Source organism: Oculina patagonica, chromosome 8 (assembly GCF_052425735.1).
Source record: "Oculina patagonica isolate OP01 chromosome 8, crgOcupat, whole genome shotgun sequence".
NCBI classification, from domain to species: domain Eukaryota; kingdom Metazoa; phylum Cnidaria; class Anthozoa; order Scleractinia; family Oculinidae; genus Oculina; species Oculina patagonica.
This window is the reverse complement of record NC_135765.1, coordinates 14,364,750-14,428,246: the sequence shown is the minus strand read 5'-3', so window position 1 is coordinate 14,428,246 and position 63,497 is coordinate 14,364,750. Positions and strand designations below refer to the sequence as shown.

Here is a 63,497-nt window from a genome sequence, read left to right as displayed (position 1 = left end):
ATTAAAAAATGCAGAATGGGGCTCACAAATTAAATAGAAGCTGGCGCATGCAGTAACCAGCTGTTTCTGGAGCGGTTCAAACAATATTTAAACATTATATCAGGGTCGTAACCAGGTATATGGGATCAGGGATCACAGCCTTGGGATCGGGATCATGGACTCGGGATCCCGGGTCACAAGTCATGGCATGTCATGGGATTGTTAATCCCATCCCATCTAATCTAATTGGCCGATCCCATCTGATTGGCCAATCAGATGGGATCAGAATGGAATCAGGGATCAAATGTTGCCACATGTTGGGGATCAGGAATCAAAATTAAGAGCTAAAATTTGAGATCAGCGATGAAAAAATATACTTGGTTATGACCCTGTTATATATTTTGATATTTATTTGCAAATAAACATATAAACACAGTATATATATGTTGTGTTTATGTGTTTGTTTGCAAGTAAATGTCAGGGAGAATAGAAGAAGTATCATACTTTGTTAAACGAGCCGTGTCTACAACGATACAGTATGTACCTTGTCTAAAGAGGAAAGCAGTGCGCTTTGTTTCTTTTTGGACATCTCAGCAGGTGAATTTGTCAAAACTACACGAAAATTGGCAACAAAATATACAAACTTCAATTGAAATGCTAACTCTGCAATTGAGGGAAATTGCAATAAATTTCCATTCCTTTTGGGCTGACAAGAACTGTCGGTGATTTAGTGGTGCTACACAATGGATGTGTCATCAATTCACACTTGGAATCTGCAATAAGTCATGACCAGCTGTAATTCTATTTAATAAGCTCATTGCATTGACGAAAATGATTGAAGCATACTTGTTATTTATTACCTGAACATGGCCCAAAATTTGGATTAACATCTCCTGCTAATAAAATTAGCCAGAGTATACAAGAAAAAGACAGGCTACAACAAGATCAAATTAAGTTTCGGTTTACGAGAGTTAGATTATTACTCAGTAAAGAGTCTAAAGATCAGCCTAAAAGGCGAAATAAAAATTCACAAGTAATCAATGACAAGCTTACATGCATCGGGGGTTTAGCCCTCTTCTCTCAAGTAAGCTGAATTGTTTCTTTGTTTTCGCAAATTGTAAACAACAAAGGTCGAAAATCCCGACCCTAGCTCTACAAACATTGAGATCGACGCCCATTTTAAAGAAAACTAGCACAGTTACGGGTCAGTTACTAGTACCTGGCGAACGTAATTTGCTTTCCACAGAGAACTCGTCCCATGCCCAGCTCTAAGAGGCAAGCCATTGCTCTAGATACATGTATCACTACGAGTAGTGAACGAAAACAATGATAACACAATAATTTTCTTGGCTCTAATACGACTATTAAATACCATTCAGCAAAGAAGGAAAAAACGGCATTACAGTTCGTCTCCGCCATCTAAAATGGTCCACAAATGTTCAAAAGGGATGCAGTTTTCTCGTGAACCAGAAATATTCCCTTTTTCTCGCAGAAAAACGCATATTTTCGTCGAGCTTTATCTGGGACTTTTTCTCGCCAAACTGGGACTTTTTTGCCATTTTGTGCCAGGCCTCGCGCTATCGCGCTCGGTTCCAGTCCTCCCCCGCTCACGCGCATAGCGTGGTATGGCCTGGGGACGAGGCTGCTCTTTGAATATTCAGCGGGAGCTAGTTCATAAAGCGATAAATAAGCAGAATACGTCCAGAAAGTTGTGAGATTCTCAAGTAAAAATATAAATTCATTTTCCACCAGACGTCGTTGACGTTGCCGTCGGTGCGGTCTGTGGAATCGGTCTGCGGTCGTCTTCAAAAACACCAATTATGACGTCAAAAACTCGTTCCAATCCTTCCATTTCAGTGCGCGGTAATTCAAAAACGTTTTCGTGAAGCCTTCGGAAATCTTCGTATTCTTTGCTGTAATTCACGCTTTAAGGCTTGGAAAGCAAAAAATTTTTCTTAATTTTACTCAATAATGGATATTTTTAGCGTTTGGTTGGTTAAAATGGCATTTTGAAATTTCTGTTCATTTGACCTTTAAGGTGGCTCCGTAGGGTTTTGAGATATTACGGCGCGCGCACAAGTGATACCCATCAAGAGATCATTTTCGCGTTATTTTTTAAACTAGCTTAATAAAAGCTGATGAAATATTAAAAACAAGGACTAAAATATGTTGTGCATCATTCTTTTTTAAAATAACAGCCTTTGCTTTTGAGCTACATCTTCCTAAAAAGTCCTATTTTTTGGTGTTTTTGTGGCTTTAATCTTAATTTTCTTTAATTTTCTTCGGTGAAAAGTTTTGAAAATCTCCCAACTAATTGAATCTGATGAGAAGTAACTTTTAAAAACAAAAAAAGTGGGGGTTGTCCAGGTCGTTTTTTCGTTTTTGGTTATTTTGTGTTTTTTTGACCAAGCAAAAAAACTGGCTTACAAATTTTTTTAAAAAAACGGCAAAATGGGCAGTTAAAAAGGTATCACATCTCTGCCAAATTTTAAGGATTTTCACCGAAGGAAACTCTAGTAAATCCCAGGCGAAATTTTCTATTTTCGCCCCGAAATAATTACGTCATCAGAATAGAAATTGTCCAAGATCGCTATTTGAGCATGCGCGAACTTTCGAACCATACGAGTTGATGTATAAAGACGAGCGTTTCCCGTTGTTGTCAGTTTTTGTGCGAATATCTGTTAACCCCAAGGTTAGTTAGAGACATACCCTAATCCTTTATGTAGCAGAATCTCTGAAATTCTGCTCGAAGTATCTCACAATCGCGGAGACTATTTTTTATTTTGTCTTTTGCTTTCGATCGTACGAACTTCGCAAAAGCGGCCAGAAGCACCGCGGACGTTGTAAAAACCTTTTTAGGGTGTTGTAAACTCTTTAATCTGCTCAACACAGGAAAGTACAGGTGTTATTTCATTGGCAGGAAGCAAGTCTCGCGTTTTCTCACCGAAAATTTCACGCTCGCGTGAAGCCGCCATGTTTGTTTTGATTTGCCGGCATTTCAAGCTCGCCCTTTCGTACCCATTCTTCGCGCGGTCAAGAAACCCTATGGAGCCACCTTAATTAAAACACGTATGAAAGAACACGCAAAGGCCATAGCAACATTGGATAAAAGGCCGAACACCACATGCTTAACGGCCATTAAATAGATTTGGAGAGCGTTGAAATTGTCGACAGGTCATCGGCGTGGAGACAAAGACTAGTTCTTGAAGCCTGGCATTCCATGCGAGATAGGAACGCTATAAACGAACACATAGCGGTACAAAACGATAGACTCATTAAGAATGCTTTAGAGACTATTGTTGCACTCAGAAAGTTCATTTAGTTTTTATCACACATCGGTTACGTATTCTAACAGGACGCCGTTGAACATTTGCATTTAATTAATTTTATCGTTGCTGAAGAAGGCAACAGTAGTGGCCAAAACGTCCTAACACCACCAGTTAGCCAGTGTCAACTTTTTAATTCTTGGGCTATAATTAGATCAAAAGCTATCTGATACGTAAAAGGAGAAAAGAGCAACAATTTTTTTTAAAATCTTGAAAGTCATAATAAAATCAAAAGTTCGGTTCGAATAAATTTTCAATCGTGAAGGTACTTTTTAATTAAAATTACAGATTACAGACCCCCAAAAAGTACGACAAGAAATTGAACAATGCTATTCCAATCTTTGTAAGAAAGATACACTTAAGGTACCCGAGAACACACTAAATTCCTTTCTAAAACATACCGACATGCCAAAACTCTCCCAGGCTGATGTTCGTATCTGTGAAGGAAAATTATCAATCCTGTATTTTCGTTGCTATGGCATCGCCGATTTCAATATGACACTGGTCATAACAAATTTCCATCTTTATCTTATATAGCTGTGGTGATCGTTTTTCGATATCGTTGTTAATTGCGACGTAGTTAATTGTCAAACTTGAGCGGTGTTACCCGTAAAAAATCCAGTCGAGCCACCTTAAGAATGCCGGTCTCTAAGAATCAGACATTTTCTCGATTTTTCGGCAAGAGGATGGAACTTCGATTTCTTTCATACTTTTATGTTAGATAGGCTAGGGTATAACTTAAAACACTGTATAGTTCTTTCGATTGAATATCCTTTTATTTTAAAGAAAAATGCAAATAACAAAAATCCGTTAAAATCGTCATTTGAGGCGCTAAATTATTCATGATTTTTGCACGAGTTTGAGAGCCTCGCGTGCAAAAACAAATCACTCTACCGTCTTTTTAACACTCAAACCATAGTTAGCAATCTCTAAACATCTACTGAAATGATTTTGGGAAATATTGCGTTGTTCTTTGTAGACAAAATAATTTTATTTCGAAGGCATACAATTCACTGCCGTAAAAGTACTTGGTAAATAAAATTAATTTTCACCATGTGGGAAACCTTCAAATCGTTTAAGCTTCTGGTGGTTGAATGGGAGAAGAATGGTGTATAAATCCCTGTAAAAATTTCTCCGGGTAAATGATTAAAAGCGACGTGAGATCTTTTCGAATTCGGTTAAATATGCAAATATTTGACCTTCCGCGGTCAACTTTGAAGTTACGGGTCAGAAATAATTTTTGTTCCGTGTTCCAAGTCCTAACCCATTTAAGACCAAATTAAGCATATGAAAAAAATATGTAATTTTCTAACCTTTATCTGCTGTAAAAGGTAGGTTCGAAGGCCATTTTAGCATGATTACGGCTCTTATCATTCGTCGCATCCGAGCTTCGTTTTCCTTCCGCGGTCAACTTTGAAGTTACGGGTCAGATATGAATGACATGAATATTTCAATCCGTGCACAAGTCTTAACCCATTTTGGGTCAAAATAATCACACACAAAAACATTATGAAATATTCTAACCTTAATCTGCTGTAAAAAGCAGGTCTGAAAGCCTTTTAAGCACGATTCCGGCTCTAAGCATCCGTAGTAATTTGAGCTTCGTTTTAAGTCTGCACCGAGCCAACTGTCAACGTGCAACATACTCAGTGGTCTAAAACCAAAGAATCTCTCATCAACTTTCGGCGCATATCGTCACTAGTGCATCTTCTTCGACGGCTTTGTCATTTGTTAAGTATTGTTTGGTTTATAGTCCACAAATATAATACATCTGATCGCTGCTAAAATGATACAATAATGTTGACGCTTATCTTTGCAGTGCACGAAGTCACGTATCTGTTTGTTCGTCACGCAAGTCATGGGGATTTAGCAGGTGGCGGGGGGAGGGAAGGTGGATTAGGGCGTCATTTGTCGTGAAAAGCTCGACTGAACGATCCTTTATTATAAACTAGAATTACCGAATTCCTAGGTCAAATGAACGATACTCTTTGCTACAGTTATAATAAAATACGTAAAAAAGAAATTCGGTATAACAAAACTTCGATTCGTAACAGTGAACACATTTTTGCGTGTCTCTTAATTAACATTCGATATACAACCTTAATCCTTATATCAAGGTTCAACTGTTCATAATCTAGCCTTGGAATACACATACAGGACTGATTTAAGAAAAAGAAAACGTGTATTAGAATAGTTTTGGTTTTCTTTGCTTGCGTTATCTATTCTTTACCCTGAACCGCGAATTTATCACTGGTTACATGCTAACGCTTTTAATATTCTTAGTTACAAGAGCTTTTCGGGGCCTTACCAAAATCGTAGAACAAACACCACAGTTGAAAAGCTTGTCCAAGGTTATAACAGCATGCCAATAATTGGTTAATCGACTAGGCATGGCTGACCATGGCTTATGTGCTAATTGCTGCTGGTAGGAGTTCAGTTCTCTACGGGTAGGTGCTGCGCCCAACAGAATACGGTGCTCTTTGTGGCTAAAGGGATGAGCAAAATCAACTCACCTTAACTGGTAAATACAGTCGGAAATGTTAAAAAATGCGCTGTATTTAAAGTGATGGGCAACACTTAGGTACTGGTAATTTTTACTTTTTTGGTTGGAGAGGGGGAGTGAGGTGGGGGAAGCGCGTCGGAGGAGATTACAGTCGAAGCTCTCATAAGCGGACACCCTCGGGACGCGAAAAAAGTGTCCGCAACTGGAGCTGGCCGCTTACGAGAATGGTTCTTGTGAGCGGCCACTAGAGGTGTAGGGGATAGATGGCCGCTTACGGGAGCTTGCCCAGCTAACATAATGGTAATATGCATGTTGGTGGTGTTTCGAAATGTAACCGGACGTGGATGACGACCGAAAAACACTAAAATTTGGTACGGTAATTACAGAAAAATCATTGTGACGAACGGCGATGTGAAGTTGATTGATTAATACAAGATACATAGGTTTTTTTTATGATTTTCTTTGCGGTGTCCGCTTACGGGAGCCTAAAAACAAAGAAAAAGTCTAAGTCGTAATCTCGGAAAGTGTCCGCGGCCGCTTACGGGAATGTCCGCTTGCGAGAATGTAAAAATACAGAGTTTGTATGGGAGTAAAAACGGGGTTTCTAACAAGGTGGCCGTAAGTAGAGCTGTCCGCTTACGAGAGTGTCCGTTAAGAGAGCTTCGACTGAAGTATAAAAGGAGCCCGTATTCTGATATCTCTGAGTAACAGTTATACCTTTATTCAAATATAATACATTAACTAATCATTATGGTGCAAACTGGAAACAGTGGTCTCGGTTCAAATTTTATACGCACTTCCATCCTCCACTTATCTTATTTTGAAAACAAATAAGTAGCGCACCCACCCAGCAATCCCTCACGAAACATTTGGAGGGGTACTTTCATAAATTTCGAATAGGGTTTAAGGGTAAAGAAAGCGAACATTGATACCCCTTTTTAAGGCCCAAAACCGAAAAATAACAATCTATTCAAGGGGAGGAAAAGCGTTTCTTGCCGACACAAATAACGGCTAACCGCACACGGCAAAACACAAATCTTTATAAAATCGCTTTACTAGTACTTGAACAAAAAGTTTAGTTTTAATATACCTTTTTTCGTTTAGCTGGGCGTTTATTTTAGCTGATAGAATTTAGGTACTTTATCTAAGGATCACACCCGGAACACATTGCCAAAATGATACCCTACTTATGGACCGAGAACCTCAAAAAATATTCCCTATCCCGGAGTTTTCATAATCTGCGATCAGGCGTTATTTTTCTCGCGGCGGAGAAAGCCTGATCGCAGGTTAGAGTTTTCAGAGCAACTCTCACCCGGACGATCACACTTCACGACCTGATACTGGGTTCAAACCATTTACTTCTTTCCTATATTAAGACTGTTTTCAAGAGCTGCCTTATAACACCAAACAAATAGCTTGCTTCTGAAGTTTGGTTTTTCACGGGAAAGAGTCATGTTAGAGTTAACTAAATTAATACTGGGACTTGTGACTGCTGATGTCCTTCTCACACGACAGTAGAGGAACGATAATTTCAGTGTGACGCTTTCGATCTTTAGAATCAAAACCGCAAACTCCACGAACATGGGCCTTAAAAGAACAACAACCTTCCATTTCCAGTGAAATAAACTGAACTTTGAAAAAATTGTTCACGCGCTGCCTTTAAGCAAACAGACGGTGCCAATAACTAGCACGACCAAGGTTTTGTTTACTTAGGAAGCCACTAAATTAAATTTGGCGATTTTTTCACACGCCGAATTGCCATAGCAATTTGCTTATCCTTTTTAGCATAGAGTTTTAGCACTGAGTTGTTTTAACATGTTTTAATTTCGTTTAAACTTCAAATTAGTTATTGTTGAATTTAGACATCATGAATTCGACAGTATGTTCAAAACGGCACCCCAAGAAAGTACTTTGTTACAGGTTGGCGAATGACCACCCGAAGCCACAGGTCACCCAGATTTACCATAGGGCGAAAAAATTGCGATGTAATGTTTTTATTAAGTTGCCACTCGATCACGAAAAAAAAAATCAAAACTTATCGTTACTTCTATCATTAACCATTTATACAGGACATGCGATATTTGGTTAGGTTTTTTTGTGAAAAAAAAAAAAAAAAAAAACTTTGCTAACCAACCAATCAAGAACCCCCGGTCCCCACCCCCTCACCCCCCAAAAACCATAGACGGACGCGAGTTTTTTTCTTCGTTTTCGGTTCTACAGTAAAAAAGGGAATAACTAATTAAAAATTCTACCTGTTTAGTAAAGATTTATATCCTCCTTCCATCCCCGGTATTACAACCAACCCCGCGCGAGCAACCGAATTCGCGAACAGTTGTATTACACTGTACCAAACGCTTATCAACTGACAGTACGTGTGCATTATCTTGTCTGCCTAAAGATATCACTGTACTTCTTGTTGTTGTTGTTGTTGTTGCTGGCTCGAGTACGTACTTATAATGAAGTATTAAATCAAGCATTTCCGCATATTCAACCTTTCCCACACCCACCTACCACCCCCTAAAAAATGTCCATGACACAGTATTGCGTGACGAACAGACGGCCCATTGCAAGATGGGACTGTAAGCTACTGTAAGCGCCGACATGATGCCGTTTAGCGATCAGATGTTATTTTTTTGTGTACTATTAACGAGGCAATACTAACAATCGGCGTATGCCGTCGAAGAAGATGCAGTGGTGACGAGAAGCGCCGAAAGTTGATCACAGATTGGATTTCGACCACTAAATACTTACACAAACGAAGCTCAAATTACTACGGATGCTTAGAGCCGGAATCGTGCTTAAAAGGCTTTCGGACCTGCTTTTTACAGCAGATTAAGGTTAGAATATTTCATAATGTTTTTGTGTGTGATTATTTTGACCCAAAATGGGTTAAGACTTGTGCACGGATTGAAATATTCATGTCATTCATGTCTGACCCGTAACTTCAAAGTTGACCGCGGAAGGAAAACGAAGCTCCGATGCGACGAATGATAAGAGCCGTAATCATGCTAAAATGGCCTTCGAACCTACCTTTTACAGCAGATTAAGGTTAGAAAATTACATATTTTCTTCATATGCTTTATTTGGTCTTAAATGGGTTAGGACTTGGAACACGGAACAAAAATTATTTCTGACCCGTAACTTCAAAGTTGACCGCGGAAGGTCAAATATTTGCATATTTAACCGAATTCGAAAAGATCTCACGTCGCTTTTAATCATTTGCCCGGAGAAATTTTTACAGGGATTTATACACCATTCTTCTATCATTCAACCACCAGAAGCTTAAACGATTTGAAGGTTTCCCACATGGTGAAAATTAATTTTATTTACCAAGTACTTTTACGGCAGTGAATTGTATGCCTTCGGAATAAAATTATTTTGTCTACAAAGAACAACGCAATATTTCCCAAAATCATTTCAGTAGATGTTTAGAGATTGCTAACTATGGTTTGAGTGTTAAAAAGACGGTAGAGTGATTTGTTTTTGCACGCGAGGCTCTCAAACTCGTGCAAAAATCATGAATAATTTAGCGCCTCAAATGACGATTTTAACGGATTTTTGTTATTTGCATTTTTCTTTAAAATAAAAGGATATTCAATCGAAAGAACTATACAGTGTTTTAAGTTATACCCTAGCCTATCTAACATAAAAGTATGAAAGAAATCGAAGTTCCATCCTCTTGCCAAGAAATGTTGGATTCTTAGCGACCGGCATTCTTAAGTGCTATAAGTCGTTAATAGTCGGGGGGGGGGGGGGGGGGGGGGGAAATCTAAAGCTCAAACAGAAGTTGATAAAACGATAGCGTAGCAGTCTTTCTTTCTAATGAAGTATGTTTTAAAGCCATTCAAGCAAAACAGACCTCGTAAATTAAATTTCTTTCAAGCCATTTAAAAAAAGCTTTTGACATACTAGCTTGTGTAGCAAAGTCCTGAGATTTTTTAAAAGTGAGCTTAGTTTTCATAAGTCCCCCTTGGAAACCTTTGAGGGAAACCCAACAGACGGTGTATGGATATCTGTTCGGAATACTTATAATCGCCTACCATTTTCGTTTAAAATGTGATGAAAAACGTCCCAAAATTTTCCCAATTTTAGCCCAAAATTTCGTGATATTGGACAAATGATGCCCGATGTTTTTGGAGAGATAAAAATGCCGTTTTAAAATAGAAAAAAAGGCCAGCATGATTTTCGAAAAGGCAACAGCGGCGCGCAAAATCGCGTAATAATATTTCGTTCCCTAAAATGTTCTAAAGTTTGAAAGTTCAGCTAGCGTCTCCGAACAGATACATTCTTCTTAGCATTTAAAATAAGCTTTCAAATCGCACAAAAAGGACACATAACGTAAAAACGGTGTTTTAGCATTTACAGTAAAAAATTTCTCTCCGGGTGCCCCTGGCCTTTTTTCCTTCCAAAATCAAATTCTAAATCTTGTCAACATTTTAATCTTGCACTCACTTCTTACCATTGTGCGTGTAAGTCGATGTTTATAAATGTCGTATAATTTATTCACACTAGAGTGCATGCATATAAATATCACATACACTCTTGTTCCAGCTCAGTAACCTTGCATGAAACAATACGCACCTTTGTAATTCAATGCAGAAAACTCTACTGCGGCCAAGTTGTCTTCGATCTTGATCACCTGTGAACACACACGCTATAAAAGCATGGCTCGAGGAACCGGTGAACGCGGCCGTCGCGTCCGGGGCTGCATGCGCTCGTGTTGCGGCGCAGTTCTACGCCGCCTTCGCAAAGATTTGCTTCTTGTTCTGATTATTCTGGGCGTTATCATCGGGTTTATTGTCGGAGCGTCAGTAAACGAGTCGGTAAACGCTATCAAGGACCCTGAGAAGAAAGCAACGGCCATTATGTTGATCGGGTTTCCAGGCGAGCTCTTCATGAGCATGCTTAAGTTGTTGATTCTGCCGCTTATTGTTGCAAGCTTGGTTACAGCGCTTGCCACCCTGGACTCTAAAGCGACCGGGAGAATCGGCCGTCGAACTGTTCTTTACTATCTCGGTACTATGCTAATTGCTGTTTTGATTGGAATCATTCTTGTCGTCGCTATTCGCCCGGGCGAGCGTAGCAGACCCGATAACCAGGGAGACGTCAAATCACTTGCGAGGCCTTATAGAAACCTGGATTCATTCCTTGACTTGTTGAGGTGAGTAAGGTTCATAAAATGTAATATATTTTGACTTTTTTACTTTTGCATAACACCACCTAATTAGTCATGTTCAATGCATCACTGCAAACGCTCTCTGTGCACGAGAGATTCAAAACGAGAGAAAATGTTTACATACATGACACATTTACGACATAAGAGTTTGCAGCGATTCGGAAACCATTACTTTTCTACCTTGAAGAGGCTAGCTTCAATACTCATTCGAACACCGTTCCCTCACTCTCACAATAAACATAAAAGGTACCGCCCTAATTTCACACGCAGAACCGTTATCATTGTGTGTTCACTGATATTCAGCTTACAATGTAGTTTTATTGGCTTTGTATATTAGTCAACCACCTGTGGAGTCTCATTGCCTGAGAGATTAAGAGAAGGCTACCGGAAAGTTTGCAATATAATCAGCACAACTCATAACATTTTCAATGGTTGTTTTTTTTTTTTTTCGTTTAACTTGGTCAGCGTAAGTGAAAGCACTGTAAAAGCTTCAACTCCAGGTTTTACGAGCAAGTGTGACCAAAAAGCCCAGTTTTTTCATTGGATTTCGTTTTGTTTGTTTTGTTTTTTCACGCTGACAAAAGCCTAATTTAACGGACGTTCAAGAAGTTGCGGTTTTGTTTCTAATGTTCTCGGTTCAATGAATGATTTTACTACTATGCATACGCCGGTCAGCATTAATTGACAAACTTTCGGCCAACATATACATGCATACTGATAGATCATAAATTACCAACAGAGGAAAGGAGCAGGTAGTCACGCCACGCGTGGCGAGAGTTACTCGCAAGTAACTCGCCCTAATGTTTAAAAAAAACTGTGTAGCACAAATGACTCAAATCAAGCTAGGAGATGGGATAAATGAAATGTGTCAAATAGAAAAAGAATTGAAGCAAAATCATAACCATTAAATGTTCTTCAAAAGTAAAAGGACATTCTGAAACGCGTCAGTAAAAGGAGACGATTTACCTAACTACCTTTTTTTGAAAACCGACGTAACAGTTACAGACAAAAGAAGATTTGTTCTTGCTTCAAGTCCTAGCTGGGAACCATTCATTTAAACTACAACGGTTTACATGTCGGCCTTTTTCTTTCTTTTAAACAGGAGCTGTTTTCCTAAAAACATTGTGGAAGCTAGTTTCATACAGGTAAGTTTCAGAGAATGCTTTCATTCGAGGAAGGACCCTGGAATTTCTCCTGTCTTAGGCAATTTACAACAAACAGAATTAACCCGAGCCTAGTTTCTGTCCAAAGCCATTTGTAAATATTAACTATCCGGGATAACTTTGGAGCAGATAACTGAGGAGAATATGCTGCCTTTACAATAACATCTGCAAATGGTTAGATATTCTAGTCTTCTCGGGTAAGGACGATAAACCGTAGGCCCCGTCTCCTGCATCTTCAGTGTTATGGTCAGCAGGGGACGTCAAAGAACCCACACGCTTATCGTAAAGAGTAGGGCATGGAGTTCCCGGTGTTGTGGTCTGGTCTGTGCTTACTGTGATCATGATATGCTCGGAGATATTAGCTATAAAAGCTACTCTTTAAATCCGAGGGTAAACAAAGTGATGATGATGATGATGTTGAAAACTTGACACTACTGTCCTATCCGTACTTAGCCAAACCACCTTCTAACAATTTTCACTCAACTGAATTAAGGAAAGAGTCCCACTAATTTTTGGAGGGGGTGGTCTAATTTAAAACATATTAGAGCAACCGCTTAAAAACGTGCATAGGATGAAGTATTTTTATAAAATATTTCATTTTTCGGATTAATGAACTTTGCTGCTTGGTCACGTGACATACTACACCCTATTGTTGATATATATTTCAATCCAAATTTACGAGAACTTGCAGATACAATAATTGACTAATTTTTATTTCTACGAATGGCTGTAACCACCAAGTTTGTTGATCTAAACGGGGATTTACAAATTAATTTCTTTTGTATTAATAACAACGTGTTTCCTTTGGAGAGGGACTGGGACTAGGTAAAAATAGGAAATCCCCGTTTAGAACGACGTATGACAAGATGAAGTAAAGGTTTTGAGAGAAAAACCGATAGATTTCTAGTACGTTTACATCTCGTAACTTAACTGGTCACAATACTTTCATTTTAGGGCGTGGTCAGTCACGTGACCACTTAAAGCTGAGCCAATCATCAAAAAGTTTGATTTTCCATCTAAACACACTATTAGAAGCCAAGTTTTTGAGAAAAAGACCGCATATAGTAGAAATGACCAAAAAATCATATAAATACTAGAGTCATTCCTTAATTCATGTGAGCATGACAAGTACTGTACGTTTTAGCAAGGCCAGGCCACTATAAGTGAATTTCCAATTAATACCAACACCTTCATTGAATCTTAAAAAGCACTTAATCATGGTGACACTGTCCCTTTAAGTTTTACATGTAGGTATTGTTTGACAGCCGTACAAATAACTATTTTCCTCAGAAAAGAACTCATTACAAGTCCATCCCTCCAAAAATCCACGCATACAACAAGACGGTAGACGTACACGATCTTCCGCCAAACAGTACGATGAAATTCTTCAGCAACGGGACGTACAATTTCACAACTGTTGAGGAGGAACTTGCTCCGGGATCGGACCTCGTTCCCGCGGGACTGGAAATAGCTGCCCGAAATATGAACGTTCTCGGTTTGGTTGTGTTTTCCATTGTGTTTGGTATCGTGTTGGGACGCGTCGGAGAGCGTGGGTTACCTGTGAAGCTCTTTTTCGAGTCGCTCAATGAAATCATCATGGAAATTATATCGTTGGTCATGTGGTAAGAACTTTGCGTCGTTGTTATATTACTGTTATGCTGTGGTGTGCTTGGTTCATATGGTTTAGTGGCAAAACCTACCAGGAGTATTTTAATACTCCATCCATCAATCGCAGGCTACCGCCCGGTGTTAACTCATTTGGTCCCTAACAGTACCTCTAGCCGTCCTAGGTGGAGAAACTGGGCGCTTTATATTTTCCCCTTTGCTGCAGGGCAGGAAGAACTTTGGCAAGGAGTACGGGGTGGGAGGTAGTTGGGAGGGTGGTGGGGAGGATGAAGGGTTCATTGCGCATATTGCGTAATTTAATTCCAGATGTACAAAATAAGAATTAAGCCGATGCACGTAAGGACCCTCGACTTGTGGTTGATAATCGACGAAATGATTTCTTTCGCCCACCAACAAAGCAAAAACTTAGAGACAAATCTACCAAATAAACTAAAATGTACAAACCTATAAAATTACAAACTTCTGGTAAGTCTTCCTTACCCCACCCCTCTCTCCTTCCAGCCCCCCTCCCCCTACCCGCTAAGATGCGATGTCCTTCAGCAATGCCTCTATTTTCTTTCGCCAGGATCTCTCCCATTGGAATCTGCAGTTTGATAGCAGCCAAGCTAGCGGGCATGAGTGACATTGGACAAGCCTTCGAGATGCTGGGTTATCTTATTGGAACTGCTGTTGTTGGCTTTTTCGTACATGGCGTGGTCGTTATACCACTTGTCTATTTTGTATGTACAAGGAAAAACCCGATTATCTACATTAAAAACCTCTCTGATGCCATGGCAACGGCATACGGCACTGACTCGAGGTAAGCGGCAAGCCATTAGAATGAATGTTATTTAATAAAAGAGTGACTTTATTCAACAAACTTTATGTTAAAAATCAGCGGAAACTTGGTACTAAATTTGTTATTTTGTTTTACATATGGATACTTGATAACCACTCGTATAGTAACTGTTTATGTTCCCTTTAAATTGCTGAATTATTACTGTAACGAAAGGAAAATTAAAAGATACAATTTAAAACGGAGCATCGTGACCTTTTTCTGTGCTATTAAGGGGAAGGAATTTAAACGAATACCCACAAAATGCAAGTGAAATTATTTTCTTATTTCACCAGTACCATTCGATTGGAATGACTATCCGTGACTTGCCAAGTAATAAAATGCAAAGACAAATTACATTTACGTTTGTGGCCTAAATTAACTAGCCATAGCTGCATAGTGCATTAACAAAGCGACGTTACTTGTATCTACAAAACATCTCTTCTTTTTTAACTCTGTAGCGCGGCCACTTTACCAACCACCATAAAATGTGTGGAGCAGTACAACCACGTCGACAGACGCATCAGCCGTTTTGTTCTTCCGCTGGGCGCCACCGTCAACATGGATGGGACGGCGCTGTATGAAGGCGTGTGCGCCCTGTGGATCGCACAGCTACATGGAGTCAGTCTTGGCCCTGGGGAGATTATCACTATCGTGTAAGTAAAGCGTCGCTATTTTCCTTTTTTAAATATCATTTCTCTTTTTTTGTGACTGAAGTCATAGAGTAACAAGTACGAGTGGACACAAAAGTTGTTCAGAGATAATAGCTATCTTTCTGCATGTGTTGGGGACCTTGGCGTGATAGTAGAAAATTTATATCTCTCTGCACGTATTGCGGACCAAAGATAAAGTACCTTTGCTCGAAATGGGCCTTTGGTCACATGGTACAAAATCCGCCGTGCCGTTGGGCGAGCCATGCTCTGGGACAATCAAACACTGAAAGAAAAGTCAAGCATGATTGGTGGAAGACTTTTTGTTCTGGATGTCCCAGCGCGTTGCTTGCCCTCCAGCAAGGTGTTTTATGTATTTAACTTTTCCATGTGACCATTAGCTGCAAAGGGCCCATTGGACCCCAAACCTCATCCAAATGAATTTCATCTCAAACCTCCAGCACTTTCATGACATTTCCACGCGTGTTGACAATGCGTGTGTGATTAAATGTTTGCATTAACACTCAAAATCAAGGCTTGGAGGTGAAGTTAACAAATCTGACGTAAACATGCAGAAATGTTCTTATTGCAGCAATCGAGGCAGCGTCTTCGAAGGGTCTGGAGGGCGTGGTGTGGGGTGGGAGAAATCCCATTTTTCAACCCGTTTTGCCCAAATCCAACTTCACGTCACCGCTTTTTTTCCAAATTGTCCCAAATCCCATTCCCAGTTCCATTGTTTTTGTTTGTGATTTCCAGTGACCCAAATCCTGTTTTTCCAGTTAAAATTTTCCCAAGGTCTCAAGTTTCTATTTTAAGCTTCAGGCCCCTCTCCTCGTAATACCAAAGTTAACGCACCTTAGCAGTAAATTAAACAGAAGCATCGCTGTCAAATGCTCGTTCGTTTCGACCGATTGCAAACAACAAAACGCGGAGGCAAATGTCGAGTCCCTCCGTTTTTCGTTCAATGCAAGGAGTGTTATTTTTCCACAGGTTAACCGCTGTTGCCGCTGCCGTAGGCGCGGCCGCGATCCCATCTGCAGGCCTGGTTACCATGTTGATCGTGCTGCAGGCTGTCAATCTTCCTCTTGGTGACGTGGCTCTTCTCTGGGCCATTGATTGGTTCATGTAAGAAAATTCGAACTTTCTTTTTTATTATTGTTATTATTCCTATCTGTTATCAAGTGTACTGACTTCAGTTGTACCTCGTTTGTTGTTGTGGTTGCTTTTTTACTTTTTTTAAAAGGAGAATTTTGTTTTCACATATTGCTTTTTGCCCAAACAGTTTGTTCTTTTATAACCAAAACAAACCTTAAATCACGCATGTTTTTTAGATTTGCTTCAGCCGTAACAAATTTCTAAATAAACTGGAAATGGTGGTTAATGTTAAGCTTGGTAAAGGTAAGAGGAGGGTGTTATTTAGTAAGCGACACAAGGTACTGGACAAAACAAATTCCCCAACAGTCGAGACTATGACCTTGCACACACCGGTCGGACGCCCTGCAACTAAGCTACAGGAGACCATTGAGAGCGAGGCCGTATAGCTAGACCAAAGCGGGAGAAGGCTTCTCCCGCCCTGGCTAGACTCAAAGGCGGAAAACATCCTGCATAGTGCTAGGATGTTATATAGCTTAATATAAAACATGAGAGAAAGTGTTTAATCACATTTCTAAACAGCGAGAAGAGAGTTGAAAATACGACAAGCAGCGGAGTATTTTTGAAGAACTTGAAGATTTTTTGAAATAAGATGAAAGCCTCTCTTGAGTGTTTGATATATCTTGTCAATCATCGAAATTAAACTAAGGAGTGAACGGAGAAACAAAATAAGGATCTGATTTCCAGACCACAAATATACCGACACGGTTATGGTTTACCTTGTTTCAACTTGCTGAATTATTCAATACATGTTAGAGGGTCCGAATGGGGTTTAGTGTTAAGTGTTATTTGCCCATATTTTTTAGTGTTTGCTGTTACATTGGCCAATTTTTTATAATTAATGTTTACTGTTTTCGGAGAAAATACTGTCAAGTGTTTGCAGGTTTTTTATTCAAAATTTAGGCATTGTAAATTCTTATCTGCTCTTCAAAAATCTGATAAAATCACTCATGAACTAAAAGAAATTTTTTGGATTTCTCTTAGTTTGGAAATCTTCGGTAGTCTTTGGACATCCTCGTTAATTTCTGGACATCTTCGGTAGTATTTGGAAATCTTCGGCAGTCTTCGGAAATCTTCCGAACTGTTCGGAAATCGTCCGAAAATGGCCTAAAACTTATTCATATACTAAACAAAATAATAATGCCCTTTTGGAGCCGTTTTTGTTTCTTTTTGTAGAACATTTACTGTTACATTCAACTTTTTACTGTTAGTGTTAAAATACCTAACATTTTACTGTTTCATGAATGTTACAGAGGCAAAAAATTAAGTGTTTAGTGTTATCGAGGTACCCCCATTGAGACCCCCATGTTACGAGTTTGAACAGGTAAATGTAAACGGGTACCTTGTGCCATCGACTAGACCATTCCTACGCATAAGTTATAACTGTATCTCTTGTTTTATTCAGGGACCGTTTCCGTACTGTCCTCAATGTTCTTGGAGATGCAATCGGCGCTGGCATTGTGGAGCATCTGTCACGTGACGAGCTAAGGGAAGCTGACAAATCAAAGATGGAAGAAGGTGAAAAGGACGGGGAAGGCACTGAACTGATCCAGAAACCTGAAGGACACGACCCAGATCACATCGTATCTAACATTTAAGCCAGTACCATAGATAATAGAGGGGGATGGTCTGGAAGCTTGACAGAGTTCTTTGTTCTATGTTTTTGTTCGCAGTGAGTAAAACATAATAGCTGTTTACTAGTGTCTGAGCAACTAACCAATAGAAACGTTTCGATTACGTAACTCAAAAAATACTATATTTATAGAGGAAGCCACATCAGCTCTAGCTGGTTTTCATGCGGGTCCTCTATCCAGGTCGAATTTGGAAATGTTGGTTCTTGTGGAGGGAGGAAAACCAGATAACCCGGAAAAAAAAAACCCTTGGAGCAAGGACGAGAACCGACAATAAACTTAACCCCCATATGACACCGAGCCGGAATTGAACCCAGGCCACATTGGTGGGGGGGACGAGCGCTCTCACCACTGCGCTATCCTCGCCCCCCTCATGCATAGTGTATGTGCACAAAACAAAAGTTTATGGACGGTCGTTGGCCTTTCAAAATAAACCTTTGCATCTTACTTGCTTCTTCGAAGTTTACCGAGCTTCATTACCTTTCCCCTTTATTATATTAACTATGCCAGTCGCACAGAGCGAGTATTTGTATATTAATAATACCGTTAAAAAAATTAAGCACTCTTCCAGATAGAATACCGCTAATTCAGAACAAAAACATAGTAACTGCATGGCCAAATTTATAAATATCAAAATGCCCATATTTTAGCGTACAAGCACCGTAGAGCAATTTTTAAATATCCTGTTTACCGTATTAACCAAATCCCTGAGCGCTTTTATGTAGTTCTTTAAAAGTTTGTTACCCCCTAGGTGGTTTTTATTTGTTCTAAGAACGAAGCTGCTTTCATGTACTGATATTGTAAAGAACATTAGTAATAAACTCGTCAAACGTTTGATGTTTGTATTTTTTCGTGTTTTAATCTTCAAGCCGTTTCCTTTTCTAGAGCAAAAGGGGTGCGCGATGAAGCAAAACATTGAAGAAACCAAAAAAGAAAAGTTAAAACAAAGCTTTCATGTTACTCTTGCGCTCTGGTGAAGGAAACGACTCTAACGCAGGCTTCGATATTTTGAAAAGATCAAATAGACTGGAGTTTGGTTTGAGCATGCATGACTGTAGCAATAACTTCCAGTATAGCTTAGATAACACATGTATAGTCCGTGCTGGTTTGTGTATGGGCATAAAATTCAAGGAGTATTCAAGCTGCAAAAACTGCGTTTCCTGTGCGTTTTCAAGGAGTATTCAAATCAAGTTTACTTTGTCTCGCACAGAATTTCACCCAGCATGCAACAGCGCAGGCTTCACAAAATCGGTCCCCAATTTTGAAATCTGCACTCAATCCTTGAATTACTTTGACACAATCTTATATTATTTCCAGTCCGAAAACAAATTCAAGGACTTTTCCGCATTATTTTCAAGCAGTTTCAGTAAAAATTCTTCTTTTCAAGGGCTTTTCAAGCGCCCTTTAAAAATCTAAAATTAAATTCCATGGCTGTTCAAGGACTTCAAGGAGTAGCACGAACCCCAACATGGCTTGTTCGATTGAAGACTGTTACAGGGAAAAAAAAAAAAAAAAAAAGGGGCGCCAAAAGGATGGCAATAGAAAATACGACCCGCGAGGATATATTAGGAACCCAAGGCGCCCAAATGTGTGACCACTTTTAATTTGAGAAATTCACATTCTTTCGTGCAGATTTAATCCAATCAAAAGCCGTGGATAGCTTGCAGTTGACTTCTGATTGGATTAAATCTGCACGAAAGAATGTGAATAAATTAAAAGTGGTCACCATTTGGGCGCCTTGCTGTAAGTCTCTCCTTTCTCCGCATGACAAAACGATCACGAAAAGAACACGCTCCTCGCCCACGTTCACTTCTAGTTCTCTCATGCTGCTTTTCGCGCGTTCTCCCAACTCCGAGGGGTCTACTGCAAGGCCCAGGACTACGTGTCCAAAGATCGAGGATTTTAAATCAGGTAACAGTCGTTATTTTAGGCTGCATTTAGTCACTAACACCCCTTTCAATGTCGACAAGTCATTGACTTCACCTTTTTGGGGTCCAAATTTTTATTTGAACGTACATTGAACTTTCTCGCTGTGTATAATAACTTTAAACAATATAAATTTAACATTTATTCAGCCTCCATTAAGGATATTCTGTACAAAATTCAAATCTCCATTACAAACATCCTAGCTAACACAGTCGCCTCGAATGGGATTTTAAAAAAAAAACAGTCGCGGCAACAGCATTTCTCAGCAACCTATTCGTCAATTCTCAGAATGGGGCTGTCACATCGGCGTGACTTCATAACGATTCTTTATCTTACTGGGCATGCCTTTGCCAACTACAAAAGGTTCAGACATTTGAGGCTCTGTTAACTGGACAAAACATGAGCTTAACGACCAACTTACGATTAGTTCTCTATTCCTTGCGACGCATCAATATTACTATTAATTAAGCTTCATGACACTACAACCCCGACGCCCTATTTTAACTTTTTCGCTTTACTACTATAAAAATCACTAGAGTGGTAAAACCGCCGTTAGAAAATTTGAACCTCCGGCGGCACAATTCTATCACGTGATTGAAGACAATTGTCACGTGGACACTATCACTTATTCATCGGGAAATCCAACAAAAGGATTCGTGATTTTCAAGCAAAACAGCATGGAACCCTTTAAATTAAATAAAACCTGCTTTTCTTTAACGTTGAATACATATCATGAGTTTTCCGACCCAGTTGCCTCGACAGCGTCATTGTTCTTCATACAAGTTCTGGAAAAACGATGTTTACATGACCATGGAGCGACCGTTAAAAATCACATCATCACTGACAAGACGCTCGCGACCACAAACCACGTGACAAGATTTTTAGATCACGTGACAATTTTTTAATCACGTGAAAACAATTGTGCCGCCGTCAATATTCAGATTCGTAACGGTGGTTTTACTACTCTAGTGATTTTGATAGTTTCATCTCTGTGGAAGTTTTCCCGGGCTTTTCTCAAAACCACGGTTGCGTTTTTATAACATCCGCGTGTTCACCATATCGAGGTTGTACTGTAGTGTCCTGGCAATTTCGCCCAAGCACTTTACAAACCCTGGCCGCCACACCATTCATACAAAAACTCACGAGAACAAACCTTTTCGCTGTAAAAATCCGCCATATTGAAAATGGGGTTATTTAACGTAAAAACAGAGTGAAACAACCGCCCCCTATTGCTACCAGGCTACATCCCTGGAATTTTTAGCTGATATATTTAGTTCAAATTCAAAAACATTTTAGAGATATTTCGTAAATCCCTGTAATCCCCATACAAGCTCTCCCATTCGCACGCATTTTCAGTATAGCAAGCTTTACTGCGGAAAGGTCTGTAACCGAGCTAAAAAAATTAAACTACATCGATTTTACTCCCTTCCTTAAAACTTTTAAAAACCCGTGTATGCTCTCCGAGCCATAAGCTCTTGCCAAAGAGTAAGTGTATAGGATTATATTATACATGTTCTCTAAATTTACCTAGCGACTTCTCTTACGTACGATAACATTTAAATCTGGTAAAAACTTTGAAAACCAACACGATAACCTATATTTTAACAATTGATTGGTTTTCTTGCGTGAATTGAAAACCAAACGGTAAATATTTTAAATTAAAATTGAATAATAACTGTTATAGCGCCACTAGTATTCTTTTCGGTACATTTGCTAAGAGACCAACAGTCTGGTTTCCCGTCTCAAATGAAAATAAAGCAAAGCTGAAAGAACAAGTCAGCTTTACCGACTTTTGCTCCTAGGTAAGCGCGCATTTTTTTTTAGGTTGGGTCCAAACTATTTAGATTAATAGACACCGAAGAGCTCAGACGTTTTGGTATGTCAAGAAACGCACACGCGTAACGTCACGTGGCAACTCAGACACCGTGGTTAGATCACTGGGCCAATTTCCAAGTTGCCTTTTGCGTCTGTTTCAAATGAGGCTTGAAAAACCTTTCATATGGAAACGAGTTTAACGAGTATAAACATGAGGGTAAAACTCACTTTTATAAACAACGTTTTGCTTTACGCGTAATTTTGAAACCGTGAGAGGCAATACAGGCTAAAATTCAGTTCTAACGAGAAGTCAAATGACGCTTGAGGCGAGAGATAAACACGTTGCTTCCGTCCACGTGAAACTACATTTTTTTTTTTGTACTTATACTACAATAAGACAGTACGGTAGTAGTACCGTGCTGAACGATGTGCGGTTGCCTTATTTGGGGCTGTCACGCAACGTTTACTACCTCAACGAGGAGCACGGTCCGTGACGACCCAAATAACCGTTGCAAAAGGAGCGTATTTAATACTGGATAATGCAAAGGTTAATTCATTGAATTTCATTCTCAAAATGGTGGACAGCCCAAAGTCATGGCCTTGCACTTGTGGTTAGCGACTATCAGTTTGCCTTACTTTTTTCTCCCTAATACTCTTCCTTCTTGATTTACTAAGGAAAATGCAAGCTCGTACTGAAACCACATTGTTGGAGGAGAGAGTCAAAACCTAGCCGAGCGACCATGTGTGCTGTAAGCGAAATATCTAGGTGGCCGCTTTTTTGCCGGCTCCCCTTTAATACTAGCTTTGGTAAACGATCTGAAAGAAATTCAAAAGACTATGGGGATCACACTGCACACAGCGTTTTATATAATATCATTTTTTAAGGAATTTCTTTTTTTAACAAAAGGACCGTCCTTGACCGTCCTTGACATTGAAACGAGGAACTGGGATCAACAAACTGTCCACTATTTTGAGAATGAAATCTAACACATTACTGAATTCTTTTTAAGGTATGTTTCACCGCGCGATTGTTTCAGTTTGAGATACGCCACGTGCTTACGACAGAATAGTTATAAAATACCTCGCGTGCCGCGACAGCGCGCTAACTTGTTTTAAATTATTAATTCGTTGCACCACTGATCTGGCGGCTAAATATACGAACTCTTGAAGAGCCCTGAGTTGCACTGGCAATCACCTCCATCCACCTGGCAGTAGGGAGAAAACAAAAATATAAAAATATGTTAGGGAAGTGGTCATAACAAGTGTACTCGACAAGGACCCACCTTGTGTAGGGGTAGGGGGGCTATGCAAGACACCACCTGTCTGATTAGCCAAATGGACAAAATTTATTGGCTTCAAAATGTGAGTTAAGACTTTCATATTAGGTGTGCATGAAGCTTGCATTGCTGGAGAAATGGCACAGGATGTTTGATTCTTTTTCTTAGTTTCTACTCCTGAAAGAGTGGGGGCTATACAAACAAGACACCGTCTTTTAAGGTGTAGAAAGGGGGGTCCATGAAGAGACCATGTGTCTTTTTGCAGAGTGGTGGGTCCTGTCTGAGTACAAAAGTTTTGACCATTTCCCTTATTAACGAGGCTGGGAGATGCTTTCTAAACGAGCTGTGTCTCAAATGGCAAGCGCCGCAAAACCTTTTTTCCAGTTTGTATTCATAATACTCTACAGTGTTGTCCAGTTATGGTCCTTTTTCCCCTTTCTTAACCTATCTGGTGTTTCTCTACCTTGATAAAATAATATTTCTAGATTAAAGGCAATTTGAAGATAATGTTTCACATCTTTTCTTTTTTTTACCCAGCTTTTTTCTTTCAAACCGAAGTTCCTAAAGAAAGCCCTGTCCGATAGCCAGGGGCTAGTTGATTTTCCTGCAGGGCTAGTCGATTTTAGCCATCACTTGGCCAACAGGGAAGCAACATTATTGGACTCTTATTTGACAGATGAAGTCAGGCCATTAAAGAAAAGCCTTCAGGTAACACAGGGGGCCCCAACTTGCTCAGGGGCACCGTGGGTGTAAAGTCAAAACACTCTATACCTGAAGAAGGTGTACTCATTTTCGGCTCTGAAGAAGTACACGTGCGTCTTGTATTGGAGTTTGAACACAAGATCCTTGTCGATACCGTCAGCCTGTTAAGTTGAAAAAGGTCAGAATAAGTACTCTTGGTATCATAATAACATACTACTGCAATTGCTTTAAAATACTTAGTATCAATAAGAAAGACCGAAAAGAGGTTGATATTGGTGTTGCGTGTTCTTCGTTAAAAGGACATTGTCAAGAGATATCTTCTAAGTTTTGTGTCAACTATGTTTGAGCTCTGAGGGTACACCCACTGATCAACAAAATAACTTTTAAAGAAATAGAAGAAAAGCATAAATTCATTCTTCAATATGTCAATAAAAACCTCATCAATAGTTATTATGTGATTTTCTCAGTGACACTGCCCTTTTAAGACCCTAAAGTTTGTCACTCCTCGTGAATCCACAAACGTCTGTACGCAGGCTATCCCAAGCACGAAAAGTTAAATCTCTAATTAATGCAGTATATTATCAAGAACGAGGTGGCACATCAAGACACTCTGTAAGTGGATGATTTTCCGTATTCTCATATCGGTCTGCATGACAATGTTACGATATTTTTAGGGAGGAAACAGATTCTGATCACTCCAGTGGAAAATGGCAAATCACAAAACAGCTCATGGTAATTACCTCAACTGGTCTGGCGACTGAGTAACCGATCAGCGGTAAGCTGGCCAGCGGAAACTCGTCCTAAAACAAAAACAAATTAGGACAAAGGCTTAAACCTTGTTACGTTCTAAACATTTTGGGGCTTATGTTTGGAACAGATCTTGCGTCTGAAAATTACGTGCACTGTAAAACTCTCTAAACTTAACGACATAAAACGGAAGGCACGAGGGCTAAATTTTAAATTGGAGGTCGTGGGTTACTTTTTTCGGTGCTGACAGGAAATGGGGCGAGTTGCTTATCATCGGAAGCAATTTTGCGTCTGAGATTTGGGGGCTTATTTTCGGAGGAGGTATTTTGAAGGTGGGGGACTTATTCTCGGAATTTGACGGTACCCTCAGGACATAATGCGCTATACGAAGTTTAATTTACTGTGAATTTGCTTTAGAAGACCTTGTGTAAGGTATACCCTTGAGGCAGGTTTCTCGTAAGTAAATATTTTGTTGTTCTAGCGCCTGTTAATAATTGACTATAGAGAAGCCATACAAGGCTGTTACCTCGTGCGTCTTGTAGAAGAAGAGACAGAAGTTCGTGAACACAACCCACAACTTCTGCCATCGATTTCCCGTCTTGAATTTTCTTAACAGTTCTCCGCTCATTTGATTCTAAAAGAAAGCAGACATTTAGGCTAGTTAGCTCCACGCATATACCGTTATTTCTGTCCCAATACTGAACTCACTTATCTTCGTTCTTAAAAAGAGAAATATATATTTCGTGGTGCTGTTTGCCGTATGCAATCATCCAGTTATAAAAAATCCTGTCTGCAAGAGATACAATGGAGCCAGTAGCATGAGATTTAAAGGGTCGGGTGGCTCCTCTCGTAAGGTCTCGCATAAATGGCTCGCTACTTTTCAAGAGAACAATAGAACAAGCAACAGGAATATTGCCCCGAGTTCTAGAATTTTTAACAAGAGCAACTGCTACACTTGAGGACCAGTATAATTATAAACTTAAACTTATGGGGGCTGCTACACTACTACACCGAAAGTTAACCTTAATTCAATACTGCTTCCAATCTCGTCCCCAGAGCCTGTGTTCCCCTTGACCAGCGGTCGGGAAACTCAATGGCTCTGGACGAATCCAAACCGGAACCAGGAAATCCTGGTTCCGGTTTGATTGTGCGCGTGCGCCAGAGATTGCAAGACTCTTTTGCGCACGCTCCATGTTCCACTGAATAATTAAAAAGTCATTCGACCGTTAATTCATTCACAGGAGACTAGACATGTCTGCGGTTTTATGCAAATTCAGGTCGTGTCACGTAATTGTAATTAATGCTGTTTTGGGATCATTCTCTACTGTTAAACATCGTTATACATTAAACATGCTTATTTAAGTGAAAAAGAATTGCTCTGAGACTGTTGATGTCGTCTCCAAACAGAAATACATCCAAAAACTGCACATATTTCGATTGCGTGCACAATCTGTGATTTGCATAAAGCACAGACTTTCAACTCCCCAGGGGCCAGGACAACCATCCCGACGCACGTTCAAATTTTGGCGCGTTACAGATCGACCAATCAAAAGTGTTGTTATTGTTTCGGCGGCTTTTTAGAATAGCCCAGAGGTCCCGATCCCTGGCGCAGACCAGAAGGATCGCGGCCTCTGGGGACGAGATTGTACTGCTTCCCCAGATTGCCTTATTACACTTGAGGGCGTTATTACATTTGTGGTCAATTATTACATTTGTGGCTTCAACAGCCCCTTTTGAAACAACGCGTTAAGCAGGCAATACTTACTCGAACAGAAAGCGAGTGCTCTGCCATACTGATACTCGTGTTTCTATGCCAACAAACTCTCCGCGTGGACATGGTGTGGGTGTGAGCGTGTCTCTTGTCCAGGCTGGAGACTGGACTGGAACCGATTTCGTCATCTGACCCGTCGCCTTCTGTTCTCTCTACTATATCCACTGGGGTGGGCATGGGCAAGACTTTGCCGATTGGTCCCATCTGGGGGTAGGGCGAGTCCCCATTGAGTAAATTTTCTGAAAAGCAAACCAAACGGTGTTTCATATTGATTTCGTACAAAGCGTACTATTTCAGAGCATAGCGACTCGTCAGACTATCCCTCAACTTTGGTTATCATATATAGGTTGAAGTAACTAGGGTATTATTAGTCCCCGCTGGGGATTGGATGCTGGAAAGCAATAAACGGGAAAGCGAGTTACAAATGGTAAGCGTCGTCTCTTTCGGTCGGTTTGCTTATTTTGGGAAAACACTTAAAGGAGAAGTTCACTCCACAATGGCCATTTATTTTCTTTACGCCAATAAAAAGTTTATACAAAGATATGTTATTCACCAAAATTTTAGCCCCCAACGTGCGCTACAACCCTACGAAATCTTATCCAGAACTCGACAACTGGACGCCGCGATCTTGAAGCTGTTAATGTATGCGTGACGTCCAAAAGCTCAGCCTGAAGTTTGGCGGGAAAATTTAAATACTCGAAACTCCTTGTTCCTTCGTAGTGGCTTTTGTTTGACAAAATGTCCCTTGTGCAGCTCCATTTTGCTCAAACAGAGCGCCAAGAAATTCAAAAAAACAAGGAGTTTCGACTATTAAAATTTCCCCGTCAAACTTCAGGCTGAGCTCTTTGATGTCACGCATACATTACCAGCTCCAAGATGGCGGCGTACAGTTGTCAAGTTTTGGGAAAGATTTCGTAGGGTTATAGCGAACGTTGGAGGCTGAAATTTTGGTGAATAACATATCTCTGTGTTAACTTTTTATTGGTGTAAAGAAAATAAATCGCCATTCTGGAGTGAACTTCTCCTTTAAATTTGTTCAACGGTCATTTCAAACTGCCTGTTGCCGCGGCAAATGGTAAACTCTCCAGTTGCCCAAACAATAGGCTATTTCCGATATATTAAAATTCTAACTTGGCTCCGAGGCTTGGGGGAATAAAACAAAAGAATTGATTTATTCATCAATCAACCTCGACGTGATATCTTTTGTTTTATTCCTCCAAGCCTCGGAGCCAAGTTAGAACATTAATATATCGGAAATGGCCTATTCTCCTCTACTTATTTTCACTTTAAGGCTGGAGAGAGATGCTCGTTGTATGAAACGTTTAACGTTCTGAGCCTAAAAGCGCTTAGTCTTGATAAGTGATCTGTACGTCGTTAATTCGACCAGGCGGTTTACTGGTTGTACATAATCTGTTTCTCAGCCATGAAGTAAAATCGTCTATTTATTACCCCCTTCACTTTAGCTACTTTCTTCTATAAAATGGCCATTTGTATGTCAACTGCTCATCATAAAGATTTCATAGTAAAATGGCGAGTCAGGTACCTTCCTCAAGAACATTATAGCATTCTTCACAGAGGAATCTTGTTGACCTCATGTTGGATGTTCGATATGCCAATTTGGACCTCTTCTGTGAGCAAGCCCCACAAAAGACCTGCAAATAAAAAAAAAAAACACAGAATTGAATACCAACACCCCTGATTGACATTTAAAGCATCTCATTCTTATTTTGAACGCACGTTGTGATACAACCATATACGTAGTAACGGTCAAAATCGAAGTCTACGAGCAGTCCCTCATACTTAGGTTCAGTCCAGAAACGCGCGTGATAACTCACTTTCGCGCGTCGCGTTTCCTCGCACGATGTGATTTTCACGCGTGTTCGCGTGTTTGTCCATGCGAGTGACCCTCGGAAAAACGAGGAACTTCACGAAGTCTTTCAAATTCGCGATCATAGAATTAACTCCGTTGCAGTTACTTAGCAACATGACGTAAGCCTGCCGCCGACAAGCCGACGTGATGAGCAGAGTACCCGGGAGCGAGTGTTACACGAAAATTTGCCGAAACCGGCACTTGGTCATCTGACTAGTAGCCCACCAAAAAGATAGTTTTCATTGTTCTGTTTTCATAACTTACCCGATCTTTAGCCTGTTTTACAGCTCTTTTCAGATCCTGTTTAAAACGAAAAAGCAACACAATTAACATTGAAAGAACTGATAGTCTCGTAAAGGGCAAGGTGGTGACAACACGTATGAAAAGAACGCCCAGATCGCAATTAGTAAAACAGCAAGTTTCAGAGAAAGTGGTTTATTTTATAATCGTTATGTTCAGAGCTGATATATATTACCCAGCTGACTATATCCAAGCACCATCTACACAAGCTTTCTTCGTTGTATTTCAAAAATGCTTCTCCTTCCACAAATTCAAATTAGTGCCGACATGTTACAGCTACTTGCTACTTCTCATTCCTGGAAATACATTTCCACCTCAGTAAATGGGGAATATGGCAATTAGAGTCTAAGGCAAAACGACAAAACCAGGGATTATAACCCAAACTAGCTCTTCATGTTTTATGTACTAAATTGAAGTCTCCGATTTGCTGTCTCAAAACTAAAAGGTGAAGGTCTCTTTGGTTTACTTTTGTTTTCACTTACATCACACTACAACTCGTCTTTTTTTATTCTATAAAATAGAAATGTTAAATGTAAATGTTAAATGCGCCGATGATTGAAAGTTTTTCCCAGACGTTTCGGGGCTACTGCCCCTTCTTCAGTGGAAAATGTAACGGTGCATTTAACATTTACATTTTAACATTTCTATGAACTAACTATATGCGCTACACAGCTACACGAAATTTCACCTTGGAGATTTCTAGTTTAATATGTTTTTTTTATTCTAACCTCCATCCATTTATATTTTTCCTCCTCTGAGCTTGCAGCTAAAAGATGTTCTCTGCCCTCCGAGATAATAGCGAAAGAATACAGGCCATGCATCTCTGGGCCACTGCTTTCAAGCTGGGAAGAAAGTGCATAGTGTAAGAATAAATGACGCTCATTGGTCGAGAACAATCGTCGATGAGAGTATAGACCATGAATGACGTAACCTGAAACCCAACGAAAGGTAACTGCAAGAAATCTTGAAAAAAATGTCGCAACTTTTTCAGACCTTGCAGTAAAACTACTGGCCTGTGGCTCGTGGTAATTCTTGAACTTTGAACATTTTATAACGTCAATTCTATGGTCTATGGTCTCAAAGAGCGAAAACCATATCAAAATGTGATCGATTTGTTAATTGCCTCCACTCCGCTACTACCTCTCCCTTCCCTTAGCACTTAGTGAAAAGAAAGTTGAAGTACATACCCTCACTGTATCCAGAGGTATCTGGCCACGCACTCTGAATTGATTCGTTAGAGTCACGCCTTTACACGTGTAAAGAAGAATATCTGAAAACTGAAACAAGAAACAGAAATCGAGGTTTGAAAAGGTAACAAAAAACAATACACTTGACAAACCAAAAGTAATAACAACAACGACAGCAAAAATCGTGGCATGTATCTGCCTGTGTCAAAGGGCGCAATGCAAGGGGAATTATAATCTTTGCAAAAAGACCAAACTCCAAGAAAGAAACGAACTAACAGACGCTTTTTCAATCGGTTGAATTCTAAGCTCCGTACCAAAGAGCAGTATAGAGCACTGAAGAAAGAAAGAAAGTTAACCTAAACAAGTTGACAAACATGAAATCACGCTGTGACTGTTTCAATATTTTTTCAGTTTTAATCTTTCGTACTTCTCAGTTTTCTTGCATGTAGTACTTCTTCTGAATGCCCCCCACCCTCCCTCCCCCCCCCCCCCCCCGTTTCCAATTATTACTTTAAGGCTTTACTCGAATAAACGCCCGCTTTGACAAAATCGTCTACCAGCGTTTAAACAACATACCAAGGAATAAAGAATAACTACGCAAGAAAAGTGCAAAACAAAATACAGTGTTCTTGTCTTACCAGGAAAAACATTCTTGGTTGTGGTCCTTTCCTATCGATCTTCTGAAGACATCCTTCCCTGATGAATTCCTAAAATGTGACAAAATCCGAGTAAAATTCAAGACCCTCATGTTCGCGTTAAGGCATACAATCGAATCTCGGAATACATAAATATGTTTTTACGTTTGCATTTAAGCTGACGAAACCCAGTACACTTTTACAAATACATAATCAGGTGGATACATCTCGGTTAATAATGCCAGTAAACTGTTACCTACCCTTCCAGCTTGAACAAGGTTTTCGACTCCAAGTAGATCTCTTTCAAGCTCAATAATCTTTTGAAAATTCTCCTGTAAAGCAATTCCACATTAAGACTTGTTAGCTGAACATATACCATACCACTCTGACTAGGCTAAAAACGCCCAGACAGAGATTATAACGTCTCCAAGTTAATAAAATTTACAAAAGTAAACTGTGTAATATTATTTTTCGTGTTCGAAGATAGGATACATAACGCATTTTTGCCCATATAAAAAAAGTTCAAACCTCAACTCCAACTAGATTTTACAAATTCAACAAATTCAAAGTAACTATATCAGTCACATTATTTGTCTCTGAGAATTAACCAACCCACACTTTCAGCACAACAGTTGCTAGGCAACGCACGGTAATTGTTACATAGTCATCCCGACATGACGCAATATTGATCCTGAGGAGGGTGGGGGAGGGAGGGTTACAAAGGTAGGAAGAGATTGTTTAATTAAAAGAAACTTATTGTAAGTCATTGATAACGGTCTCGTCCACGAAGAAGAACGAAATAATCTTACTAATTTCCGTATGCTGTCCTCTACACCTTTCACTGCCTCATTCACCTCATCCAAAGCACCTAACAAAATAAAGAATAGATGCACATGTAATCAGTGTCAAGCTCGAGTCTGTGGATAATGCCCTCACGCTAGTGTTCGACGAACTATTCAAATGAAAGCTAACGAGCAGTACTTTCATGCAGCCCTGTTTAAGTCTGTAGTTGAAAACCTAATGGGTGGTACATGTAGTTTAAATTCATGAAAGCTGACGATCGAACATAACAATTTTGTCAGATTGCACTTCAAGTTTGTTTGTCTAAGGGAGTAAACGATACTATTATCATATTGCATGATAAATTTTGCATTAACTGAAAAACTCGGAAAAAAAAGTTCCGAGTTCCAGATGAGATTTGAACCCACGACCCTCTGTGTTCTAGGACGGATGCTCTACCACTGAGCTACTGGGACTCTGTGGCGAGCAAGGGTGAAATGTGGGTCTTGACTAGAACCGCATCACGCAGTTTTTCAGTTAATGCAAAATTTATCATGCTATATTTCTACATAAAGACTCACTTGGGCGGCGGTATTATTATATTAAAAGCTTTACCTTTTATGTTGTCGCCTACAGTTGATGACGTAATATTGTTGTTGTTGTTGTTGTTTTTTTGGTTTGTTTGGTTTGTTTATTTGTTTTTCTCTGTTAATTAAGGTGAAACAGCGCCAATAAGCTTAGGAACACAACCTACGTTGTTACATACTTATAGACTGGGAAACTCAATTTGTACACTGCAGAATATGGTTTCTTAAAGGTCGGCATGGTCTGGGCGACAAGTCACAGTGACAGATATCTGTAACAGGTCGCTCAGTGTGTACTGCTTCAAAGCAAGTGGCTGCAACAAGGCGCTTGACATATAGTGAATTTAATTTGGAATAGTGGGAATGTGAACTAGTTGTCCAATTCAATATGGCAAAAATACACGACATTCTAGTCAATTTATTTATATTTTGTCGCACCGACATGTCGCAGAAGTGTGTATATGCTGCGACAATGCTGCTTTCGCTGCGACTCATCACAGTGACAAAGATTGTCGCAGAAATGCACCATGTCACACGAGGCAACATGTTGCAGCAACTTGTCGCTGCGACATGTTTCAGTGACTTGTCGTCTAGTGTGTCCCGACCTTAAAACTGTATAGCAAGTGTAACAGCAAAACAAATGACACCAGAGCACTAAGTAACATTAGAACCAAGACTGCACATACTGGACACAACATGAAGTCTAAACAAATAGAGTTAGCTTACTTCGAGTGTCTTGGTAGTCGATGTGTTCCCTGGGATAAAACTTTAGAAGTCCTGAAACAAATAACTGAATTGTTACAAAAATTATGTGTCTATGCGGTAGATTTAAGGTTTACACATTTTTCAAACTTTAGCTGGTGAGTAAACATATCACACGCACAAAAGGAAAGAAATGTCAAGTTATTCTCAGTAACCCCAAACCAGTTTGCAGTCTAGCTGGTGAGTAAGCATATCACATGCACAAAAGAAAGAAATGTCAAGTTATTCTCACTAACCCCAAACCAGTTTGCAGTCCCAAGAATAGATGCAACACCATTTCAGAGAGACAAATTCAACTGAAATATCTGAAATATTACAATATCTTAAATCCCTTCTCTATTCATGCCCATACCACTTGTAAAGTTGGAAAGATCACACTTTCTTTAAAGATGCAGACCTATCTCTGGTAAGAAAGAATACCGTAGAATTCCGGTTATAAGCCCCCCCCGCTTATAAGCCCTCCCGGTTATAGGCCCATCTACCTGGAAACAAAAAAATACATCCGATTATAAGCCCCCCTCTGCCGGATGACAGTACTGAACAAGGCTAAATGTTGCTTTTTTATACGTTTTCAACTTAGAAACGTATTTCGATCAACACTCCCGTGGCTCTTTTCGAGACGTTTTTTTCATTCCGCTTATAAGCCCTCCCGGATATAAGCCCCTCTGCTTATAAGCCCACCCAAAACCCCTTACGAAGTTGTATAAGCCCAGGGCTTATAACCGGAATTCTACGGTACACTGCTTATTGTATATTGAAGCCTAGCACTGAACATTACCATCTACTCACTTTCTAGCAGGTATTTGTAATGAACTATTCTCTGTGAGGGCTTTAAGATGAAGGCATTGAACGGCAGATAACAGACTTTTTGAGTCTAAAAATAAAATAGAAAAATAGTAGTCATGATGACATAAAACTTTTAAACAAATAAAGCAAGGAAAATGCATACATTATAAAACTACCATGAAATAAATTGAAGCATGTACAGTGTAGTACTGTACCTCAAATTCTTTGTAAGCGACCTCAAAATCCTTGTAGGTCGTTGTCGCATCTTCCAATTCAAGCATTACTTGATCATGTCTCTTGAGGTGATGCAGGTACCGCTAATTAAAAAACCACAAAACAAAGCGATCATTGAGGTAATAGGAAATAACCAAACAAACAAACAAAATCCAAAAAACACACGCACGCATGAACGCACGCATGCACGAGAAAACGACCGACCGACCGAACGAACGAACGAACAAAATCCAAAAAACACACGCACGCAGGAACGCACGCATGCACGAGAAAACGACCGACCGACCGACCGACCGACCGACCGACCGACCGACCGAACGAACGAACGAACGAACGAACGAACGAACGAACGTAGTCCTCCTTGGTCACAATAAAAACCTGATTTCACAATAGTCGCTATCAGTGCAGGATACTTTTCTCCGTCGCAAGACAAGTTTTATGAAAGACGTTTAATACATTGTGGAGCTGGGCGATGATGCTCCAAATTGCAAAAAAAGGTAAGAATCAAGCCCCATTTTTCTTCAAGATCGTGTCACAGGTTGCACAAAGCCTCGCATTGTGTAACAATACCTTTATCTGCTTCATGTTACGTAGCATAAGGTCTCCCATTCTTGGACTCTCCTCAGTCCTGGGTGCTCCACTTGCATCCCTACAATATCAGAAGAAGAAAAGAAGAACATAAACAACTTGTGCGATTTTTCAATATTGGGCGAACAAATCAATAACCAAGTACATTACAATACACTGTCATTTGACCAGGAAGTATACATTTTTCTTTTTTTGTTCTCAATTGTTTCTCAATTAAATGTTGTAAAGCCAAAACCAAAGTAATCACTGGCCAATCACAATGGACACAGACAATCCAGTGAACGAATCAAAACCCCGAAAAAAAATAAATGTATCCGGTACAAAGCGCGGGAAAACGCGTGTGAGCGAGTGGTTTTGGTTTTGGTTTTGGTGTTTCTTTGATTGGTTGAGAGAGTGGCGCGATTTTTTTAACCAATCACTAAGCGTAATAAAGCAAAACCAAAGCAAGCGAAAATTGCAACTTTAGCAAAGCAAGCACTCAAATGGAAACCGCACTAAGGCTAAGCTTTTAACACTAAAGTGATAACAGTGTTACAATCTGTAATATCTTACCATAGATTCATTCTCTGCTCTAACTCAGCCAGGAATGAGCAGTGGAAGTCATAAATAGGATCAAAAGTGGAAAACAGAAGCTTTCTTGTTGGCTCGGGAAGAACGCCATCTTCACTAACAACGTCTCGGAAAGCCTGGTGCAACAAAAAAACAGCAAATCAATTGATTAGATACGTCAATGACTCACTCAACAGAAGTAACAGCACACCCCTTACAAGTAGCTTAGGTCATGCAACTATAAATTTATTAAGAGAAGGGTTTGAACTCGTACAAATCCTTTCGATCTCTTTAACATCCACACCGCCGTAACATGTCTCTGTTAAACCTGCGCGGTCTCAAAATTGACAGCCTTAGTAAATTTTGCGCTCTAGATTTTTGCTTTTTCAAGAGGTTGCTCTTAATTTTAGAGGAAAGCTAGGAAGGTTTTGCGACCCCAAGCAGCAGAGCAGGCTTGTTGCTGGGGGTTTAAAAACATGCATGTTCTTTTACGTGTATATGAAGCTAATAAATGGAAACCGGATTCATCTCTAGTTCAAGTGTAAGGCCTACTACGAATTATGTACTTTTAAAAGGAAAAAAAAAACAAAATAACTATTTCTAACTGGCTACTTACAATAGTTATGACTTCCAGATCTTTGACGAACCTTTTGGTGAAAAAATTGGTACAAAAGGAATTAGTTTGATGTCGCTTCACAAACAAATGATTGGCAATGTAGCACAGGTGTCAAAAAGTTACAGTAATACATACGTTCTTTCCGTGTTTAAGAGCTCTCTAGCAACATTGTAGGCAGCACCGTATAACTCCTGAAAAAAAGGTTCCAGTTGTAATTCCAAATGAACATAAATACAACAATACAACGAACTCATCAGTTCACTACTCTGCACCTGAATGTTTCCATTCATGAGACGTAAATCACAATTTATAAAGATACGACTTTTCTAGGGGGAGAGCTCTTCGTAAATTGTTTCAATGCACTACTTCGCCATTTGATTGGTTAAAAAAACTCCCACCCCTTTCTCATCCAATCAGAACTAAAACCAAAACCAACCGTGATTTATTCGCACTCGTTTCCCCGCGCTTTCTGCGGGCTACATGTGTTTTTGCTCCAAGTTTCGATTGGTCACTGGATTGACTGTGTCCTTTGTGATTGGCCAGGGTGATAACTTTGGTTTTGGTTTTACGACACTCAATTGAAAACCTCCCTATAGGAAAATGATTATACACGCAGCATTGATTTGCAGTGGTTTAGCGATTTTAACAGTTAAGTCCACTATTAACAATACAGCCATATCAGCACAACAAAAGTCCTACTCTTGTATTGAACCCAATATAAGCCACTAGAATACATTGAAGGTTTCGAGGACAAGATTTCAGGAAAGTGGTAGAATTATTGCTAGTACCATAACGTGCCATGGCACTATTAATTTGTATCATATCAAAATTATAAGATCATCTCATTTTCCACTAACCTATTTGTAGTTATATACGGCGATAATTCACATAACTTCAGTTACGTGCCGGGTTAGAGGTCGCATTAAATTAGTTGAAATCAGAAACAGCAGCCTGCCTTTAAAATGAGCCTTACCTTAGAGATATAGGCACCCTTTTGGAACGGGGGAGGGGTGGTTGGTGACACAGGCGGTGAAGCCTCCAGATCGCTGCGGAAGGGAGAAGATAGGTCCTCAAACACAGTGTCTCTTGCTTCTCCTGAATCTGACGTCGTGCCACTGTCTGTGCTATGGCGAGAACCTCTGCTGCCTGAAGAAGATTAATGGCGGATAATATGATACATGTATTAGTTTTGAACAAGGGAGGTTTCATTTCTTGTAACGTTTTGGACAGGAGGTAAAGAGGCAATAAAATGCAGGCCCGTAAACAAGCAGGTAGTTTGTCATGAGACGATTGAGATCCTGCAAACAACCAGGAAAGGTCATATGTACACTTCTTAATAAGTTTTCTATTTTTTCTATTTTGAATTTTTTATATCGTGGCGCACCTGTAAACTAGCTTTATTGCTAAACGTGCTGACCACGTTAATAAAGAATGGATTGGATTGGAATGTATATGTCCCACCAGTTGGGACACTCCTGAATAACAAGAATGTTCAGGAGTGACTGTTCATATGCATCGCTTCTTCATTGACAAGGACACTAAATTTTCTTTCCTTGTTGAAATTGAAGGCGATTACCCTGCCTTTCTGTGTACCTCGAACGAACATGCTTTTGCTGACGTTTCCCTGGCATTGTTCAAAAGAAACCAAACCTTTAGCCTTGACTTTGCAAAGAAAAGAAATACGTTTTTCCTTGGCTATTCACAACCTTGGAAAACCCATGTTTGTCCCTGACAATGCCGCAAATGCTTCCCTATGTCTTGCTATTGCAGGCCGAGATACCTAGAAGGTCAACCAGTAAACCAGGAGGAAATCAAGATAATACCAGGAAAATACCACCCTTAACTGAGTTAAAATGCAACGTCTCCCATAATAAATCAGTTGCCACATCTGGCGAGAATGAAGTAAGACCCTTGCAGGACAAGTGAACATTAAACATGTACCGTGAAGTTCCCACAAGCAGCGACTGCACCATCACACTTCCAAACGCATATCTTTCATAACGCCACACATTACAGTATATCCCGTGAAGAATCGAGAAAACTAAAGCAGGTCTTTATGGTGAGTGATTTACATTTCTATGACAGCACTTGTACAATCTCCTTACTGTCAGTTTCCATATTGCAATGCTAACAGAAGAACTTATAATGAAAGTTATGTGAAAATTTTTGTCATGGTTTGTTGCGTAATAGTCAGAATAAACAGTGTCGTTTGTTTGCTCCTGTCAAAAGGGCGAGTGCCTTCATATTATACACTTAATATTTGTACCCACTTTACGCAATACTTACTAGTTGTTCGAATAAGAGTAAGAACTATACAAGTGGTAAAAATTAAGCTCAGAGGGAGGCTCCAAATAGACCTGCCACAAGTGGAGCTTCCCTTAGCCGACTGGAAATGTTATTGAAAAGGGTCGGGAATATTGGGAAGGACTTTTAAAGTCTAAGGCCTAATGGTAACGAAGTTGGATATTTGAGAACCGGCTGACTACTGTAGGTTGACGGTGGTCACTGAGCCTTGTTCTTGGACAAGACAGTTAGAGTATGGGTACCAACGAAATGTCAGAGAAACCACGCATAATGCTGAGGGGAGGGGGGGGGGTGACTTGAGCAGTGCTTTCACGCAGTGCTGTTTGAGTTTATTATGCTGTACAGGGTGATTCTGTGGATAAGTGTGAGTGACCATTCAAATGGCAGCTATTGAGCAGTACTTTAATGTGGTGCTGTCTGCATTACTTGAAACATATTTCTTTCTAATAAGAACGTTGGTATTCTTGGGAACGAAAGCGTTAATGCAGTCAGAGAAGTAATAACGTCTAGGCATACATGAAGTACCTGATACAAAGGTATTTTATTGAGTGTTACTATAAAATGAAGTAGCCAAAATTCGATAATAATAACATTTCCATGTTTTACATGTAAAAGCTTGGTAACAAAATTATTAACTGAAAAAAAAAAGAAAAACTAAGCACACAAAACTACCATTAAATTATTCAAAACGTAACGCTAAAAATACACTGAAAAAAGTGTCCATTAGACAAATAACTTACATGTACTCTTAAATTTATAAAGCTAAAAATGTTGGGATCAATTTAGGTTTCTGGGAAACTGCTCACCTACCCCTCCCAAAACCTAACATTTTGCCCAAAGCGATAAGTAAGGGTTAATGTAAGGTTTGGGGAGGGGTAGGTGAGCAGTTTCCCAGAAACCTAAATTGATCCAAATGTTGTTCTCAAAGTATCTACATATGAACACAAGCAGGTAAATGATGACAGTGAGTTTAGGAGACGGTACCACTTTAAAAGGAATTTTATGAAAAAAAAAGAAAGAAAGAAACACTGCCCCAGCTAACAGAATTAAGGTGACTAGAAAGTAAAATATTTTCTTCTTTAAGACTCATTCTTACAGTTTTGCATTCATCGTGCATTCATCAAGACCAGAAAAGTTCATTTAAATGCAGGGTTGCACTGAATTCTCGAGGTGCCTAAATCCACTTTCACCATTTTTGTACAAAACTTCCCTTTAACTGCCATTTTTAAAAGTAATCTTAAATAACTTCTTCATGTAAATTTCCTTAAATCTTTCCTAAAAGCTATAGGAGCACAATACCATACATTTAAATGCTTGTAAATACAAATGAACCAAGAATTAAAAATGCAACACAATTCGAAGGATATTTTTCTAACCACATGAAAACATTTTTTTAAACTATACCGTAATAATTATATTTTTAATACTATAATCCACATTTATTACTTTTCTACATTTAACTGTCTCATTCTAAATAAAGACAAACATTATTATACTAATCTTAATGTGTTTATCCCTATAATTTCTATTCCTGAATGCTCCTTTCTTTTTTATAACAAATTCAGGCACACCACTTGCAAAAAACTGTTGACTGAAATTTCAATTTTTCCAAGATGAATTATGCCCAATAACATATACATGTACGAGGAGCAGAAAGGATTTTGATGCAAATTTTGATTTTGAAACTTGGAATCAATTACATTTTGTTCAGTAGTCTAAGAGCTGGAACCTCACTTGTTAATTATTAATTAATTAATTACCATCGATTCTTTTATCGACAGTTTGGGAAACTGACAGAATCATACTAGACCATACTACAAACTGTCACCATTCAAAAACCATTCAAAATCGTTAGTGCTTATCGATATGCTTTCATTTAATTCAGCTAGCTTTTGTTCTTGTTTGATTTTTGAAATACTTTGGCAAACACTAATGGCTTTTTTGTGTACAAAACTATTTACAGCTAATTACATCCATTTATATGTCATTATAGAATCATATGAAGTATTACTCATTGGAAGAATAATTTTATGATTGTCACCCCAATACAAAAATTTCCCAACCCAGACTTGCAAATGAGTTACCACAAAAATAACAGCAAAAGTATGCACAATGGTCTCAAGATCACAGCTGAAACTAGAACATTCTTAACCATCAAAAACCAATTTGCTTTAGGTCTTGAACTTTTACCGAGTTTATACTCATAGAACAACCCTCCAACCTTTCCTTAGTGGCCATTTGGCCACCGACTGCTCAAATTTGGTTGCCAGTGAAAAATTTTAGTCGCTAAATTTAGCTCAAGCTTTCAATCCTTCTTCTTAATTTTAGTCGCCAGGCTGGCGACTTTGGTTCCAATTTAGTCGCCAGCTCCAAAATTTCGGTCGCCATGGTGACTAAAATGGTCTTAACTTGGAGGGTTGTAGAAAACGGCACAGAAACTCGCTTGTTTTGGTTTGGTTATTTCTAACCCCTATAGGTTAAGTCCACAAGTAAATATGAAATCCCTTAACAGCACCATTATTACTCGATTTTAAAATCAATTTTCCAATATTTTATGTCTTTTAACATCAACTGTACAATAATATCAAGATCCAAACTTGACCAATATAAAATGAAACGTTTCTGACAAAACAATGCCATTTCAGTCTTAAGCTTATTCAACCATATCCTGTCTTTCATTTTCTTAAGGAAATGCCATGGCATGCTTATCTACCAGAACCAGCTGTTCTTTTTATTATTTATTTTAAGAGGTTTTAAAGGTTTAAAACACTTATTGGCTTTAAGTCCTTAAGTTAATACATCCTTATAAACCAAATCTCCAAGATCAAGATCTTCACTTAAATTTGAAGTATATAACTATTAGCCAAGCCTCAGTAATTGATAAGCCATATTAGTGTCAAAATGAATGTATTATTGTAATCCAGTTGAGACAGGAAATGAAAAAAATGGTTAAACACAGGAAAGAAAGACATTCTTTACATTATTAGCATAGTTTTAGCCATCTGCAGTTTTAGCCTAGACTTAAGTTTATTGAAACATATTTAATCCGTTTAGAGTACAAATACGAAGTTTGACATCTTTGTAAACAAAGGCATCTGTTTTGAACATTACCTTGTCAACAAAACCTAACACTTCATTAATTGTGCATTCATTTGTTTCTTAGCAAAAATGTACTTTGAAAATTGTCCTTTGTTATCTTGAAAACCACATGATTACTGTTGTTGACTTCAAGGACCACAGACCTCATCATAATCTAGAGAGAGATTAGGAAGAAAAGAATTAGAGTGAAGAAGAGTTAGAGAGAGAATAAAGTGCAGTCAAATGAGAAGAGTTCAGTAACAAAGGAAGCAAGTTATATGCAAACTGTTGGCAACAAAGGACAATGCCTTGATGCATAATTTTGTGCTTCAATGACAATTAAGTCAATAGACGTACGGTTAGCAAATTACAGGTTATGAAAATGCGTACTCTTCAATAAATTTTAGTTTTGTAACTACTTAATCTAATTACAGCATATACATTAACCATCTCAGTCCAAGTGAAAACTGTATATTGTTTAGTTAAACTCTCTTTTTGTTAGTTCTGAGGTACACAATTCACTCAACAATGTACATTGTACATGTACATGTACAAGTTACCTCTGCACTGCATTTTAAGAAAAAAATATGAACCCTGTCATAATTTTAAGTTAACTAGCTAAATTAAGTTATTTTTAACTTTTTTCAACATAATATTTTTGAAACTCTTGACAATTATAAATTTTAAACTTATAGTTTATATATAAAATATGTAAATGTATGCCAGTCACAAATTAAACAAATTTACAGTGTAGCTACAAAACAATGAACAAGTGTTTTGAAATACACTTGAGATTTTACCAAAGGATTTAGTGAAACAGCTTTCTTTCCTTCAGTTTTACAAAATCAAATAATTAATTGAATACAGCTTAATAGTAAATACCTAATTTCAATGTGTAGCAGTATCAAGATGCTTACATACTTTTGCACAGTACTGTATCTTGGTTTTAAAATACGTTAAATGGTATCCATATTCAGCTCATAAGGCCATAATAGACCATTTCAAGGTTACCGACGCCATATTGCAAGAGGTGCAAAACCACTGGGGCGAGCGCAAAGTTTATAGTAAATGTATGGAAAAAGTCGAGAGTTTTATCCTCAATAATTTGACTGAAGGTCAACATTCTGCAATTTCTATTAATTACAAACTAAAGATACCAGTTGAAAGAATTTGCCGAACAAACTTGAGAAATTAAGTCTCACGAAGAAAGCCGCAAATTAAGATTTTGATTTTCCGTACATTTGTCTGTAAAATCGGCCGCCATTCACAGGAAAATTTAGAAGCATTTCTATGAAAAACTAAAAATACGATTTCTCGCTTCCCAGTGATTCTGAACACTTCAAATTAAATCGTCAAAATCTTTTGCTAGGTAGCCTTACTTCGTAATTCATAGACATTGCAGGATGTCAATATTTTCTCAAGTTATCGAGCATCAAACTCCCGATTTTTTCCCATACATTTACTGTAACTTTTGCGCTCGCCCCATTAGTTTTGCACCCCCGGCCAAATGGCGTCGGTAACCTTGAAATGGTCTATTATCTTCCATTCACAGTAATATTTCTTACATCGTACATGAATTACCCGGACATAATTAATAATAACAGTAAAAGTGAGTCCGCTATGCGAACATGTGTGGACTTTCATTTGAATAAAAGTTGACATTATGAATCAATCAATGAGTTACTGTAACAGTCAACAACTTCAAGTTTCGAATCGAGTAATTCGAGATACAAGGCGAAAAAACAAAGAACTTGTCAATCAACTTATTATTTACAAGACTGTTGGAAGAACAAAGTGTACTATTACTTGTCTTATGTACTACGCTTCAAGAAACAAACGTTACCATTGCCGCTTGGGATGTCACGCAATGTGAAGGAGCGTGGTGTGACCCTTTGTCACGTCGTTCACGACAAATGCCTTTTTTCATGCAAATAAAAACCTAGAATCCTACAAGAACAGCAGTTCTTAGACCAAAAACCTTTCCTTACCGCAAGCAAGATAGGATACTATTTTCATTAAAAAAAAAGAAATGTTGCGTGGAGCACGTGAACTGTCTCGCATCGCTTGTTTACACAACCCTTACTTTTTGTTTAAAGCTTGTGTAAACAACTCATCGAAAAACTTATTTTCTTTCAATGAGTTCTTTTTTAACCTTTTTGGAACAAGAACTTTTCAATAAGCTTTCACAAATAATTTCTTAGTAGCTTGCGTAGAAAGGCGGAGAAATATATTTTTCTGTTTACGAAATATTCACTTGAAGTCGGTGTTTTGAGAGGTGGCGAAGGACGTTATTTGAACCGACAATTTTAAAATTATTTTGTCGCACGGTTTGGATATATGCATATTCTACGGTTCGATGTTATTTTTATTCTTTTCATGACAATGTTTTAGTTCAGTTCTGAATTCGACATCAGTCTTTTGTTAAATATACTACTTGAGAGAAATGGAGCTGGTGAATTATATCCCGGAGTCCAAGACAAGTAAAACAACATGATCAGCGAACTTGTTTTGATACAACTCGTTGTGCATTCATTGTGTTTGGCAAAGCTGAAATAAATAAATAACCAGACATTTGATTCGTTTTAATATGCGAATCAAAAATGCTCAAGCCGCACAGAGAAACAAAAACTGTGGAAAGTGAGTCAAAAGTGTGAAAAACAAGAAACGTGACCTATGACCGCAGTTGTTCAGCTCATTAGATATGAAGATTTCAGCCGTCGTGATTGTTATTTCACTTTTCATCTACGCCACCGCTGCCTTTGAAGTTGTTCCTTGATGTATATTTTCCAGCCACCACACGTTCTTCAAAAGCTGTGTCAAAAAGGCTTCTAGATTCAAGAATAAAGTGCGACTTACTCGATACTGATCGAATATCTGGGTTTACTGCCTTGGCTGCCCATCTCACCGAAACTTCGGATCCTCCGATCACTGTCGAAAACTTCCGAAAGCACTAACCCGAGTTATCACGGAAAGTGACCCCCCAATCGGAAAAAACTGCATGACAACAATGTGTAGACTTTAAAGTCCACACAAAAATATACCGGCATTTAACATGAACCAATAATAATTTTTACAAATATTTGTATATCTGTTTTACTGCTATGCAAATGTTTTATAATACTTGTAAACAGTTTGCAAGATCACTGCTTTGGATTTTTTGTGTTACCTTAATTATTTCACTGTTCATCAGATTTCTCCACATTGAGTGCAGACAACTCAGTGAAGATTTAAACTCAGCTATAATATTGAGTGGTTTAGCCCAACAGACCATCAATAAAACTGCTCACATAATGCTGCAATTTAGTAAATCTATCAAGACTACCAAGAACCTGCTCAGTTTTTAACACTTACAACCAACACCAAAAAGTCGTGTGCCTGTTTTATTTCTTCTTTTTTTTTTGCATGCATGTATTCATGTTTGTGTGTGTGTATTTTTTTCTAAATTTATAACTCTTTTTTTTTTCAATTTATAAAAATACCATCCAGCTTGATTAGGGTGGAATTTTACCGGATACAGTCCTATAAATCTTGCATTAGATTTCTTGTTAACTGAAGGTACATGTACATAAACGTGTTGTTTGTTTGCTTGCTTGCTTGCTTACTTAATGCATGTGCCTTGTATTCAATAATGTAACAAAAAAATAATTTTACATCGAAAAAGTTCCCACCAGATACAAACTCGTACATCACACAAAAGTTACACCAATAAAACAAGTTTGCCAACAGAGTTCTAAGTAAACAAAATCAACACAGCCGAAGACCACCAATGAAGGAACCTGATGCTAAACAACTGAGAAACAAATTGTATAATTATACAGGTTATCAAGAAAAGCCACCAAAGATTGCCATCCTCAAAACACACCACTCAGCCACCTAAGACCCAAGTTACCATACACTGAACAGAACATGCTTACAAAGTTGGCACCCAATAAAAAAAGGCCCTCTTGGCTGCATGTAGTATACAGTATGCAAAAAATACAATGCTGCAAAACTTTCTAGTGATTTTGAAAGGGGCGGATTGGTTTTGCAGCTTCAAATCTGCATGGCAGAGGATGAAGCTGTTACCTACAAGTTAACTACATGTAACACTACTACGCCAGTACTGTTTAATGCATGTAAACCTTTGAAACTCAAAGAACCCTTGCACCCACCTTTACTGTGTCTGGTCACTCCACCATTCTGCACCTTTGTGACTATGCTACTGCATGTGATGTTCAGTTTTGCTGAATCTCTTTTGGTTTCCTTGTTTTCTGGTTGAAAACCATTGTGGGGTACCACCTGAGGGCGTTGCACTTCCTCTGGCCTAGCAATTTACAATAATTATTGTTATTAATAATTATCTTAGAAGATAATTCAATAAATTCTGAAAGTAATGTGTCCACACTGAACCTGGGGAAATTGACAGTGACAGTGTTGCTGTTTGCATTGGTAATACATTAAAAAAAATTAAATTTAACTTGATCACGAGCTCAAAGGCAGGATGTGAGAATTCATGTCAGACTGGATAAACTCTGCTGGCTATTGGTTTATGTATTTTGCAATAAAAATCAGATACAAAAAAATCTATTTATTTTATGTGTACAACAAGTTAAACAAAATGGTATGACTGAGGTGTCCAAGCTACAATCTCAAATCATGAGCTCACAAAGGCTCTGCGCAGACAGGGTCCAAGTCTGCACATGTACAGTATTTTTTTTTTTTTTTTTTTTCAGGCAGTCCCCACCCATCAGTGCCTTTGCACCCAGTCATACAGTGTACTTACTTCTCAATATCATTCAACAGCTCTGGAGGCGGTGAAGGTAGAAGCTCTGGTGGTGGAGAGGGAAATTCCTGTCCCACCCCCTCATCTCTAATCTCGCCTGGAAGTTCATCAACTTCGGGTGGTGGTGGGGGGAGGGGAGGGTGGTGGAGGCGACAATGTCTCGACATCGCTCACCTCTACCGGTGATGGTGGTTTGGGTTGCGGTTGGTACTCGATGCGCACACAACCTTCAGGAACTAATTTAAGTTCTTCTTCAACATCATTGTCATTGTCTTCACCGTAATAATTCAGAGGAGAACCACGTTCAAATCCTTCATCCACATCACCCACTCCCTCGTCACCATGATCTTCGACTGTTTCACCGGGATCATGTACATTGACTGCTGCCTCGGTGGTGCTTGTGACAGCCGCTTGTAGTGGCTCTGCCTGCCATTCAAGGTCTGCCTCTGATCGAGCTTCCGAGGGTGTGTCTGACTCATCCTTCGTCATGTCAGGTTCGTCGTCAAGATCCTGCAGGGGAATAAAACCCTTATTTTCTGGTAATGGCTCGGTCATTACATGTAACTCCTCCGCAGGTGGGTTTTCTTGTGGTTTCTCTTCATGCTCAATAGTTGTGGTTGGCCCATTCAATGATAAAGGTTGTGTGTCTTCGACTTCCTGGTGAGGTATAAGAGGTCGTGGAGGTGTCTCTATTATTCTTGTTTCGACATTACCATATCCTGCAAATAACCTTGGTGACGGCTGAGAGGAGTTCCCCACTGAATTGTTTCTTGCAGGTGTTTTCATGCTTTGTGATCTAAAATAAGATAATAACAATTTATGAAAATCATTGAAGGAAGTAAAAATTATATTGAATAAAATACTTGCAACAACGTCATGTATAATTAATGTGATTTTGAAACTCTTTTAATGATTAAGATGCTCCCTTCAACAAAGTTTCAATACTGATCAAGGCAGCATTGTTGAGTTAACAGTTGTTGAAAGACTGATCATCCTACAGAATTTGTTTTCTTTTGACGTCAATCATTAGGCTGAATAAGCCTTATGCATAATAAAGTCATAAATTCACCACCAAGCCTTGTTTACCATATAATTTTCAACCTTCTGCCACCTTCATGCAGTTTTCATGTGGGTATTCTTTTCATCTTTGCTGCATAGGGAATTCGTTCATGATAAAATTTGCAATTTCGCACTTCGAAAGCTAAGCTTGGTGGTGAAACTAGCCAGTCTGACGTAAACATGCATAAGGGCTATTATGCTCTACTGATCCCAAAGAAAGGAGGGAAGTCAAGGTTACATGGAATAAAACAAAAGAAAATTCAAATTATTCCCCTAGTGAACATCAAATTAATTCTTACAGCGTGACGCACCTTACCGTGGCCACCCAACAAACTTTTTTACAAGTGTGCTCTTGTTATATTATTATTTGTTAGACAAACATGCCTTCTTGCAAAGTTGAATACGATCAAATGGAAACTTGTTGCATCGTATTTATCAACAAAACACAGTGAAAACGTAAAATATTACAAGATAACACTTGTAAAAAGTTTGTTGGGTGGCCACGGTAAGGCATGTCGTGCTGTAAAATTAATGTTTGTGATCAGTGGAGCCTAATTCAAAATTTGTCTTTTTTATGCAAGCAGTGAGTGATTTCAGTTTACACATGTTGATGTAAAATAATAATGTACATAGGAGACACAAACCTTTCAAATAATGGCTGTTGTCTGAAGGTTGTCCGACATCCTTCAATGATTTGTTTTTGTGTTCTTCCACTGTATCTGTATGAAGACCCCCTGCTAAGGATTCTTGGACGAGTCCTGGCAATAGGTTTTCCTGCATTTTGTCTAAAATAAACAGATTGCATGCTGATCTTTTAAACATTGAATGTATATAAATCCTTAGTCACAAACTTTAAACAATTAGTTTCTCCAGTTGACATTTTCAGTTTCCCGTGATACTATAAACATTACGAAACAATCCTCAAGTCCACAGCTTTCTGGGGTTGTAAAATATACTAAAAAAATAGGACTTGGAAAAAAGTCCATCCAGTCGCCCAGAATAAGTAGATTTTCCTACCAGACAAGAGACTTTTCAAACTCAGCTGCTCAATTGCCTGTTAAGCCAAGACAAGCTGTCTGTGGACCTTTCTTTTTACATCACCAAAGTAAACTCAAACAAGCATAATAGTAAATAAATAATGTTGTCCAAGCAAGCAAAGCTTTTCCCAGAACCCACTGATGACAGATAAATTTTACACTGATCAACCTACCGAAAGAAAGCATGTGTAGTTATTGCTATTTTCCAGAAACTTTTACAAGCATTCCTGCTTGACATTTGAAATTCCACAACATCCTTGTAATGACCCTGATGAAAAAAAAAAAAAACAACAACAACAACAACATTACTTTCAATCAGGTTGCATCACAGGGTTTTCATTAAGAATTGTAATAGCAGGAGAATAGTGTAAAGTAACCAGAAATGATTTCTAAAGGTTCGCATCTTAATAAAAAAATAGGTACAGGCCTTTGAAATTTAGCCGGAGAATTCTACGTAGTAGCGGGAGAATTCTCCAATCTCCGATGCTTAATGAACGCCCTGCATCAGTTGCTTAGGTAGGTAGGTAGGTAGGAAGGTAGGTAGGTAGGTGGGTAGGTATATGAACATGTAGGTTGGATTTATGCATAGGTTTCCACTGTACAAAGACACTACTGAAAATTGAATGTTATTCTTGCAGAAGCTTTAATTTGACTTACAAATATTTCTGGATGGAGCTTTACAAGAAATCTCTTTCTCTTGAAACTAAGTTTTCTAATTTTTGCCCTGAAAGAGAAAAAAAATTATTTCACAGTCAGATGAAAATATGTCTATTAGTAAATATAAAAGTAATGTACATTTATTTACACATTTATTGACTGAACAACTGACGTACAACATCTCCAAAATATTTTCACAATACTAAATTCCTTCTGTAAGCTCAGGTCTTGTGCATGTGTTACTAGGCAACTGATAACTATTTTGAAAAGTTATTCCTCTTAAAGTCCAACTTAGCATACATGTAAGTGGGAGGCGCAGTGGCCTAATGGCTGGAGCCCTGGCTTGGGTTGCTGCATTGTGTTCTTGACCAAGACATTCTCACAGTGCCTCTCCTCACCCAGGAATATAAATGAGTACCAGAGAGTTAAATTTCATGCTGGGAATAACCTTGCAATGGACTACTGTAGCATCTCATCCAGGGGGGGATGGGGAAAAAGGGAAAATAAGGCCACTAGGCTCAAACACAGAATTGGCCTAGTATTTTAAGAAAAGATCAAAGGTGTTGGGGTCTTCTTCTGAAGAGAAGCCTGCTGTGACAGGTGTGGAGAAAGGAGGAAGACCCGGATTTTATCATAATTAAAGAACAATGCAAGAACCACAACTTACCAGGAAAAGGTGTTGATCTTTGAGCCATTCTGAAATACAGACACTCCCATATTTGCAGCAGCAAGGAAAAGTTCAACATTATCTTTATCCTAAAAGGAAAAAGGTAATGCCTTGTTATGCAATGTCATTCTCTCTTGGGTTTCAAGGTGCATGCACAAAATGCCAGAACAATACATAGCACTTTAAAATATCACAGATTTTAAGCTGCTGCATTACCTTTGCAGGGTAAAGTGTTACACCATACATTTCTAATCTTCTGGCTACATCCAAAAGATTGTAGTCAGCATCAGCAGGCAAGAGTCCTCTGAAGGGAAAAAGAGACAAAATTTGAGTGACTCTCTAAACATGCCAATCTAGTTGCAAACCTTGCATATCTGTACATGCATAATGCGTTTTTGTCTCTCTTGATCTTGTCTATCTTTTAGTAAATCTTTTTGGTATGTACCATACAAGGTGGATAAGATTTGAGCTGAGTTTGTTACCAAGTACAGTATATAATTCTTTTTGAAGCAAGTAAGGTTTGTAATTTTGCCTATATGCAAGAGCTTATGTGGGATCACCTTTCAAGAAGAGTTTACAGTAAAAATAACGTAATTTATTATAATAATTATTTAATCAAGAGGAAAAACAAATTAATTAAAAATTAATCAGAAACTTTCTGATTAAATGGGCTATATATGTTTTGTATAATTTTATCATAAACACTGTACATGCACTGCACATATTACTTAAGTCCAGTACCTGTGCTCCTTGTGGTAAGTTGATATTCTTTTTTCAGAATCCGATGTCTGTATATTAGAGAAATATAATCATATAGATATTAAGTTAACATGTGCATGCAGGCTTTTTGTTAACTTGTTGAAAAGCAAAGTATGGAGGGTACATGTAGGTGCCATCTGTACATGGTGTGCATACAGGGCAACTATACATGTAGTAACTTGAAAACAGGTGACACGCAAACTGGCAAAGGTAACCATGACAACCTTACCACAGGTCAACCCCCAGGCACCTGTCACACTGATTTCTCAGTGGATAACTGATTAATAGAACAATTCCTGTGTGGTACTTAAGGAGATCAGTATTGAATTCAGAGGTGGGATGAAAGGGGTAAAAGAAAGGCAAAGAACTAGCCACTAAACCACAAGGGCTAAAATCCCTTGAGTGAGTGAACTCTGCGTGTGCTAGTCAGTATGCTATCTGCTGACCGCCAGCCAAACTCCCAGTTACCCATAACTATAAAGAATCTAATCTTACAATTATACATCATGTATGTGTTGACCACACATACCTGACCAGGAAAAAATTGAAACTCTGATAAATATCCTGTTCTGCATGACATTCCATCATAATCTCCAAGTTCTCCTAGAAACAAGAAAAATATCAGCGAGGGTGAATACATGTAAGCCTGTGTAAGAGTACACATTATACACCTGTGCACAGTAACTTCAACAGACACTGGTCAGTTTACAAAAAATTTGGTCAACTTAGATGGGTGTGGTTTAAACAGAAAGTTTAAAGCCCATTGTACTGGTCAAAAATGTATCAACCTAAAAAACTTTTTATGGGACATACACACACACACTCAAAATTTTTGACAGCGTAGCCTGGCCTTTAAATTTACACTGCACTGGTTGCCAAATTGGCGACCTGTTTGAAAAATATGGAATTGCCAAATTTTGTTTTCACTCACCATGGAGACCAAAATTGCAGCTTCGATCATTATCCTTGCATATCCATTAAGGTAGCCAACTAACACATAAATATATGTTTTAAAAACTACAGCTCCAAATTAAAGACATAGTGGCCAGACTAAAACCGAGTAGTAGAAAATACTTTCTTTAATTTTTAAAACACAAATAAGGCAACTTACCTTGAACAATATATGATGCTAAAAGAGCAGCTGTATTTTCTGAACATTTTAATCTGGAATGTCAAAACAAAGCATATTTATTTAATAGATAATTTATGTAAATGACTTTAATTTGTACAAGCAACTTACTGAATCTAAGGGAAGCAGTTCTGCTGAAAATCATGTCAGCAAATAATTTAATTTTCATCTCGCAATTCATTTGTCAGTCCAAGGACAATACTTACAGAAGAAGCCAATTTTTCCCCAGCTGACTTTTAACTTCAGTTATAATTATATCATTATACATGACTTGTACAACTCAAACTGTTCCTGATGCTCAAAGCTAACTTAGGAAAGCAATTTCAAAAGTACAAACATGTAATGTTTTAGTGAGAGACACACGAGCCATAAACTAAATTTAGCACTGAATTTTACCTTCCACTTAGAAGATCTCTTTTTATCTGTAGCCCAAACAAATATCTGCAACCAAAAAACACATCAATTTGACATTATAAGGACAATTAAACAACTGCTTATGTAAATCATTATTGAAATTTTACAGATAAATTATAATAAAACTCATGTTTGGTATAGGACCTGATTGTTCAAACAACATGCACTGCTGGTGAACACTATTCACCAGAGTAATTACTATCGTGGACCATGACTACAGTGTAAGTACTAAGGATGGGCCGATAACAGTTTTTTTTTTAATCAATAACAATACTGAAATAATACTGGGCTTTTTCTTTAATATCGCCATGTTAGACTGCAGATAGCATGATGTCATTGGCTTAGCTGGTATTTGTTTCACCAAATAAAGAAGCATCTGACAATGTAAATGTTGACTGTTCAGTTCTCTCTTACTTGCAACAACATATGGACATCTCTTCAAAAAAGTGCAAGGTTGGTACTCAGGCCTTGCTCAAAATTTATAAACATTAGGTGCTTGCCAGAAGAGTTCAGGCTTCAAGGATCATGTGGCCTGCAGTTTCGAAAGTGTATTGAAAGCATCAATAATATATTTTTTTCATTGTCTGAGTATTACTAGTTTCCAAAAATTTCCCGGTATCATGGTATTGAATATTTGGTATCTGAGTGTCCGTTAGTTGAGGATAATAGTAGTAGTATAAACTTCTTTCAGTGTGAAAAAGAAGATCAAGACAACAAAATAGACAAAGTTAATTAAGGCATGAAAGCTTGGTATAGCAAGATACAGGTGTTATTAATAACTAAATTCAATACCTAGTGTACTCTTCCTGGAGAAGTGCTGGATCTGGTGGATAAAACTTCACACAAAATCTAAATAACGTTGAACGAAGATCTAAAAAAGAACATAAATTAATACACATTTTAAAAACAACAAACATGCATGACTATATACATGTAGGAGTATGCATTCAGGCCTATTGGCCCATCAAGCCAGCACTTATCTTCCATCGGAAGAAGTGACTGGGAATATTTTTTTACTCCCCTTCCCAGCATTTGATTCACTGATCAATACTCATTTTTTTCACCTGGGAAGAGAGAGCCACTGTAAGTGTGAAGTGTCTTGCATTTTTGCTTATTGCACTTTTCAATAACATGCAAACTCTGCTCAATCAACCGGTTAACCGGTGTACGATTTTCGCTGCCATCAATGATCTAGTAAGCAGACCTCTCATGAAACAGAGGTAATCACTTCAGAAGGTCACATCTGTTGGCTGTGATTGGTAGCTTTCGATCTATTTTCTTAATAAAAAATTATTTCTGTTTTTCAGTTTTTGTTGGTTGTTGCCATAATTATGATTGACAGCAGCGAAAAAAACACAATCGTTAGTTGGGTTTTGAACTTCAGAGTTTGTGTGCTACTTAAAAACGCAATAAGAACACAGTGCAGTGACCCCAGCCAGGGCTCGAACTCAGACTTCTCTATCTGGAGTCCAGTGCACTAAACACCACTATGTAGACGTGCATCACCTCCCATTTTTTTGTGCACACATATTCATACAAATGCATTCACAGAACTTGTGAGTTGCAATACAATATCGCCAAAATAAAAAGGCAAAAGCAAAAAATATTAAAAAAATAGACTTGATATCACCTTACCTTTGACTTGTTTGTTTATGGGTTTTATATCATCAAGCCAAAACTAAAAGACAATAAAGAAAGGAAAATGTTAAATAAAAACACACATCAAATAAAAGCAGAATAGCAACTTTTCACTTCAAACAAGTTACAGTAGATGAATTTAAAAAAAATGAAAAAAAATGGAAAAAAAATTGGATATTGCATTGTACATACTATTTTTGAGATTTTGATAATAATAATTGTTCTAACAAAAAAAAAAAATAAAAAAAAAATTGACTGTAAAGATCGTAAAATCACCAAAACAGTGAAAATTCTAGAAAAAATTAAAATTAAAAATAGAATGAAATAATGTAATATGATAACTGTCAATATTGTTTTTCAAATGTCGTTAAAATTATGTCAATTATATATTGCAGGTGCCAAATTGAGGAAAATATGCAACAGCAGAAGTCAAGATGTCTGCCACTAATCAAATCTGATTAAAGAACGCGGTTACTATACAGGGGAAAATATTACATGAAGTAAAAACATTAATAGTTTATGGATTTTTGCTAGCTACAACCATTCACAAGCAGCCAAAGAAAAAAATGTTAAAAAATACAAATTAAAGTACAATGCCATACTGAAAATGTAATTCTCGATTAATTTTTTAGAGCTAAATGAAAAATATTCATAAAAATTATGTAACTATGCATTGTGTTTTGCATGTTTATTTATGTATAAAGAAAAAAACTAAAAGACATTTATTTGGTTGTAACACATGTAGGGCCAGTACAATTATGCAAGCAATATTTGTAATAAAATTAATTTAATTTGCATGCTATCATCATCAGTTATAGTTTTTTTTTTCTTTTAAGAAACCAGAATTTTTTTCCAAACAGGACCATTTTATAAGCTTTAAAGTGTTGTTGTCTCATCTCAGAGAAAAATCAAAAGATTTTAATTAATTTTCTTTTTTTTTTTGGCCTGCATGGAAGACTACCACTTGGTAGGTTGATTTTGACGTCAATGATGTTTGTGGCTTATGGATAATTAATACTATTGTTAGCACTAACTGTAGACAAGCTTTCAACTGATCAAAACAAAATTTGGCATGGACAAACTTTGCCTTGATTTTTGGAGGAGGCAATTTATTTTAGCATAGACCGTTTACATTTTAACTTTGTGTACTCAAGCTTTATCAAACCAGCTGCCAACATACGCACAACAAACTACATGCACGTTCTTTAAATGGTCTGAAAAATGAAGCCCAGTTACAAATGCACATGTAGCTGCCTGCATGCTTAGAACACTGTGTAATGATCGATTTGACTGTTGACTCTGCTAGATAACAACTTTAACCCATTATTAAAATATCAATTCTCATTAATACGTACAGTGTATTATAATCATTATTATCACTATCATTATGTTATTTCTTTAAGCTGAACAGCACTTTTTGAATTCATGCCAGCTACATGTACATGTTTTTGCTTCGAGTTTTGATTGGTTCACTGGACTGTCCATCTCCTTTGTGATTGGCCAGAAGGATTACATGTACTTTCAATTGGTTTTGGCTTTAAGCCATAAGCCACGCTTATGAGAATTGCTCTTAACTAACATACTAGCAATTTCTTATACTGTGAGATCAAACACTCACTTTTTTTAGCACATGTTGGAGGCAGTCTAATCAAAACGTAAGTGTATTAGTTTTGGCAAATCTTTGTTGTAGCACGAATTATTTCATCCAATCAAAAACCTGGGTAGGTGCTTATGAGTACTCCGGAAGCAATTACGCCAACAAATATATCATGTTGCTCAACAACTTCTGGGACAAATACCACAGACTCAGTCCCTCCTGGGGGAAGTGATCTCGTCATCAACTAGCACTTATTCCCAGACTGGAATATGATTATTTGTTAAGGCCTACATGTGATAGCTAGACGTGACTGCATTAATAGTTTTTAACTACAAGCAGTATGTATGTATGTAACTATGTACTTACCAAATTATCACTTTTGTCATAGAAATTTAATCCAAAGTATTCACGCTCTTCCAAGTTTAGATGCTCGTACACATCGTCGAATAATGCCTTCCCTTTGCACTTTGGCTACAAAAAATGAATAAAAAAAATTAATTTAAAATTACATGTTGTACCATAAACAACCTACAGAGCAACACTACAACCTGGGAAGGGGGGGGGGGGGAGGGGAGGGGCCCAAATGAAGGATATGTAGATGCTTATTGCCTTGCTTAAAGAATACATTATGGATTTGATCTATACTTAGGGTGTTTGGGAAAGAACACCAATATTTTCTCAAGTTATCGTTAAGGGTTGCAGATTTAGAAAAAATAATAATAATGAATAAATATTACAGTTGACAGTCTAGACTAAATGGGAGTTTATGCGTGTGACAAGACACTTGGGGCCTGCTTACACGGAGGGAGGGTAACCCTCCTAGTAGGGTTACTCTGCAAGAAGGGTCAAAAGATAACCCTCCTTTACATGTAAAGGGTTAATGTTATCTCTAGGGCTATCTCTGCCAAACAAATCTACGGAAATTCCTGAAGCCGTTGAATTCTCACTTCGTCTTGTACACTTTGATAAATTCAACGGCCCCGGGCACCCATGTCCACTTCTTTGCCTTTTTTTGACAGAGTCTGGTCAATTGTCCACTCTTCTTTTCTGTTCGTTTTATTGCGTGGCTGATCAAGTACGGCTCCGTCTGTCGAATGTTTGTTTTAGTCAAGAATTTTGCCAATTAATTGGACATCATCAGGAGAAAATGCTCTGTTCCATCAGCAAGACTGTTGTCCTGACTGTCGCTCAAACTAATTGTAGAGTCTCGGCTTGGATTTGCTGCTTATGCTAGCACAGTTCTCAAACAGGTTTATACAGCTATAACTGTGTGAAGCCATGTTAACAGCTAGTTGACAGTAAACTGATCGCCCTAATCTTAACCCTCCTAGAAGGGTAACCCTACCACAAGCTTTTACATGGCATAAATAAACAAGAAGTTGACTCTCCTTGAAGGGTAACCCTAGCAAGCCGATAGGGTTACCCTCCTCTTAGGGTAACCCTACCTTGCATGTAAATGAAACCGGAAAAAACAATAGAGAAGGGTAACCCTAGCAAGCCGATAGGGTTACCCTCCTCCTAGGGTAACCCTACCTCGCATGTAAACAAAACCGGAAAAAACAACAGAGAAGGGTAACCCTTCTAGAAGGGTTACCCTCTTTCCATGTAAACAGACTCTACGTGATCTAGTCCATGTACAGTAAGTACCAGATAACACCACCCTCTCCCAAGACGAGAATTGCATTTCACGATACATGATTCTCATAATTACCAAGAGACCAGGCCCCGGTTGTTCAAAGGGTGGATAACACTATCCACTGGATAAATCACTATCCAGTGGATAAGTGCTGACAAAACAAACTATGCTATCCACCGGATAGTGATTTATCCGGTGGATAGCGTTATCCAACCTTCGAACAACTGGGGCCAGATAGCCACTTAATTGTCTCATACACTGTAATAACCTTTTAAATAAAACTGCAAGTACAAAACCTCTCCTTCCGACATGTAGAAACCCGGTAACTCGAACTCGGATAACTCTAACAACCCCGTTAACTCGAACAAACTTCCATTTTCCTTTGATTTGAACCCACCTTTCAGTCTTATTCAATTGACCCTGATAACTCGAAACCCCGCTAACTCGTAGTGTTTTTCCTATCCCTTCAGAGTTCGAGTTACCGGGGTTCTACGTGCAACTTTTCTATCTAGGCCCACTCTTTCTAACCTGTGGTTACCACTAGTTTGTCTAGAGTGCAATGGGAGTACCAGCGCTTTGCATTCTAATGATCGCTTATGGATGGATTGTTTAATTTTTAAGAACACAGGAGAAGTGCAAAGAGAAACATGAGGCATAAGTGATTGCTTCTTGCACTGCTCAAGTGTTCTTAAATATTCACAAGTGCTTATACAACTCAACAGTCCACTAGGAGCATTGCCTTACAAATACATTTCCTTCATAAACTGCTCAAGAAACTGCATGTGCTAAAACTTCGTGTATTACAACTGATGCATGCCTAGTGACGAGTTTGAACTGACCAATGTCATTTAACACACAATTCCTTAAACACTTCATAACGAGACTTCACTTCACAGTAACATAGTGTAAGGTGCAGAGCTACATACACTAGCTGGAGCATTTTATGGGCCTGGGAATTTTAGCATCATGGAATTTGTAACATTCTAGGCAGTTACCTTACGTTCTGTATTTGCATGTAAAATACTTCTTGGGATTTAATGATTAGCAGGTACTTAGACACATTTAGAAGGATTTAAAAATTGGGTTTCCGTACGTGAGAAAGAAGGAGAGCATTTGTTTCTGTCCTGTGGACGTTTCCTTTTAAGAAAGTGCACTTCAAGGTTTATTTATTTTATGCAACCATTCATTCGTGACTTTCTGAACATGCGTTTAAAATAAAATTAAAATGCAGTCTAAGAAATCAGTCGTTAACGAGAAAAAAGTAAATCCATTCAACGACTAGCGTCATTATCACGGCAAATTTATAATATGAAAAGGAAGAAAGGTCCCGACTTATCTGATAAATATGATTGCAATATACCCGCCAATAACATCAACACAAAATTACATTTTGTATAAATCTGGTCGAATAGTGAAATTGAAAATCAGTATTATTTTACTGTCAAAAGAATTACGTTTAGGTGCATCAACAACGCAAAAGACAAACTCCAAAAAGCAATTCGTTTCCATTTATCAAATTACAATTAAAATTCTGCCTCTGTATTGCAGTTGAAACACTTGTCAATGACACATGCAGGGTAACAAAACACAGCATATTTCTGTTCACGAACAATTTTCGGAAGTGATTTGCTGAAAATAGTTCGAATAGCGAAGCAAGGCGAAACCGCTAGATAATCTGTTAAAAATCGTATTCTGAGCAGTGTTTACGTCGCTTTCGTAGAGGTGGTCAAGAGTGAGCTAAGCGCATACCACGAAAGAAAAACTACATTTGAAATCTACAATTTCAATGTTCAAGAATTCGAATTATCGATCAGATAACGCGACAACTCAGGCAAAGTTTGTTGTGGCCTCCGACTGCATAGAAGAATAGACTTCCGACACAGCGAAGGGCTGCCCTGCCGAAAATTTCGGTTTCTGACATCGTGAAGTTTTTTTTTTTATTGGAAAGATCATAATATTGTACTAGGGTGAAAGGTGTTTTGTTTACCGAAAAAAGTGCTGGATTTCGAATTGTAACAATTGCTTGAGGATTCCCTAAACAACCTGAGACTAAATGCGTGAGGATAGATCGACAAAACATTACAATAACTACACGCAGTTTCAAAAAGAATATAAAAGTCAGATTGCTTCTTCAGGTCACAACAAAAATTATAAAACCACCAGAATTCGGAAATACAAAAGTAGGGCACGTGGACAGCCGAAATATAAGTTTCACAAAACATTCCGAGAACGCTATATCAAATAGCTCGAACAATTCATCGAAAATGCTAATTTGCGCATTTTTCAACTTCAACAACAGAACTGTAAAAAATCCTCATCGGCAAATAAAAGCGTCAACGAGCTAGTAAACTAATAATATGCCATTTCCCTTTAGTTAGCGAAACAGGGATGCGAGAAATTCGCCTTATTGAAAGGCAGCTGCCGTGATATTTTTATTGCACGCCGCGAAGGGCAAGAGAAATTACCGAACAAGCATATAGATGGCCAATAGTAAACAGAAAGCTGCAATATTCGTAATTATTTTTTTCGTCTTTGTAAAACTATCATCGCGTTGAAACAAAAGCCCTTACCTCTAAATCGAATTTCACCACAGAATCATCAAGCATACAAACTTTGACGGTGACTTTGCGACGATTTGCCCTTCCACGACTCGAACTTTCTTGCTCGCCTATCTCGTAACGACGCGACATCTTTCGTCGGCTGTGACCTCAGAGTGCACGCAAAAACCTGCCAGAGAAAGCTCCCCCTCCGACAAAACCACAATAATTGAAGAGCAGACGGTCCAAAGGCAAATTCAAAACTAAAACACTACAACAAAACGAGTCTAAAATTTCGACTCGGCGCGGAACACCAACATGGCTTCAAAAGGGCCCAGTCCGATCCTCGCTGCTGATTGGCCCAAATTAAGTCAATTATACTCTTTCCAAATATGGCGCTTTTGCGCCCGGAAGTGAGCTAATGCAGTACGGAATAAAACAAATACCCCTAATCGCCGGCATTCGCAAAGAAATCATCTTTTAATTACAAGAGTGTCTCTAAATGTTCATCACACGCACATATTTGATATTTTAGCCTTTCATTTGCAAATGACGCAAAGGGAAAGCAAAGAAGTTTCGAATTTAGTCACAGGCTATTTTGTGATTGTGGGGTGGATTCATTTCCGGTGTGTTCATAAACCGTTATATCACATATACTTTCTTTTTCATAGACGTGGGAGTCGTTAAATTAAAAAAGTTACTAGTTCTGTTTCTTTTCTAGCTAAAAGGAAAACAGCCCAAGTCAGATTTCAAATCAAATTGTGAGAATCAAAAGATTGCAAATTTCGGATCCGATTCGACCTCGGCTCCTGGTTCTGCTAACTGCTTCTTCATGTACGTTATTTCCAAGGTTATTTCCTATCTGTCCTTTAGCTGAAGATGTCATTTCCGGTATCAAATTAATTACTCAAACAATTGCTCAATTACCTGACTAGGTGGGGCGTGATACGTGGGATCAAAAGTCTTAAAACCGTTAGACTCTCAACAAACGCCTCGGCTTTGAGAAGTTTTGAGGCTTTAAGTTTCCTGTCAGCGTTATAGCCGAGATCAAATAAAGGTTATTTGGGGAAACGTCATAGGACCAACCTCGTGTTTCTCTTTTCAAAATGTATTTTATTGTACTTTTTTTCATCTTAAATGAATATGATCCTTTCTATAAAGCTAAGCATATTTCTGTAGTACTAGGGGTATCAAATGGTCATTGCGAGCATTTGCGAGCATGCGAGCACAGCGTTTTTCTTTGCGAGCACGAGCATTGACAAAATTAGCCTTGCGAGCAACGAGCACTTTTCAAAAAGCTACCTCACTAAAAACCGAGCATGCGAGCACTTGTAAAAATGTGTGAGCACGAGCAAACGAGTACCCACTAAAATTTCGCGAGCATTGCGAGCAAAAGGTTAATTTTGCGAGCACTGCGACATTTTGATGGACCATTCATGACCCCTAGTACTTATGAGCCGCACTCCACACCCCCTCGCGCTCCACACTCACCCTCGTTCCGCTCGCTGTTTCTTTACATTCTTTCGTGGAACATCGAGGCTGTGAACAGTTTAGTAAATGATTTCAAAGATAAAATAAGCCCAGACTTTGTTATCAAAATTTAAGGATATAAAATTGTCCGAGTTCAGATCACTGCCTTCTTCTTTTCGTACTGGGTTTCTTCATCTTCAAAGTCAATTTCTGCGGAAAATTTTGCGCGAGAATTATCACGATTATAAATACATTTTTCGCGGATCATTGAAAACCGAAAAAATCGCAAATATTAGAACATGGCGTCAACGTTTTTCGGTGGACGATACTCAGCTTCACAGCTTGCTGTTCGTCAAAACTACGAGGCTTATCCCTCCCTACCCTAACTCATGCCCACTGTTGACGTTAGGGCTTTCCACAAGTTGCTCGAAATTATTCAAAGAGTTGCTCGAAATTTCTGAAAAAGGTGCTCGAAAGTTGCTCCAAATATCCAAAAAAGTTGTTTGATTAAAAAAGTTGCTCGAAAGTTGCCCCCAAAAATCTAAAAAGCTGCTTTTTATCAAGAAAATTTCTTTAAATATATGCTAATTAATCGGGCGTGGCCGATTTATAGTCTACCCTTTGGTCGTCCTAGACGATAGTCTCCTGTCGGCTAAAAATGACGGGGATAGCCTGGGCCAATCGGTTTCATTTCAGTTTTGACAGTAAATGATTGTAGGAACACTGGGTCGACTTTTGGGCTAATCTGCAATCTGGTTCTCTTCTTTGCTTCGGCGGGAGAACAGAGAAAAAAGCTTAAGGGATAAAGTACTAATAATCACCATTGTGAAACTTGCTTTGACAAGTTGAAGCTATTTTTGTAAATAAAAGGGGTAACGTCATTCATGTCACGCAATGTTTTTGTGGGAAACTTTGAAACTAGACGCTTTGCTGATTTCTACTAATAGCTGTGTGATCTGGCGGTACATATTTTTGAGGCGGACTCCACTTTAAAACTATTTTTTATATATTTAGCAAGAAGTATGTCGATTTTCATTTCCGCACAGTTAAGCGTCAAATCGCCTGTCACAAAGAGTAGAATGTTTGCACAACTTGGTTTGGATATATTTTAGATTTGACTAGTGACGTTAGTAAGACACTTCTCAAGACGTCAGCAAAACATTGGCAATGTACAGTATTGGTGTGAACTTGAATGGAATTTTTTACGAGATCAGTAAAGCTATCGAATGAAAAGATGACTTGAAAATGAAAACTTCGAATAATTATAATTAAATGCCAATTGAATTTTAGATGAGAAATTTTCGGAAGTGACATCTGTGTTCAAAATAGGAATTTTTGTACAACTTAAAGTTCCGAAAAAAAGGCCACATGTTTTGTAAAAATCACAGACATGATCAGACATCAGAAAACAAAACAGGCCAATGGGTTTTATTCACGAAAATACAACTTTCTTAAGAAAGAGTTTGTAAACAAGACAATGGAATCGAATTACATTTCACACGAAATTTGCATACATTTGAACTTGCAAAAAAGTATCTCTGCCGAGACATAATAGCGAGACCTTACATTAATAATTATTGTATTCTGATCTGATTGTTATTTTTTATGCATTAACTATTTGAAAGTGGTTCTCATCGATGAAAACAAAACGGTTTTTCATTCACTGCTTGAAGTATTTATAGACGTGAAAACATTCGCTTAATCAAATTACATTCTGCACGAAATATTTTGTATCCATTTGTCCCGAAACTTTGAGGAAATTGAAATATTTGTGGACAGTACTGCATAAAAGCAGTTCATAGAATTGAATAAAAAGGTAAGAACCATATTGATAAATGAAATTTTAAAACTTTATTTTGGCTCATTTTGACGAAATTCAGGATTTTCAAAGACTGCCAGTAAACGGCTGTATCTTGTCTCACTCACTCTCTAACGAGTTTGCTACGGTTTCGAACGAGCTTATTTTTCAACATGATATCATGGTAGCGGGCAGAAGTCGGTTCGTTCTGAATTTGTCAATACGGTATACAAGTTACAGGTCAATATACAGACCCTCTGTACAGTAAAAAACGTTTTGGGAACAAACCATTGTGAACTTATTTTTTATGTTGATCAGTAAAAATCCTTAGTACGACATGGGGTTTGTTATCAAGTTCGTTAGTACGTTAATACTGCAAGGTGTATAACCTCAGAGAATTATTATCAAGTGTGTTTTGTTTTATTAGCGGTTTATACTCTAAGGTCTTGGTATGGGAGATCAAAATTAAGGCAAATTTCTGTTATTATCTGATTGCTTGGCACAGATTAGTACTATACTGAATTGGTTAGGAAGTGTAAACAAACATTAAATTGAATGAGAGTAGAAAGGGAGGGACAGGTGGGGGGTGAAAGGCTAAGGAGATGGAAAGGGATGGAGAATTAAAATCCATGCTTGGTTATATCACGCAACCTTTGGCTTCTGTTGTTTTCTCACAAGAACAAAACTTAAGGTGGGGTTCTACCTGAATTTGAATCGAACTTTAAGAGATTTAAAGAAGAGATTGAAGAAAAGAATGGAAACACCTCCAAAGAGTTGCCCCCTCGCAAGAGCACTCCAGGTTGTTTGTTTGGTGTCCGTCCACCAATTTTTAACTTCAAATTCAAATTTTAAAATCACATTAAATCTCCAATATTTCTTATTTGTCTAAATTTTACTAATCCTTTGAGAAAAACTATCGCCTGCCAGACATCCCTCAAAATCGTCCAAAAATTAACAAAATACTGCAAAACAAATATATAGGGGATAAGTAAAGCGTTTTTGGATTTCTTGAAACGCGGCTGAAATGGTTTTCAGTGTTTTCCAGCCCTTATACTTTGGGTCAGTACTACTATTCTTCACCAGTTGCTATTACAGTAATGGTATGAAACAAATACCTAATCATTGGTCAATAAGTTGTGATCATTTTCTTGACAATAGTAGTTACCTGATTAGGAGTTGTATACTGTTCCATTAAAGTGTAAGGGCTGGAAAATACTGAAATGCGTCAGCCACCTAAAGCGTTGGAAAAATTGGTCTTCAGGTAAAAACCCCGCCTTAATTAAGTATTGCGAAAAGGCTGCACTTTGCTAAGTGTTACAAATTTATATTTTCTAGACGTCTAGTTCAATCGTTTATTTGTATTGTGCGAAATATATTTTTATAAATTGAGACCATTATGTCATTAAGTAATAATGCAATCTTGAAAACATTCCAGATTTTCATTATGAAATGGAAACACGAAAAATTCAAATTTGGGAAAAAAAAGCCTGTCAAAATGACGTTGCCATGGTAATTTCAAGTTACTGGCACAATAACTAATCCTACCAAATTATTGCGAGATAAATTTTAGATAAACGCGCAAAGTTTGGCAGCGTTTGGTTGAATCTTGAAAAAGTTATAAGCTTCCAAAGTCAGCGCGGGCCTCAAAAGCGCCCCCCCCCCCCCCCCGGCCTGAATAGGTTTAAGTGACTGTTTTTCCAGTGATATTTACTGTACTGTACCCTACCTTTCAAGTCAAAACAGATAGCTAATTATGAAGCGCCCGATTTTAAGCTTCTCAAGCTTCTCAAGCTTCTTGTTTCCCTT

General features: G+C 38.4%; 2 protein-coding genes across 2 annotated transcripts; one reads left to right on the top strand and one right to left on the bottom strand.

Moving 5' to 3' along the window:
- Positions 1-9,607: 9,607 nt before the first annotated feature.
- LOC144662164 (excitatory amino acid transporter 1-like) lies at positions 9,608-18,854 on the top strand. Its single transcript, XM_078522918.1, has 7 exons — positions 9,608-10,969; positions 12,087-12,129; positions 13,438-13,769; positions 14,339-14,572; positions 15,049-15,243; positions 16,228-16,362; positions 17,795-18,854. The coding sequence occupies exons 1-7, from the start codon at positions 10,473-10,475 to the stop codon at positions 17,985-17,987; spliced, it is 1,629 nt and encodes a 542-aa protein (XP_078379044.1). The 5' UTR covers positions 9,608-10,472; the 3' UTR covers positions 17,988-18,854.
- A 1,150-nt stretch (positions 18,855-20,004) lies between these two features.
- LOC144663855 (FERM, ARHGEF and pleckstrin domain-containing protein 2-like) lies at positions 20,005-58,753 on the bottom strand. Its single transcript, XM_078524927.1, is given in 36 exon segments — positions 20,005-22,966; positions 23,810-23,901; positions 24,481-24,540; positions 25,014-25,121; positions 26,253-26,497; positions 27,802-27,910; positions 28,393-28,428; positions 29,157-29,270; positions 29,616-29,705; positions 30,254-30,322; positions 30,511-30,582; positions 31,060-31,118; positions 32,341-32,391; positions 33,166-33,250; positions 33,378-33,479; positions 33,967-34,045; positions 34,537-34,670; positions 35,150-35,180; positions 35,285-35,340; positions 36,123-36,295; positions 44,683-44,834; positions 45,294-45,424; positions 45,426-46,089; positions 46,997-47,137; positions 47,563-47,657; positions 48,047-48,113; positions 48,714-48,802; positions 48,930-49,017; positions 49,455-49,501; positions 50,002-50,075; positions 50,584-50,636; positions 50,998-51,042; positions 51,808-51,886; positions 52,651-52,693; positions 54,617-54,721; positions 58,457-58,753. Coding segments are annotated over 36 exon segments (3,843 nt in total). The 5' UTR covers positions 58,577-58,753; the 3' UTR covers positions 20,005-22,881.
- Positions 58,754-63,497: the final 4,744 nt, after the last annotated feature.

Excerpts from the sequence above, each read along its gene's own strand:
- LOC144662164 (XM_078522918.1), top strand. The coding sequence starts at position 10,473 with ATGGCTCGAGGAACCGGTGAACGCGGCCGTCGCGTCCGGGGCTGCATG. Across the intron at positions 10,970-12,086 it reads TCATTCCTTGACTTGTTGAG|GAGCTGTTTTCCTAAAAACA; the intron begins GTGAGTAAGGTT and ends TCTTTTAAACAG. Across the intron at positions 14,573-15,048 it reads GCATACGGCACTGACTCGAG|CGCGGCCACTTTACCAACCA; the intron begins GTAAGCGGCAAG and ends TTAACTCTGTAG.